A 72,089-nucleotide genomic window follows, 5' to 3' on the forward strand; every position below is an offset into this window, starting at 1 on the left:
ACACTTTGGTTTGAAATCATGGTAATATAAGCCTGAATTTAAGGGAAATCATTACTTCTGGAACACATGAGACAAGACAACGTAGCCCTAGAAAATCGTTAACACTGGCGATAAAGTACTTAAAACCATTACGAGTGGGTGTAGAATAAGGCCTCAAAGTGTCCACATGAATAAGTTTGAAAGAATGAGACATCTTAATGTATTTATCAGAGAAAAGTAACCTGGGTTATCTACTTGTTTACCATAAAAATGGTAAAAACAATTGAATTTGTAAATGGGATTTTAAAAATACGTGATCTATTCCCGAGCTAGTTGTTAGGGCAGTTGATGCTAATAATTTTATGTTTAACGATGAAATGCAAGATAAAACGAGCTAGTAGTCAAACCGAGGGGCATGTTGCCTGGATGCAAGGCTGATCAATGGGGACCTCGGGGTCCAAGTTCGGGTCGATTTTGAGCTATTGGCATCAGCTGGCAATGGGATAACAATTGAGGATATGATTAAGCAAGGGTATTTACAACTAATATTGAGGAATATAGTGAAGAACAAGTAAGAGAACGATAGATATTAAAGAAGCCTTGGGCCAGTGAGAACGAGCAAGCTAGAAAGAAAAGAGAGAGACATATATTATTACATTCGTGGAGAAAATGGAGCAACATCATGTATTCCCCTTATATAGGAGGGGAATACCATATAGTACAGGGTGTATTAAATGTAAAGATGTGGGAATGGGACAGCTAGACATGGTACTAGTGCCTATTGACTCTAGCCACTTTCCTCGGGAGTCCCTCGTCTTTGTTACTTTTGTTGGGTCGTGGACAGATCCCTTAACCTCGGAGCCTCTGCAGGGCTGCGAATGATCCTCGAGATAGAGAGCTCGATCATAATCCCATAACCTTGAGGTGCTGACATGATATTCCGAATATACCTTAATGGCGGGAAATAGATTCCTCTGATTTCACCGCATACAAATAGTCTCCACGTTTCCTAGAATGAAGTAATAGGAAACAATATTGAATCATTGTCTCGAGGTCAGTGTTTCCATGACGTACTATCTAAGAGTATTAAATGCCATGCCCTAGAGAACCGCGCAGGGCCGCCATCATATGCGGCAATCGAGAAACCACGAACTATCATAGGCTCGTCGCTTCTACTTCCTAGTGCTTTCTATAAATGCACCAGTTGCCAGATACTTCCTATATTCACCTTTCTCGTAAACCTGCAAACAAGAATTTTACTACTTGATATCCTTTCCTCTTTTCACAAATGGGTCTTTATCATTTTTCTTGGCTAGGACTTCCAGGATTGTCCCCCAATGGAACGATGTTGCATCGTCGACTTAATTACCTAAGGGGGAAAACAAATCGGTTCCCCCTTTAGAGCAATGGACTCCTCCTGATCTCGATACATTGCAGGATTTTGACATCGAGACTCCCTCATCTACGCCGGGTCGGTGCGAGCACATCTCACGATACGTTAGTGTCATGGTCGATGATAGTAAAGTGAGGAAGGACTGTCGATGGAGCGAGGATATGAAGATAGAGATCACTGGCCCCAGTGATAGTATTACCGACTTCAAGGCTGGATTCCTTCACATATACACTTACCCATTCACCCTGGGCCCTGATAAGTCCGTCGAATCTCCCCACTTGGAAGTCGACCTGGTTATTCTTGACTTTTGCGCCCGGTATCAGGTGACCCTCCGTCAGATCTATCAATCATTTTCGAGGATAGTGTTAATGCTTAGGTATTTCACCGAAGGGGTTAGAGGCGAAGTTTTTTTCCCTTAGCCATTTGATCAGGCTGTACACGCTCAATTGTATCAAGGCTTAATCAAGCTTCGACATCGGTCCAAAAAGTCTTTGTTCACGAGCGTTGATGAGGGGAAGGACCGAGGATGGATGAGCAGGTTTATCCGAGTGAGGACCTCAGACATTATCCCAGCCCGGAGAATGCCCTTTCCAGAGTAGTGGAACGATCGACGTAAGTAAACTTCCCTTTAGCCACTTCACAATTACTCTTTCTTTGTCATGATAACCTTTTTGTGCTCTCTCTAGCCACTGCTTGTCATCCAGAGGTGGTCCCAGATTTGTAGAGATGGATCAAGTGTTTGGATGAAAAGTTCTCGTACCGTATTCGGTCTTGGACCATCATGGCTAAGGAGCGTTGGGTAGCTAAGAATCACGGTGACATTCCTTTACCGCCTGTGCTTCGCACTTTGTGTTTCCTTTTGATCCCTTAACAAAAATGTACCATGTTTATTGTGTTGGTGCAGGCCTTGGTGAGAATATGCAAATGAGGCCGCCTCCTATTGGTGAAAAAGAGGCCTTGGGGCCTGATACGAACAAGAAAAGGAAGAGCAGGGCAGCCGCTGCCCGACCTGATAAAACTGCCGCCATAACCTCTAGATCGAATCGTGACATCGATGGGGACAACGATGATGAAAGTCCATTGAGAAGGAGAACAAGGTCCAGCGCGAGAGATTTACAGGTGCCCCAACCGGAGGCTACTGAATTCGGGATGGTCGGGCTGGTGAGCAGAGGGTTCTTGAAAAGGATGCTGATGCAGCTTCTGCTAGGAGGTCCATTGGCGTTGATCCTGAGGGTCCGGAGTTTGGGGCATTCTAGGAGCGTGGGTCGCTATTTGGAGAAATCGACAAACCAAATGACTTTATTTCGAGATTTCCGTTATCGTCGGGAGAGCCGATGGATGCTGAAAGGACTGTCAGAGTTATAACCGAGACTCCTTCAAAAAGGGGAGATTTTATCACCAACATTTTTGATGGTGTAATCGACAAGGCCGATCACGATATTTCCGGTGTCATTAAGGCGGCGGAGAAGTCCATACAACAGGTTATAGTTTTCCCTGGCGCATTCCTTTTCGTGCTCGGGCATTATTTACCGTCCTTCTTAACTTTCTCATTGTTCCACAGTGTAAGGAGATGTATGGTCATGCCATTATTCGTCTACGAGGGGAACTTCTTTGCCACGAGAAGGAGCGTAATAACGTTGCTTCAAAGCTGCAGGACTCGGAGGCTCGTCGTTTCTATAGAGAAAAAGAGTTGGGAGAACTTCGGACTGCCTTGGAGGCGGTGCTTCAGGAGAAGGCGGCTCTTGCTGCTCAAGTATCCCGCTTCACTTATGACCACCCCCTTTTACCTCATATCTACACATGTTCTAGATTTATGTATTCGTCGACTTGCACTTCTTTGTAGGTTGAGCAGAGTAACTAGCAGATTAGTCAGTTGAATTCGGAGGTCTCCCGGTTGGAAGAGTGAAATGAGACTGCGACCGGGGAGTTGATGACGTCCCGGGATCTTCTCATGAATGCTCGCATGGAGATCGTTACTTTGGCAGCAGCCAAGTCTGAGGCCGAATGAGATACTGCCACATACAAAGACGACGCGGCCACAACATATATAATGGTTCATGACATATCCCTGGCGGATGAGCAGAAACTAATCCGAGCTGTCGAACATGCCAAAGCGTGGGCGAAGAGGGAGATCCTGGAGGAACTCGAGGCCAGAGGCTTCGAGCTGTCTGCCGACCTGGAGGAGGCTCGTGCGGCGGAGGAAAGACTGGCACTCTTGATTGCCCCTGATGGGGGTGAAGACGATAGTGGCGAGGAGTAGTCTCCGAGCCCTTTTTGTATGCCTCTCTTTTTTCTTCATGTGCTCTCTCCGGCCGAACCCCCCCCCCCCCCCAGGAAACAAGTTGTGTAAAGATGTTTTCTCTTTTTGCTAATGTATATAAAAAGGAGCTTTTATCATGTTAGCTTTTCTCCTTGCACTTTTGTTTTTGTGTTTCGGCATCGGCCCTTAGAGGACTTTTCGTGGAGAATACCAGGGGCCCCGAGACCAGCCATGTCCTGAGGTGGGATCGATAGTTCCTCCCGAATTAATATTTATGACGTCGGGGATCTCCCGAGGACCTTCGATTTTATGAGTTATGTGAGAGCCTGGAATGATTCTGCTAGTGCACTCCCCAAGGACAAGGTGACATTAACGCGGCCAGAATTAATTAGCCCTCTTAAGCAAACGAGCAGTTGTCGCTTAGCCTCTAAATATTTGCTCGTCCACCCTTCAATCGACGATTTTGCAGTTTTTAATAAGCCTATCTCTTATGCAAAGCCTGGCGCTTTGTGCAAGTCCTTCCGCTCCCCTGTTTCAGAAACTTTTGTCTGGATCCTCATCTTCTTCCACTTATTCTATTTTAATCATGGCCGCCACTTCGACGGCTGATCCTTGGACGGAGGGGAGTTCCTGTTGTGCTCCTCCCTTGGTTGGTACCAGCGGATCGCCCCCGATATCGGGGGAGCAAGACTCGAGGTGCCCTGCCTCGAAGAAGGCTGTCACACCGGGGAGACCTCCCAATGTTCTAGGCCATCGAGAGCATGTGTCGAGGATTATTTCATCGGTGAGGGAGGAAAACCTCAAGATGATCAAGAAGGAATGCAGATGGGGGGAAAGTGTGATTTTGCAATCACCTTCCCCCGAAGAGAGTATCATGACACATGTTGAGGGACTCTTGAGTGTGTATATCTACATTCTCACGTCGGGTTTCCCGGACCGGGTCGTGCTTGATTTCTGCAGGAAATATCAAATAATGTTGGCGCAGGTTTATCCCTTTCTTTGGAGAATAATGTAGTCGATGAGATATTTTCGAGACAAAGATGGGATAGAATTCACCCTTAGCCACCTCGTGAGGTTGTATCGGCCATTGTGCTTTCGAGGCCTGATTGCTCTTCAGCGTAGATCCATCCGAGCTCCCATGGCCGGCGGCGAGGAGGATGAGGACCATGGATGGATGAATCAGTTCGTCCGAATCCGGACGACTGATGTTATCCCCGATGAATATTTGCCGTTCCCTGAGAGATGGAACCTTAGACGTAAGTGCTTTGTTTGAGCTATCTTTTAACTTGGCATGGGGTTGGCCCCATAATGGTATCTTTCTGTTCTTTGTTTGTAGCAACTCATTGGCTACCTGGCGAGATCCCTGATTTAGCTGAATGGTCTTGTAAGCTAGCAGCTTGCTCAACCTATAATAGGCGCTGGTGGCGAGATCTATCAAAAGGGAGATGGGAGGTGAAGCACCACGGTAGGTGTCCGACATCTTGCTCCCCTAAGGGGCAACTTCCTTCTTGCTAGCTCATCTGATTTGTCTGCTACAGGTGCTGGGAGTTTTTTCGAAGCGAGGTTGAATCCCGCAGAGGAAGAGGAGAGACTATTGGCCCTGGGGTCAAGGAATAGCGGAAAGAGGAAAGATGCCCCGGGGTGCTAAAAGGCTGGTTATTAGGCGCCTTCTTAGCAGCGGTTAAGGGGAAGCGGTTCTGCCGACCGAAAATCTTTCGGAGTTGGCGCATCGTCGAACGTTACTTCGGCCTTCGGCGAGGCTCAGCGCTTTGGCCTTATGGTGAGCTTCAACCGCTATAAGGATGTTCTGGCCCTGCTCTCCTCTCTTTTCTTTTTGTTTACCTGACTTTCTTTCTCAGGCTTTTGACAGGCTCAATGCCGAACTACTTCATTGCGAGGCCCCATTGCGGAGTGCTCGAGATAGGGAGAAATCTCTCAGGCTTCTTTTTGCGGAAAAGGAAAGCGAGCTCGTCTCCTTGCGATGTGAGGTGGATCAGAATCGGGCCTAGGAGGCCCTCCTGGAGAAACAGGTATTCTGCATCTCGCACTGACCTGTATTCCTTTTTTGTCTCACCATCTTGACATGTTGCTATCTTAGTTAAAGGATAAGACGGATGAGCTGGAACAACTCAGGGGTGAGGTTGGAAAGTCCAAACGTGAATTCATCGAGCTACAGGCGCATGTGAATGCCCACTTTGAGGCCAACGAGAGGGCTCGGGCTAGGGCTTTTACTCATAAGGCGCAAATTCACGCTGCCCATGCGAATGATTCTTCTTGGGCGAATATGATCATGTTACTTTCATCCAAATTTTCAAGGGCGAAAACCGAGGTGGTGAATGTCCGGGCCGAGATTGTAATGAATAATACCAGAACGGGATAAAAAATGGCGGCTTATTCGAGGAGCGTTGCCGCTGCTAAAGTTGAGTTGCAGAAGACCCTCAACCATGCCAACAATAGTAAGGAGTATGTAAAGTGCAGATCCTGGAGGGAAATCCTTGAGGAGATTCACGCCAGGGTCTTTGACCTCTCAGGGGAGATCGAGTAAGCCAAAAGAAAGGAGTACGATGCCAAGTTCCTATTGTCTAATGCTGAGTATGATGAGGAGGATTTTGCTGGGGCATAACTACAAGAAAAGAGCAGAATGATCATTCCATGTCTTCTTTATTGTGTATATATAGCTTTCATTATACGATGTGGGCAGAGGTCGTGCTTCGTCGTTAATATGTAGCAATAAGTGGGGGAAACCCCGCAACTTATATCTTCTGTATTTTTGCTTGTTGGAGTTTCGATCGGGTCGGTTTGATCCCGTATTTGCCTTAGGCTTGTATGCTTTATGTTTCTTTGTATTAAGACTCCGAGTCACGTTGCGATTCGAGATTTAATTAACACTAAATTTCTTTCCTGCCTGCATAGGCGGACGATGATGGACTTTTGTGTTTTGGGTCAAAATGACCTTACAGATGTGTGGCCCAGAGGCTCACTCGGCTCGCGACAGTGGAATTTATGCCGTGCCCTTAGACACATTGTAATTTAGCCATTTCGGGTCTAGTCTCCAAGTCGCATTACGATCCGAGCTTTAGTTGACCCTTTTTGGTCGTCGAGACCCTTCAATATGTTGCCCGGAGGATTGCATAGTTAACTATTATGGATCTGATCTCCGAATCGGGTTACAATTTGAGCTCATTTTAATACTCAAGCTATCAATTTTTTAGCTGGCGGCAATGGCTCTTACGTTGTTTGGTCGTAGAGACCTTTCAATATGTGGCCCGGAGGCTTGCTTAGCTGGAGACAATGGCTCTTACGCTGTTTTTGCCTGTGGGTTTTTTTGTATGTTTTTTTTCTCTCGTTAAGGTCTTTTGAAATATTTTTGACTAACTCGTCGTCGGTTCTAGAAGAACTTCAATTTCAAGTCATTGTCGACGATGTTTTGAGCACCTCGGAAAGTTCATAGCTCATAGGTCGAGTAGATCGACGCTTTTGCGATTTGGAGCAAACATGGTCGGAGCTCATTTTTGCCTGTTGAGGGAAGTCTATTTTAATCGGTTTTTTCTGAAGTATATTCCAAGTAGTGGCCTGCGATTTTGTTTAGCGACGGTCGGGCATCCCCGAGTCACGTTGTTTTGATTGTATCAGCTGTTTTAACTGTAGTCATATGCGTTTTGCCGTAGCTATTTCTTTGATCCTGAGTGGTAGTTTAGGCGTCTACAACGAGTGTATGCCCTTTAGGGATTCTTACAAATGCGACGTATAGCCTAAACTTCGAGATTTTCATGCATGTTGAGGTCTTACAGTTTGTCATGCATGTTGAGGTCTTACAGTTTCTCATGCATGTTGAGGTCTTACAGTTTGTGTAACGTAGAATAGATCTGGTTACGTCGAGGCTGCCCGCTAGGGGTCTTACAGTTTTGGGATTTCTAGCGTATGGAGATTAATGGCAGTCTCAAAGTCATCGAGTTTAATTATGCTTGAAGACCGCTTATTGTGAGCTCGAAGATTCCCTATAGGGGCTTCATGATCCAGGAGTTACGACCCTAGAGTCTCGAGACGCATTCGGTGGAGAGGCCATTACTGCGAGTATGCCGAAATCGCCTTTTACGAAGTATGAAATGTCGAAAAGGTACTCTTTATTGCTTGGTGTAAATATATGTTGTAAATACATGTCATCTCGTTGTTGTGAGCTCGGCCTGCGGGGGTGCTGCTCCTCTGATCATTTGATCCGTTTACACGATTCCCAATTGAAATTCAGCCTACCGTTTCTTGGCCCTTCCGAGAGGATGGTGTCCCTAAGAGAAGGTCATCGCACGTCATCTGATTGTAGAAGAAAGGCCTGCGATCCCATCGGATCCTCCTCTAGGGGTATGCCACTTCACTAATAATCTTGCTGGCGGGACCCTCTTTGGGTTGGAAGTCCAATCGAGGGATGAGAGCACAGCAGGCCCCGCTAAGGCTTTTGATCTTCGAGTGGAGTTAGAACTTCCAAATGCCCTTGCTGATTGCCTGCATATAGGTTAGTGAAAAAATAACGAAGGAGTGAAGTAGTTCTTCCTCACTACGGGATGTGTAGGTAACATTTCAAGGTTTGGTATGTTTCTACAATTCCAAGGCGCGAGTCCTAATAAAGCATTCTGCTGTGTTCAATCAGGCTTAGCCGACGATACGGTTCTACTTACCCTTTGATCCTTTTGAGGCCGGCGATGCGTTATTTGGTGAGGAATTTTCTCTCATCGCGTGTTGCCCCTTGTCGCCTTATTTTAATCCTGCCTTTTGCGTGGGATTTCATCTTTTCGGTGAAGCGGGGTTGATGCCATCTTCGGGCGGTGTGCCGATGTCCATTTGAATAGGACACTTGTGCCTTACCTGATGGTGTGGAGCTCGACATCTCAGCCCGAGCTCAGACGGGTTGTATCAAGAGAATGGTTTTCGTGGCGATCGCCGTCTGGAATCTGTCGGGGAATCTGTCAGGGATTCGAGATGCAAAAGCGATTCGTTCCATTGATCCGGACTACTCAATTGACTTTGGTCCGAAATTGTTGGTGTACTTGATCGAATCTCCGGAACCCATGATCATACATTTTATTGAAAATGGATTAAATGAGGGGGAGGGTTACTAATGTGTTAGTGTTAAAATGCGGCAAGGTCTCAGTGTCCTTTTTTCTGGATGTAAGAGTTCCCTCTAGAATATTTCCTTGGACCCATTTTTCCTTGGCGACGAAGATTTTCACTTTCCATTTCATGAGTTCTTGGGGGGTGTCGTCGCTCCTTCACTCTCGTGGTAATACGTTACGGCTTGTTTGCTTTATTCTTCCCGGTTGCTTTCCTCCCTTGGGGTTGGGTTCGAGTTTGACCGCTTGATGATACTTGCTGCTGATTTTTATTGAGTAGCACGACTGTCGTTCTTCTGAGCTGGTGGTCGTTTTCGACCATGCGGCCGCGCGCGTTCTGTAGCTCCCGCGTCGGGTTGTGGTTCTTTTGAAGGGGTCTTGGTCCAATAGGCCTGAGTCGTTTGGAGGCACTGGTTTCGCTTATGGTGATCATGATATTTGGTATTGCAATGCTGAAATCATACTCCACTGGGCGGGGTTCCCCTATCGAACGTGCCTTATTGAATCTGGTTCCACTGGAGATTCCTTAAGAATGTTGTCTTTGGGCTATTTCCCTATTATTGTGAGGTAGGTTGCATTTTGTGCCGTTACTCCCATACGTGGCGCATGGATGGTACCTCCATCTGTTTGGCATTAGTGTCTTTGTCGGGAGTCTGCTTGGATATAAAAAGCTCGATGAGGTTCCCGGGTGGTTTTCCACGGCCCTACTCCGTGGCTGGTGTCGAGTACGGGTATCCGACCAGATCTTTGCTGGGTATCTGATCAAGCTTCGTTTGAAATGTCCTGGAGTCATCGGGCATGTTTTGCTAACCTTCGGGTGAAGGACCGAATTGTCCAGTCATCTGAAATCGGGAGCGATCTCATTCGTCCTATCAGTGAACGAGACGTGACTTCCTGTGGTGCTTCACTCTCTCTTTGTTTGGCCCCAGGTGTGTCAATCTCTTTCGTCATTGATTCGATGATATCGGTGTGTGCTCCTGCGGAGGGGTCTGCTAATATGGTAAGCAGGTTTGCGAGGCTAGGTGTCAGGCTGTGGCGCTGTGTCATGGTTTCTTCTGAGTGTGTTTCCTCGAACTTACTCAATGCGACAGACTCTCACTAATCATCTTGGAGGTCGCTGCCTTTGAACGAGCACGCGTAAGCGGTGGTACGCCCATAGGGATCCAAGGTCCTGTCTCATCTGGGGAGCTTCGGCTTTCTGGATTTCCGTGAAGAGAGTTATGGGGCCGCTTCCTCGGGAGACGATCGCTTTATGAACTTCCACGAACCTAACTCAATCCTTTCGAAGAGATCCCCAAGCATCGTTACTGCGGTGGGGTCAGTTACAGATCCGTTGTGGCTTGCTCTCTCGTGTACTCACTAGTCGTAGGGAGATGTTTCCGGTGTTGCTGCGTTGGGAGTCTCCGGGTGACTTTGTAGCTGAGCGATAGCCAACTGCTATGCCTGCAACATTTCAAAAATAACATGAAGACCAACTTCCTATTCTTCATGGGCCAGGGTTTTTTGAGCTTCTTGTTGGTGAATATGATGTATGCTACCATCGGTGCGTGAGGCTTCATCGACCTGTTGCGCGTCTTGAAAGCCTCCGTCCGTTTGAATCGATCCAGATGCGTTATGGGGGTCCTGCGGCGTCGCGCCAGCCGCTGGAACAGCCATACCCTTTCCATTGTGATTTTTGGGCTAGTCGTTCTTGACTTTGCTTATCGAGCCGGACATTTTGACCTAAAATCAAAGGATCTTGGACAAGAAAAAGTGTGAAAGATAATGTGTATTTGTGCAATGAAACCAGCAATAAAATAATCACTATTATTTTTAGCCCCATGGTAGTCGCCAAACTGTTTACCGTGAAAATGGTAACAACAATTGAATTAGTAAATAGGATTCTAAAAATACGTGATCTATTCCCGAGCTGGTTGTTAGGGCAGTTGATGCTAATAATTTTAAGTTTAACGATGAAATGCAGGCTAAAATAAGGTAGTAGTCAAACCGAGGGGCTTGTTGCCCAGATGCAGGGTTGATCGATGGGGACCTCGAGGTCTAGGTTCGGGTCGAGCTCGAGCTATTGAGGTCAGCCGGGAATGGGATAACAACTGAGGATATGATTAAGCAAGGCTCTTTACGACCAATATTGAGAAATATAGTGAAGAACAAGTACCAGGACGATAAATATTAAAGCGTCCTCGGGCCAGTGAGAACGAGCAAGCTAGAAAGAAAAGAGAGAGTGATATTATTGCATTCGTGGGGAAAATGGAGCAACATCCGTCCCTTACAAAGTTGCATGGATTCCCCTTATATAGGAGGGGGAATACCATATAGTACAGGGTGTATTAAATGTAAAGATGCGGGGATGGGACAGCTAGACATGGTACTAGTGCCTATTGACTCTAGCCACTTGCCTCGGGAGTCCCCCGTCTCCGTAACCTCTGCTGGGTCTCGGATAGATCCCTTAACCTCGGAGCCTCTGTAGGGCCGCGGATGATCCTCAAGATAGGGAACTCGATCATAATCCCATAGCTTTGAGGTGCTGACATGATATTACGAATATACCTTAATGGCGGGAAATAGATTCCCCATATTTCATCGCATACACTACTCACAGGGACAAGCGGAGTAGGTAAATTGTTTTTAGAGGAACATCTACAAGGAATACCAGCAATATTTATTTATTCTAACAAAAGGAATATGTCCCCATCCTTGATGCTATAAGACTTGGCTGATAGAAAGTCTTTGACATATGAATGCGTTACTAGGTGTATTTCTCCTTGGGCAGCCAAAAACCAAAAGGCCAAAGTTAGACTGATAATGTTATATCTCGCATTTTCGTACGTTAAAAGTTTCGTCTTCAGTCAACTGACGTAGAATCGGGGATGAGATCATCTTGACGTTAACGTATTAACAAGCAATAAATAAGTGTTATGAAGGATGAAAGGGTACACGGATTAAAGAAAACGAGTTTTGTTGAAAGTGGTCAATTTGGAATAAAATACGGGTCGAGCGATAATACCCGATTATTATGAACTAGTATCATGCAAGGTACCATATGACCATGGTAGTATAATATATAAAGTATATATGAAGTATTTTAAAAAAATAAATGGAATTTTATATAATTTATGGTAAGTTTTAAATTATGCGAGTAATTGATTAATTACTGGGTAATGAGACATTACTCGGTTAACTAAAAAGTGGATAAAAATTAATAAAATCACGCCCTCAAGACACGTGGCAGCTCCTCCCCTTTTTAAGGTGACTCACCATTCACCTTTACATGTGGCCACCTAAGATAAACTATAACTTTAATATGGGTCTTATTTGGTCTTGAATAATGTACAAAAGTAGTGATTGAAATAGAAGCAAATTCATTTCAACCAACAATTTGCACTCTGCCTTTGGCTTTATTTCAAGAACGTTAAACAAGCAATTTCAAACATTCGGAACAAAGCTAACATTTAAAATTACATCTCATTCTGGAAGCCAAAAACGCTAGAAGCACAAGACCATTTCGTTCCAATTTCAAATCCGAGTATAAATTTCGTTCAAGAATTTCGCAGAAACAGGTATGTTAAAGCCCTCCCTTCTTTCTTTTGGCATGGTCTAGATTATACGAAAGAAACGAACAAATACACGGTACCTATAAATTATTCTATTCGTAGAAATAGTAGGGGTGTCTATATTCTTGATTCCCCATGAGAATTATTATTTCCTTCTGTTCATTGTTCTCAGAATAATACGCAGTTGGAAAAATTTATCCGGAAGGAATATTGAGATTATTATGTATTTTTCATGCATTTCGTACATGTGCATTAACCCATGACCAGATGGCGTTATATACGTGTATATATGTGAATATATGTATATGGGATATGGGAAAAAGTTACGGCGTTATATACGCACCCCCACCTGATCAGTTGGTATATGATGATGATATTGCCCACAGTGGCTAAAATATGATTCAAACGGCGTTATATACACATATATATGTATGTATTCAAACGGCGTTATATACGCATATATATGTATGTATATATATGTATATGGGATATGGAAAAGTTTATGGCGTTATATACGCACCACCACCTGATCAGCTTGTATATGTTGATGATATTGCCCACAGTGACCGAGATGATATGATGGAATGCCCCCAGTGGCTTGATGATATTATGTACACAATACCTATGCATGGCATGACATTTACACGCACGTGCATGACATTATAAACGTTTCAGTATTTACAAAGTTATTCAAATTTAAAAATGTGTTTCAGTATTCCATGTTTCATCTATGTCTTTTACGTACTAATTCCCATGCCTTACATACTCAGTACATTTTTCGTACTGACGCCCTATTTCACGGGGCCTGCGTTTCATGCCGCAGGTGCAGGTAGGCAAGATGACGATCCCTATTCTTAGGATCCCTGATCAGTGAGAATTGGCATGCTCCATTTGATCCGAAGCTACTTTTCATATTGGTACGATACATTTGTACATATATATGTATATGAGTATGATGTGGCTCAGTCTCGTCTTTTTATAGCTATGTTTCTGTTAGAGGTCTGTAGATAGTATGTCTAGTTGGGTTGTATTTGGCCTTGCCCGCTTTCAGTTTTTGATGTATAGTTGTCTATAGCAGCCTTTCCGGCTCGCCCACTGTATTCTGCCTGTATACGTACATATTCCTTGATGGCAGGCATCTTTCACGTAGGTTAATTTTGTAAAGCATCAGATGTTATTCAGGTTCATATTTTAGACGCATACTTAGGGGTGTTTGACAGGTGAGACTCAGGCGCCCATCGCGGCCCATCGGTTTGTGTTGTGACAAAAGTGATATCAGAGAAGTTCTGTCCTAGGGTTGTCTACAATCCGTGTCTAGTAGAGTCTTGTTTATGGGTGTGTCGTGCTCCACACTTATAAACAGGAGGCTTCAGGACATATAGGATGTTATCTTCTCTTTTTATCTCAGATCGTGCAATATAAGAATTCATGTTCCTAACGATACGTTAGATTTTCAGCAATGCCTCCAAAGAATACGGCCGCCCAGAAGGGAAAGTCTGTGGCTGGTGAGACTACTAGTCGAGCACCACGAGTTACCAGGGCTCGGGGAGAATCTCATGGTGAGGTTCCATCTCAGACTTCACATACCCCGCCTTTTCCAGAAGAGTTCCGAAGGGCACCAGCTCCAACACTCGCCCCTATACATTCAGCACCTCAGCAGGATACGCCAGGTCAGGAGATGAGAGATGTTGTTCAGTTATTGACCCGATTAGTAGCCGCACAGGCTCGGCGTCAGGAAGCAGTTATTGGTCACGCAGATAGGTCAGGGAGTGCGAGGGTTCGTGACTTTATTAATTTAGACCCTCCAATATTCACTGGAGCAGACCCGAATGAGGACCCTCAGGTATTTATTGATAGAGTGCAGATGACGTTACGGGTAATGAAGGCCACTAAGACTGAGTCAGTTGAGCTAGCTTCTTATAGACTCCGAGATGTTGCAGTTAATTGGTACGATTCTTGGGAATTGTCCAGAGGTGAGAATGCCCCTCCAGCGGTATGGCAGGAGTTTATAGAAGCTTTTCTTCATCATTATCTGCCACCAGAGCTTAGGCAAGCCAGAGTTGATAGGTTCTTGACCCTTCGGCAGGGAAACTTGAGTGTTCGAGAGTACTGCCTTCAGTTTGATTCGTTGTCTAGGTATGCTCCCACTATTGTATCTAAGATGGAGGATTGGATTCACCGGTTCGTGATGGGATTAGAGCCTTACTTGCTTAACGATTGTACATTGGTTTCACTTCATCCAGTCATGGATATTTCTCGTATTCAGGCATACGCTCAGGGTGTAGAGGAGCGTAAACAGAAACAGAGGGCCGATCGTGAGCATGATAGGGCCCAGAATAAAAGAGCGAGGTCTTCGGGTCCTTCTGGTGAGTTTCGAGATGGTCAGAGGCAGCAGTACTTGAGATATCCATCCCAGCCCTCGGCTAGCGCGCCCCTTCAGTTTGGAGGAAAGAGATTTGATCGTTCTACATATTCAAGGCATGGTCAGAATTTCAGGGCCTCAGGTTCTCAGTATAGGGGTGAGTCAAATCAGATGAGGCCACCCTTGCCACGATGTACTCAATGTGGTAAGCAGCATACCGGGCAGTGCCGTATGAGACTAGATGTTTGTTATACTTGTGGTTATCCGGGCCACATTATGAGGGATTGTCTGATGAGAGGTGATGCAATCATAGCTCAGCTAGCGGGATCTGTGGCTGGATCGTCATCATCAATACGCCCCCTAGGCAAAGTCCCCAAGAACCAATGAGTGGTGGTAGAGGCAGAGGCGGAGCATCTAGCTCGAGCATCCCTCAGAACCGCATTTATGCATTGGCAGGACGACAAGACCAAGAGTCATCGCCTGATGTTGTAACAGGTATATTATCAGTCTCCTCCTACGATGTATATGCAATAATTGATCCAGGTTCCACCTTATCATATGTTACTCCGTTGATTACTAGTAAGTTTGAAATAAAACCTGAATTGGTTAAACCTCTTGAGGTGTCTACACCTGTTGGGGACTCAGTGATAGCTAAGCAGGTATATAGGGGTTGTATAATAATAGTTCATGGTCGACCTACCGTAGCAGACTTAATCGAGTTAGATATGGTAAAATTTGATGTTTTAATGGGTATGGATTGGTTGGCTTCTTGTCATGCCAATGTTGATTGTATATCGATGATAGTCCGATTTCAATTTCCGGGGGAGCCTATTTTGGAGTGGAAAGGTAACACGGCATCGCCGAGAGGTAGATTTATTTCCTATCTCAAGGCAAGGAAGATGATCAGAAAGGGCTGTATTTATCACTTAGTTCGGGTTCAGGATATGGAAGTAGAGTTACCAACCATTCAGTCCATCCCTGTGGCAAATGATTTTCCAGATACCTTCCCTGATGAACTTTCGGGTCTCCCGCCAGAGCGGGAAATTGAGTTTTCTATTGACCTACTACCAGATACTCACCCAATATCTATTCCTCCCTATAGAATGGCCCCCGCAGAGCTGAAAGAGTTGAAAGAACAACTAAAGGACTTGCTTGAAAAAGGTTTTATCAGACCTAGTACGTCACTGTGGGGAGCACCTGTGTTGTTTGTAAGGAAGAAAGATGGTTCCTTAAGAATGTGTATTGATTATAGGCAACTGAATATGGTGACAATCAAGAATAAATACCCGCTCCCAATGATTGACGACTTATTTGATCAGTTGCAAGGTGACAAGTTGTTTTCAAAGATAAACTTGAGGTCCGGGTACCATCAAGTAAGGGTTAAGGATGAAGATATTCTGAAGACAACATTCAAGACTAGATATAGGCATTTTGAGTTTCGGGTTATGTCGTTCGGTCTGACTAATGCCCCAGCAGTATTCATTGATTTGAAGAACCGTGTGTTCAGGCCTTTCTTAGATCTATTTGTAATTGTATTTATTGATGATATATTAGTATATTCTCGTCCAGAGGATGAGCATGCTGGTTATCTGCGTACGATGCTCAGAGTTCTACAAGAAAGGAAGTTGTATGCAAAATTTTCTAAGTGTGAATTCTGGTTGAACTCGGTAACTTTCCTTGGGCATATCATTTTGGGTGAAGGCATCCTGGTGGATACACAAAAGATTGAGGCAGTAAAGACTTGGCCTAGGCCCACAACACCGATGGAAGTTCGTAGCTTTCTTGGTTTGGCAGGTTATTATAGGAGATTTGTGGAAGGATTTTCTTCCCTTTTACAACCTTTAACAAAGTTGAATCAGAAGGGAACAAAGTTTCAATGGACTAATGCTTGTGAATGGAGTTTGCAGGCATTAGAGGATAGGTTAACTTTAGCACCGGTTCTAACGCTCCCAGACAGGACCGATAGTTATGTTATCTATTACAAAGCTTCAGGAGTTAGATTGGTTTGTGTGTTGATGCAGCATGGTAATGTTGTGGCTTATGCTTCTAGACAACTAAGAAAGAACGAGAAGAACTACCCGACCCACGATTTAGAGTTAGCTGCAGTGATTCATGCACTAAAGATGAGGAGGCACTACTTGTATGGCATTAATGTTGATATCTATAAGGATCATAAGAGCCTCCAGTACATATTCAAGCAAAAGGAATTGAATCTTCATCAAAGAAGATGGTTGGAATTACTTAAAGACTATGACGTTGATATTTTATACCATCCGGGAAGGCGAACATAGTTGCCGATGCTCTCAGCCGTAGATCTATGGGTAGCTTGTCGTATTTGCATTTAGGAAAGAGGGGAATAGCCCACGAGATTCATTAGCTAGCTAGTCTTGAAGTTCAGTTACTGGACTCAGGTGACATTGGAATTATTGTTTAGGATACAACAACATCCTCTTTAGTAACTGAAGTAAGGGAACACCAGTACGAGGATCCTGTGCTAGTTCATTATAGAGATATCACTCTTCAGAAGGAGAAGACACCTTTTGAAATTATAGAAGATGGGGTTCTCAGATCTCAAGGGCTATTATGTGTGCCTAATGTTGTAGGGCTGCATCAGTAGGTTATGAGAGAAACTCACTATTCTCATTATTCTATCCATCTAGGAGCGACAAAGATGTATCATGACATCAGGAAAATATATTAGTGGGACGGAATGAAAAAGTATATAGCAGAATTTGTTGCTCAGTGCCCTACCTATCAGCAGGTTGAGATTCAGCATAAAAAACCCGATGGATTATTGCAGGCTGTGGAGATTTCGACTTGGAAATGGGAAATAATCAATATGGACTTCATCGTAGGCTTACCTCGTATCCAGCGTAAGTTCGATTCGATATGGGTGATGTTGATAGGCTCACAAAGTCAGCCCATTTTCTGCCCGTTAGAACTACATATTCCTCAGAAGATTATGCGAGGCTTTATATCAAGGAGATAGTACGACTGCATGGTGTCCCTGTATCTATTATCTCGGATAGAAGAGATCAATTTACAGCTAACTTCTGGAGGTCCTTCCAAAAAGGATTGGGGACTCAAGTAAGTTTTAGTACAACATTTCATCCCCAGACAGACGAACAGGCTGAGCATACTATTCAAACACTGGAGGATATGTTGCGAGCTTGTGTAATAGACTTCAAAGGTAGCTAGGATGATCCTCTGCCGCTTATTGAGTTCGCATATAATAGTAAGTACCATTCCAGTATTCAGATGGCTCCATACGAAGCTCTTTACAGACGAAAGTGTAGGTTGCCTATAGGGTGGTTCGATGTTGGAGAATTTGGATTACACGGGCCATACCTGGTTCAGCAAGCCAAAGAAAAAGTAAAGCTTATCTGGGATCGACTATTGACAGCTCAGAGTCGTCAGAAGTCATATTCGGATGTGCGACGTCGAGATTTAGAGTTCGAGGCTGATGACTGGGTATTCTTGAAGGTGTCGCCTATGAAGGGAGTGAGGAGATTTGGCAAAAAGGGTAAACTTAGCCCACGATATATTGGCCCTTATAGGATTATTCGGAGAGTGGGCCGAGTAGCTTATTAGTTAGAATTGCCCTTGGAATTGGAGTCTGTCCATCCAGTTTTTCACGTATATATGTTACGAAAGTGCATTGGCAATCCTACCCGAGTAGTGCCCACGAATGATGTACAGATTATAGAGGACATGTCATACAAGGAAATTTCGGTTGCCATTTGAGACCGACAAATCCACAAGCTGCGGAATAAGGAGGTAGCCTCCGTGAAAGTGCTTTGGAGGAACAACAATGTAGAAGAAATGACTTGGGAGGCCGAGAAAGACATGAAGTCTAGATATTCCTACCTATTTCCTCTTCCAGAGAAGGTTCTCACTGAGACGTCATAACCTCAAGGTGGGTGTATAAATTCTTCTATTGATTATTGTCGTTGTGCTGGGTGTCGTTGAATTATTAAGCTTCTACGGGGAGAGTTGGTAGTAGTATTGTTACAAAAGGAAACCTTGCTAAAGTTATATGGATCATGGAGAGTGGAACATTCGAGGACGAATGTTTCTAAGGGGGGAAGGATTTTACATCTCGCATTTTTGTACGTTAAAAGTTTCGTCTTCGGTCAACTGACGTAGAATCGGGGATGAGATCATCTTGACGTTAACGTATTAACAATCAATAAATAAGTGTTATGAAGGATGAAGGGGTACACGGATTAAAGAAAACGAGTTTTGTTGAAAGTGGTCAATTTGGAATAAAATACGGGTCGAGCAATAATACCCGATTATTATGAACTAGTATCATGCAAGGTACCATATGACCATGGTAGTAAAATATATAAAGTATATATGAAGTATTTTAAAAAAAATTGAATTTTATATAATTTATGGTAAGTTTTAAACTATGAGAGTAATTGATTAATTACTAGGTAACGAGACATTACCCAGTTAACTAATAAGCGGATAAAAATTAATAAAATCACACCCTCAAGACACGTGGCAGCTCCTCCCCCTTTTTAAGGTGACTCACCATTCACCTTTACATGTGGCCACCTAAGATAAACTATAACTTTAATATGGGTCTTATTTGGTCTTGAATAATGTACAAGAGCAGTGATTGAAATAGAAGCAAATTCATTTCAACCAACAATTTGCAATCTGCCTTTGGCTTTATTTTAAGAACGTTAAAGCAAGCAATTTTAAACTTTGGGAACAAAGCTAACATTTAAAATTACATCTCATTCTGGAAGCCAAAAACGTTAGAAACACAAGACCATTTCGTTCCAATTTCAAATCCGAGTATAAATTTCAATCAAGAATTTCGCAGAAACAGATATGTTAAGGCCCTCCCTTCTTTCTTTTGGCATGGTCTAGATTATACGAAAGAGATGAACAAATACATTGTTTCTATAAATTATTCTATTCGTAGAAATAGTAGGGGTGTCTATATTCTTGATTCCCCATGAGAATTAATTTTTCCTTCTGTTCATGGGTATCAGAATAATACGCAGTTGGAAAATTTATCCGGGAGGAATATTGAGATTATTACGTATTTTTGATACATTTCGTACATGTGCATTGACCCATGACCAGATGGCGTTATATACGCGTATATATGTAAATATATGTATATGGGATATGGGAAAAAGTTACGACGTTATATACGCACCCCCACCTGATCAGTTGGTATATGATGATGATATTGCCCACAGTGGCTAAAATAATATTCAAACGGCGTTATATACGTGTATATATATATGTATTCAAACGGCGTTATATACGTGTATATATGTATGTATATATATGTATATGGGATATGGAAAAGGATATGGCGTTATATATGCACCACCACCTGATCAGCTGGTATATGTTGATAATATTGCCCATAGTGGCCGAGATGATATGATGGAATGCCCCCAGTGGCTTGATGATATTATGTACACCATACCTATGCATTACATGACATTTACACACACATGCATGACATTATAAACGTTTTAGTATTTACAAAGTTATTCAAATTTAAAAATGTGTTTCAGTATTCCATGTTTCATCTATGTCTTTTACGTACTAATTCCCATGCCTTACATACTCAGTACATTTTTCGTACTGACGCCCTATTTCACGGGACCTGCATTTCATGCCGCAGGTGCAGGTAGGCAAGATGACGGTCCCCATTCTTAGGATCCCTAATCAGCGAGAATTGGCGTGCTCCATTTGATCTGGAGCTGCTTTTGATATTGGTACGATACGTTTGTACAGATATATGTATATGAGTATGACGTGGCTCAGTCCCATCTTTGTACAGCTATGTTTCTGTTAGAGGTCTGTAGACAGTATGTCTAGTTGGGTTGTATGTGGCATTGTCGGCTTTCAATTTTTGATGTATAGTTGTCTATAGCAGCCTTGCCGGCTCGCCCACTGTATTCTGCCTGTATATGTACATATTCCTTGATGGCAGGCTTCTTTCACATAGGTTAATTTTGTAAAGCAACATATGTTATTCAGGTTCATATTTTAGACGCATTCTTAGGTGTGTTTGACAGGTGAGACCCAGGCGCCCGTCGCGGCCCATCTGTTTGGTTTGTGACAGATAAGCAGATCATTGGTCTAGCATATGTGTAGATACTCCATTATCGAAAGGAGATCATTCAATCTCAGCAATTTCAGCATGCTATCAACCCTTGATGAACTTGAAGTGAAGTAGGGACCCAATAAGATAGTATAAAATAATCACGGATGGTTTGCAGGTGTTCATAATGAGTTCTCCATGGATTTTGACTTGAGAAATACCCAGATGCTAATGAAAGACAGAAAAACATGAGAAATAGGTGTTGTGCTATGATAACCCCCAAAGGTGCCCTTGGCCTTAACGGAGAGCCTAGTAAGAGTCCTTGTGAGAAAGGAAGTTTTACAATGACACATAGATGGATATGTTCTCTAATGGTTATCGAACAAGTGTTGGGAAACTAATACAATGAATTCACTAACTAAGGAACACAATTAACACATGTTGTGGGGGTGTAAAGAGAAAATAAACATTTGTTATGAGCTGGATATGCTTATACTATATTAACTTCCAACTGCAATACACGACCACACCACGGGCAACCACAATACTAGGAACAAAGTGAGCTACTTACTGCTGGATGTCCCAAGTTGACACGAAAGTTATACTAAGAGACACAAGATCTTCCTATGACGGGGATGTGAGGATCTTAATTTTCAGAGAGACTTTATGCACACGGTGACCATTTCGATTGACTTGCACTTATGTGATAGGTGTTAAGGTATGCTCTTATATTACTAGACAATGAGAAGCTCTCATAATGATGCTCGAAAAATAGTAGAGTGACCGTTCAGATCATAGAAGCCATATACACCAGTGAGTAAAAGAGTGACTCGAGAAGGATCGCAACACTGGAATGCTTTACATGGAACTTGACACCACATAGGTAAACTTTACGACGGAGCATGCATAGGCACAAATGAGCAGATATTGTCCATTTAAATAAAAAGATCCTGTAAGAAATTTATCAAGTATAGTCCCTTGTTGAGAATTTAGGATAGTAAGTGGAAAGTGTTAATCCTAGAGTTATAACTCAATTCAAGGACATAGTTATAGAACTTAATTCCACAAGAGTATGTAAATAAGAGAATTTGTGATAGAGTGGATTCACGAATAATATGTCTTGTTCACGGAGTAGGTACATGCAATGTTTTGTGACTTAACATCTTATTACGACCAGGTTCATGAGAACTCTTCAATATGGGTGCACATATACAAAAAGGAAATCGTGTGGTGTTCATAATGATATAGCAAGGAGTGACTTACTTGGTAACTTTATATTGGTGGGGCAGTGCCTTAACTGATGCAACCTGACTCCACACATATACCATATATTGATAACATACTGATATACTACATGATCCAGTGGTGCAGTTACATTAATAGGAACAAGGGTACTCCCCTTAACAACAAGTTCTACCAATCCCTCCACAGCTCGATACATTCTTCTAACATCTTCTTGGGCAATATCCCTTAGATTCAATGGTGGGGTCATTCCCTCTTTACTACTTCAAACTCGTGGATTATGGTATCAAGATTACTCATCTTGAGAGTAATACATAGCGAGGAAATTATCTCCATATCATGGATTCTACTGCACGTTCTGGAGTATCAAAGAAGGGTGAAATTCCTAAATGTCCAAATAGCCTCCAACTTATAGATGTGTCGACAACACACCGATAAGAATGACTCTATTAGACATGACTCTAAGACATCCTAGGACACTTTAAAACCTTAGGCTCTAATACCAAGTTTGTCACACCCCAAAACCCGAGGGGCGCGACGGGCGCTCAACAGAGTAAACCCGACTGAGCAAGCCTATTAGGTTTCATTCAACCCAAACTAATTCATGAATAAATAGGAAATGGACTCCATTAATCATACTTTGTAAGTATTTCATTAACAACTTCCACTTTATTTCCATTAGCAGCTTAATTCATAATTATCAAAATATTATAAGTTTTGTAAATCTTTGCCAAATATCAAGATTTCTAACTCAATTCCCCATTATCAAACACCACCCACAACCTGTCTGCGTAGCCTCTAAATATAACTCAAGAGTAATATGAAAATGCCGGCAATAATGCTCCGGCTATACCTTAAAATACAAAGTACATGATAAACAACTGATACAGGACCCCGAAATGAAGTGGGGCTCACCATGTCAGCTGAAAGGGAGATGCGTCATTAGCTGCGACCACCACTGACTGCTATGGAACCACCTATATCCATTTAAAGACGTAGTGCTCCCGGTAAAACGGACGTTAGTTCCATCGAATAGCACTAGTATGTATAACTAAACACCTTCTCTTAAGAAAGAACAACCATACAGGAACAAAAAAATCATAAGGATTCAACAAAAGCTTTAAACAATCACCACATCATCAAAAAAAAGGAATCACATAGCTTTCACATAATTTCCATAGCTTTATTTTGGGTCATTTAATAATGTTCATCATCATTCATAATACCACCGCTTTCTTGAGCGGAGTCCTATCACAACCTGATCGACTAAGTTGCCTCATTTGAGACATGTACCTCAATCACAATCTCATTCTCACTTTTCGTAATTCAATATCAGCACAATACCACCATGTGTGTGGTATGGCATCCGATCACGGCCCGATTGGCTAGGTCGCCTTACCAAGGCATTGTTCCTTTCTCATTAATAATCTAATTTAAATCTTTATTTCACATATATAAAGTCATAGTCACTTAGGGCCACAATTATCACATCATACTTGGCATTAGGACACATTTAATAACTCGCATTCCACATCACTTTCACTTTCAACATGAAACTTGCAATTTAAGATAATGGGCACATACAAGAGCAATTCAGGTTGTAAGTTTAGAGAGGAATTCTCATGATTCGGCATATATAATACTCACAATTTAAACTTTACTTGAAACCTAGACAATTTAGCATATAGTTCACATTCTTTACATATTGCCAATTTACCAAGAATAGCACATTGAACACATTGAGACACACCTTTCACAGATATTCTTGCAACACCAAATCCTTTGAAATAACAAATACTACATAAATCAAATTCTGGACATACAATATATGCGGGGACACCATGAGAGATCAATTTCTAATAAGAGGGGGTTTTAGCCATACATACCTCAATAGAGCTTTCTTTAAATTCTTACAAAATTTTGGGACTCTTAGCAACTTCAATCTATTTTATGAAAGTTACAAATTGAACCAAGAATTAGTGACATGATTATGATTCTAGCTCATTTGAGCACCCTTTTGTGAGAGATGTTCATTATCTTACACCCCAATTGCTATCTTTTTAGTTCACAACCTCCCAATACCCTATTATCTTTTATGCATGCAAGAAAATCAATTTTTATCCCCATGAACCCCCAAGCTAATTACTCATTCTAGTGTGAATTTCGAAACCAAAGGCTAGGGCTCAAGTTCTTACCTCTTAGGTTGAAGGTCTAGCAGCTTTACTTGATAATCTTCAAGGATTGAGTGGGGACTTGATGAAAATCACCCTCTCTCTCTAGAACTCCCTCTCTCACTCTATTTGCAGCAAAATAACATAAAATGGGTCTAATGGGGTGTTTTTAATGGGATGGTGTCGGGTTTTAAAAGTTTGAAAATAGGAGCCCCAACAAACTTTGCGATCGCTAATGCGATCGGACCCAAAACCTAAAAAAATTGTCCGGGTATGAGACAAAAAAGCAGTCTGCATACCTATTCTGCGGTCGTATAATGCACCGCAGAACTGCCCCTTATAAAATTTCCAAGGGGATTCTGCGATGACCATGCGGCCCGCATATTGATTATGCGATCACATAATTGGACGCATAGTTGACCTCAAATTAACCATCAAACTGTCTGACTCTGCGACGACTATGCGGTCTGCATAGATATTATGTGATCGCATAATGGACCGCAGAAATGCACTTTTATGGAAAACATTATTCCTTAACTTTTTAATGCATTGATCGATCAATAGTGTCCAAACCGCGGCGAGCAGAATTTTTCAAATTTCTAACACATATTCCTAATTTTGTACTGCGAGCTTTCGAATTTTTGAGTAGAAATTTCATGGGGCCTTACATCCTCCCCCACTTAAGATCATTCATCCTCGAATGAGTATCAAGGTTCACACATTAGCAATCTTTATGCAACCTCAGCTTTTCACAACATGAAACATATCAACAACCGCACATTTGGCTAACTCCCTAAATTTCCAAAAATTTCGCCAGAGTTTCCTTTGTATCTAGGCCTATCCACCTATTAGAGAGACCCAGAAACATATCCTAACAGCATATCAACAATGAGACAAAGCACCACAATGTATATATCGACAATACTAATCTCACCATTACAAGCACTACATTATCATAAGGGTACCTGGGCATGAACTGCACATTTCTAAATCATAATACCCAGAAGGTACCTTTCAAGTCAAAACCAATTGCTATACAATCAAGAGAAAATAACTTATTTCCACAACACTCTCGGTCTTCAATGTGGCCTCTTATACTTACATGATTTGCCATAATACATTCGTGGAAACAATCCCAACCTCCAAACTTATCTAACAAGGATGATAGCTAGATACACATAAGCTAACTATCCATTAACTTCACCTTCAATAATTCCCACCGGAATGATACATAGAGGATATCTAACTACCTTCTTAGACATAGACACGTGAAAACATAAAATATATGGGGAACAACTATGGGGAAACTTCATACTCCTAGTGTGGCCTAATGTGAAATACACTTATGCAACATTCATTATCAACTCACATAACATCTGTAGGGGGAAGTATTGAGAACATCCTGTTCACCCTCCTCAATTATGAATCTCTATACGAACACCCACACTAAACCTATGATGAACCCCAACAATTACTCTAAGATGTGCTATCATAAATTGACCATAAAATTACCTATCGAATATATGTGATCACACGGAGATGCTTCCTCTTTGACATGTTTGAACCTTCAATACCCACTAGATTTAATACAATGAGGAGCAACGTAATTCAAGATCAAGCTGGAATTATCCAGGAATCCATTAATGTGTTGAGCAGAGTATTTCATGAGGTTATATGCTAATAGATACGAATATAACAACTAACAATACTGAATTGGTTAATTATTTTGACGACATTAATTATTAGACAAATGAGATATATGGGTAACTAGTACATTAGCAATAGGAATCATTAAGGAGGAATATTCAAGTACGTGACCCAGTCATCTCCTGGAGTGTAGGGAAAATTAGTTTATTGAGAAGGAAAATACTCTGGCGCCTTGAATGCGATATGGGTTTCAAAGTACATGAAGTTGAATTACACTCCTATCGTTAACTAACAAAAGGAATCCGTACCACAAGCCCATGAGGATGAAAAGAAGTTGAACACTTACGAGATTATCATGTTTCAAACAACTTAACCCTTCCTGATAATTGATCCTATATGAGAGAACTAAGGATACGAAAAATTTTCTTCCAAATCAATATTCTCAAGATATGTGCAAAAATCTGAAGGCTTCTAATCTCAACCTTTCTCGAGTGAAACCACATAGCTAGGACATCTTAATATTGGGACGAAATCGTGTATTGGTTAGAGGGGTTCTAATGGTTAACATGATGCTCCTGGGAGAAAGACAAATAATACTCTTATCCCCCCATGAAGGTGGAATACCAAGGGTAGCAAAACTCCCCACACATGACAATGACATCGTCAATAATCCTAGAAGACGAGTGAGCTGAAGGCCACGTAACCCATACAATCCGACCCATATAAGACTATTGAAAAGAGACGCACTTTTGTTTGAAATCATGGAAATATAAGCCTGAATTTAAGGGAAATCATTACTTTTGGAACCCATGAGACTAGCTCACGTAGCCCTAGAAAATAGTTAACAATGACGAGAAAGTACTTAAAACCATTACGAGTTTGTGTAGAATAAGGCCTCAAATTGCCCACATGAATAAGTTTGAAAGAATGAGACATCTTAATGTATTTATCGGGGAAAAGTAACCTGGGTTATCTACTCATAGGGACAAGCGGAGCAGGTAAATGGTTGTTAGAGGAACATTTACAAGGAATACCAGCAATTTTTATTTATTCCAACAAAATGAATATGTCCCAATCATTGATGCTATAAGACTTGGCTGAGAGAAAGGCTTTGACATATGAATGTGTTACTAGGTGTATTGCTCCTTGGTCAAACAAAAACCAAAAGACAAGAGTTGGACTGATAAGCAGATTGTTGGACTAGAATATGTGTAGATAATCCATTATCGAAAGGAGATCATTCAATCTCAGCAATTGTGGCATGCTATCAACCCTTGATGAACTTCAAGTGAGGTGTGAACCTAATGAGATAGTATAAAATAATCATGGAAGGTTTGCAGGTGTTCATAATGAGTTCTCCATGGATTTTGACTTGAGAAATACCCAGATGTTAATGAAAGACAAAAAAACATGAGAAATAGGTGTTGTGCGATGATAACCCCCAAAGGTGTATTTGGTCTTGACGGAGAGCCTAGTAAGGGTCCTTATGAGAAAGGAAGTGTTACAATGACATGTAGAAGTATATGTTCTCTCATGGTTATCGAACAAGTGTTGGGAAACTAGCACAATGAAATCACTAGCTAAGGAACACAATTAACACAAGTTGTGAGGGTGTAAAGAGAAAATAAACATTTGTTATGAGTTGGACATGCTTCTGCTATATTAACTCCCAACTGCAATACACGACCACGCCACGGGCAACCATAATACTAGAAACAAAGTGAGCTACTTACTGCGGGATGTCCCAAGTTAACACAAAAGTTATACTAAGAGACACAATATCTTACTATGACGGGGATGTAAGGATCTCAATTTTCAGAGAGACTTTATGCACACGGTGACCATTTCGATTCACATGCACTCATGTCATATGTGTTAAGGTATGCTCTTATGTAACTAGACAGTGAGAATCTCTCATGAGGATACTCGAAAAAGAGTAGAGTGACTGTTCAGACTATAGAAGCCATATACACCAGTGAGTAAAAGAGTGACTCAAGAAGGATCGCAACACTGGAATGCTTTACATGGAACTTGACACCACATAGGTAAACTTTACGACGGAGCATGCATAGGCACAAATGAGCAGTTATTGTCCATTTAAATAAAAAGATCCTGTGAGAAATTTATAAGGTTTAGTCCCTTGTTGAGAATTTAGGATAGTAAGTGGAAAGTGTTAATCCTAGAGTTATAACTCAATTCAAGGACATAGTTATAGAACTTAATTCCACAAGAGTATGTAAATAAGAGAATTTGTGATAGAGTGGATTCACGAATAATACGTCTTGTTCACGGAGTAGGTACATGCAATATTTTGTGACTAAACATCTTATTGCGACCATGTTCCTGATAATACCCGATAATTATAAACTAGTACCATACAAGGTACCATATGACCACGGTAGTGTAATATATAATGTATATATGAAGTATTTTGAAAATAAATAATTTTAAGTAATTTGTGATAATTTTTAAATTATGCAGGTAATATATCAATTACCAGGTAACGAAACATTACCCGGTTAACTAATAAGTGGATAAATTAACTGTCACGACCCCGGTTCGCCCTCTGTTAACCATCGTGATGGCATCTAGTCTCTACGACTAGGTAAGCCTAAATTGAAGAAGAAAACCAAAATTTGCGGAAGTAAAACACTTTAAAACAGTAAAAAAGTAATAACAAAGTTTAAATGTGCCTCTCGGCTTACACCATATTTAACTCTCAATACCAAAACATAAATCCAAGACCCGAAAACCCACGAATCACAAGTTAAGAAGTACTACATAGCTCAAACTCTAGAATGTCTAACAAGAACAGTAAATACAGAAGGCTAAGTACTAAAAAGCTGGAATAGAAAGGGACTTCTTGGTCTGCGGACGCGGCAGATGTACCTCGAAGTCTCTAAAGCAGTCGCCTCCCTCAAGAATGGTAGGCCTGAGCAGCGGTACCTGGATCTGCGCATGAAAAACATGTGTAGGAGGGGCATGAGTACACCACAACAGTACTCAGTAAGTGCCAAGCCTAACCTCGGTTGGGTAGTAATGAGGAAGGTCAGGGCCCTACTGAGGTTAAATAAAATATAAAGATGACAGAGTAAGATAAGCAGTACAATTGAGAATCTACAGTAAGAATCTATACAAAGATAATAAGAGTACAATAATGGAAACAGAGATGAAGGCAAACCACAAGGAAGTATCATTCATAACAAGGATGATAACCGGGGGTCTCTTGGTATCCCGAGGATCTCTTGGTATCCTCTATGTATACAAGGGATCACTTGGTATCCTCAATATATGTTGGGGATCTCTTGGTATCCCGAGGATCTCTTGGTATCCTCAATATATGTGCCAGGGATATCTTGGTATCCCGTACCTCAGTTCAGATCATAAATACGTACAGGGGATCTCCCAGGATGCCATCCCACAGTCCCAAATTAAAAACACACAGCAACAACGCAAGAATACCCAATAATTGCTAAATTTCATACTAAGTAAACAGTTAATTCTAGTCTAACATGCTTCACAAAATACAATTCAGGCAGTTTAAGCAATTAGGTAATTAAGTCAACTAAATATGCTTTTCTAACTAACAACAGGCTAAATTCGCAAGTAGAATAAAACAGGAAAAAGGAACTCAATTGAAATACTTAAAAGAAAAACTGGATTTTCAACAATTAGCTTAAGTACGCACTCATCACGTCACGTACAAGGCATCTCAATTATCAGATATATCATATCTTAAGGGGAAGGTTCCCACACAAGGTTAGACAAGACACTTACCTCGAACTGGCTCAAAAATCTATCTGAAACCACGCTCTTGCCATGAGTACTCGACTCCAAATGACCCAAATCTATTCAATTCAATTGCATAATGTAAATAACACTTTAAATAACCGATTCTACAATTAAATTCTAATCTATTATGCTATATTATGTAAAATGATCAAAACATCCCTCGGGCCCACATCTCGGAATCGGGTAATATTTATATTTCTGGAAACCTCGCACTCTTACGAGTTCATTCATATCAACAGTACCAAAATCGGACCTCAATTTGTCCCTCAAATCAGCACTCAAAGGTTTCCAATTAAACAAGCCCTAACCCCCCCAATTACCACTGATTTTCCTTGATTTTTCATGCTTAAATTGATAATAATCACTCCAATAACGAGTTTATGGACCAAAGACCTTACCCCAATGAACTTCTCTAAAAATCCCTCTTGAAAAGTGCTCCCCAAGCTTCTTCCCGTTTTGAAAAGATGAAAAATGGCTAAATTTCGCGAAGGCAAGAATTTATATGTTCTGCCCAGCGATTTCCGCATTTGCGGCCATAGGACCGCATCTGCAGTCCCACTTCTACGGAGCCTAGGTTGCCTTTGTGACTTTCACTTAAAGACCCATTTTCGCATATACGGTTACCCTTTCGCTGGTGCGGTACCGCTTCTACGGTGGACTACCCGCATCTGCGGTTACTGAAGAGATGGCCAAATTCCGTTTCCGCGGTCTCCTACTCGCATATGCGGTTTCTCTTCTACGGAAAATCTCCCGCATCTGCAGAACCTTCTAACCTCCCTCAATTTCGCTTATGCGGCCTGTTAGCCGCTTCTGCAGCACCGCACCGCAGGTGCGGTTATGATAGAACCAGCAGCTGAAGCTGAAACTTAAATTCCAAAATCTTTCCGTCAACCATCCAAAATCATCCCGAAACCTCCGGGACCTCAACCAGAGTCACCAACAAGTCACAAATCGCTACCCAAATTTGTACCAATCCTGAAAACACCTAAAACGACATCCAAACCTCGAATTAACCATGGATTCAAGCCTAAGAACTCCAAAATTATCAAAATACGTTTACGATCAAAATGTTTATCAAACCTTGTATGAATGACCTGAAATTTTGCATACACCTCACATTCAACACTACGGAACCACTCCAACTTCCTAAATTCCATTCCGACCCTTAGATAAAAATCTCACTATCGGACCAGAACTTGAAAAATTCAACTTTCGGCATTTCAAGCATAATTTAGCTAAGAACCTCCAAAACACAATCTGAACACCCTCCTAAGCTCGAAATCACCCAACAGAGCTAACGGAACAATCGGATTTCCATTCCGAGGCCGTCTTCACACTATTCTGAATACGGTCAACTTTCCAATACTTAAGCTCTCATTTAGGGACAAAGTGTCCCAAAACTCTCCGAAACTTGACACTGAACATCTCGGCAAAACAAAATAGTAGAATTAAACTTGGGGAAAGCAGTTAATATGGGATCAGGGCATTAATTCTTAAGAAGACCAGTCGGGTCATCACATCCTCCTACACTTAAACATTCGTTTGTCCTCGAACGAGCATAAAGACATACCTGAAGTAGTAAAAAGATGAGGGTAACGGTTGCACATATCCTGCTCTATCTCCCAGGTAGCCTCCTCGACCGGCTGACCCTGCCACTGAACCTTCACTGACGCAATGTTCTTTGGCCTTAGCTTTCAAACCTTCCTGTCCAATATTGCCACAGGCTCCTTAACATAAGATAGATCCTTGTCCAACTGGACAGAACTAAAATCCAACACGTGCGATGGATCACCGTGATACCTCCGGAGCATCAAAATATGGAATACCGGATGAACTCTGGCCAAGCTGGAAGGTAAGGCAAGCTCATAAGCAATCTCCCCAACATGCCTCAATATCTCAAAAGGGCCAATAAATCTCGGACTCAATTTTCCTTTCTTCCCGAATCTCATGACGCCCTTCTTGAGAGAAACCTGAAGAAGAACCCGCTCTCCCACCATATAGGAAACATCATGAACCTTTCGGTCTGCATAACTCTTCTGTCTGGACTAGGTTGTGTGGAGTCTATCCTGAATCACCTTAACCTTATCCAAAGCATCCTGAACTAAGTCTGTGCCCAATAATGTAGCCTCAGGCGGCTCAAACCAACCCACCGGGGATCTACACCGTTTCCCATATAAAGCCTCATACGGTGCCATCTGAATGTTGGACTGATAGCTGTTGTTATAAGCAAACTCTACCAATGGCAAGAACTGATCCCAAGACCCTCCAAACTGAATCACACACGCACGAAGAATATCCTCAAGAATCTGAATAGTGCGCTCGGACTGTCCATCCGTCTGAGGGTGAAATGATGTACTCAACTCCACCCGAGTACCCAACTTATGCTAAACGTCCCTCCAGAACCGTGATGTGAACTAAGTACCTTTATCTGAAATGATGGACACTGGAATACCATACACTCGAACAATCTCCCGAATATAAATCTCCGCCAACCGCTCCGAGGAATAAGTAGTACACACAGGAATAAAGTGAGCGGACTTGGTCAGCCGATCCACAATCACCCAAATAGCATCGAACTTTATCAAAATCCGTGGGAGCCCAACTACAACTTCCATGGTGATCTGCTCCCACTTCCACTCCAGAATCTCTATCTGCTGAAGCAACCCACTCGGTCTCTAGTGCGCATATATCACTTGCTGACAGTTAAGGCACCGAGCTACAAATCCAACTATATCTTTCTTCATCCGCCTCCACCAATAGTGCTATCTCAAATCATGATACATCTTCGCGACACCCAGATGTATGGAATATTGCGAACTGTGGGCCTCCTCTAGAATCAACTCTTGAAGCTCATCGACATTGGGTACACAAATCCAATCCTGTATCCTCAATACCCCAACATCACCAATAGTCACATCTCTGGCATCACCATGCTGAACGTTGTCCTTGAGGACAAGCAAATGTGGGTCATCATACTGCCGCTCCCTGATACGATCAAATAAGGTCAACCGAGAAACCATGTAAGCTAAAACCCGACTAGGCTCTAAAAGATCCAATCTCACAAGCTGGCTAGCGAAGGACTAAATATCCATCGCCATAGACCTCTCTGATGCTGGTAAATGAGCCAAACTCTCCGTCCGATGACTCAAAGCATCGACCACCACATTGGCCTTGCCCGAGTGATACAGAATAGTGATATCATAGTCCTTCAGAAACTCTAACCACCTCCTATAGCACAAATTCAGATCCTTTTGCTTGAACAAGTGCTGCATGCTCCGATGGTCAGAATAAATCTCACAAGGCACACCGTATAAATAATAGTGCCAAATCTTCAGGGCGTGAAAAAATGGCAGCTAACTCAAGGTCGTGAACAAGGTAGTTTGTCTCATATATTTTCAACTATTTGGATGTGTAGGCAATCACCCTACCATCCTGCATCAATACCGCTCTGAGGCCAACCCTCGAGGGGATCACAATAGACCGTATAAGACCTCGAACCTGTAGGCAGTATCAAAATTGGGGTTGTGGTCAAAGCTATCTTGAGCTTCTAAAAGCTTGCCTCACTCTCCTCCGTCCACTAGAACGAATCACCCTTCTGGGTCAACGGGTCATAGGAGCCACAATCGATGAAAAACCCTCCACAAAACGACGGCAGTAGCCCGCCAAACCAAGGAAATAACAAATCTCAGTAGTTGAGGATGGTCTGGGCCAACTCTTCATGGCCTCTATCTTTTTTGGATCCACCTGAATACTCCCACTCGATACCACGTGGCCAAAGAATGCCACTGAATACAACCAAAACTCACATTTCGAGAACATAACATATAACTTCTTCTTCTCTCTTAGAGTCTGAAGCACAATCCTCAGGTGCTACTCATGATCTTCCCGACTCCGGGAATACACCAAAATATTATCAATAAAGACAATGATGAACGAGTCAAGATACGGCCGGAACACACTATGCATCAAATGCATAAAGGCTGCTGGGCATTGGTCAGCCCAAATGACATAACAAGGAACTTGTAATGACTATACCGAGTCCTGAAACTAGTCTTCGGGGATATCTGGATCCCAAATCTTCAACTGATGGTAACTTGAGCACAAAACAATCTTACAAAACACCTGTGCACCCTAAAACTGGTCAAACAGATAAACAATACAAGGCAAACGATAACGGTTCTTAACTGTCACTTTGTTCAATTGGCGATAATCAATACACATATGCATAGTACCATCATTTTTCTTCACAATCAAGATAAGAGCACCCCAAGGTGATACACTGGGCCGAATAAAACCTTTATCAAATAATTTCTGTAACTGATTCATCAACTCCTTTAACTGAGGATGAGCCATACGATACGGAGGAATAGAAATGGGTTGAGTGCCCTACAACAGATCAATGCCAAAATCAATATCTCTATCAGGTGGTATGCTTGGAAGGTCAGCTGGAAACACATCGCGAAAATCCCGTACTACTGAGACTGAATCAACTGAAGGGGTATCAATACTAACATCTCTCACATAATCTAAATACGCATCACACCCCTTCTCAACCATATTCAGAGCTTTAAGAAAAGAAAATACTCTACTGGGAGTGTGATCTAAAGTTCTCCTCCACGCAACACGTGGTACACCTAGCATAGCCAGCATCACAGTTTTGGCATGACAATCAAGAATAGAATAATGGGGCGACAACCAGTCTATACCCAAGATAATATCAAAGTCAACCATGCTAAGTAACAATAAATTGGATCTGGTCTTAAAACCACTAAGATCAACCAAACATAACCGATAGATGCGGTCCACAACAAGAGAATCTCCCACAGGAGTAGAAACATAAATAGGGGAACTCAAAGAATCCTAAGATACACCCAAATGTGAAGCAAAATAAGAAGACACATAAGAGTAAGTAGAGCATGGATCGAATAGAAACGATGCATCTCTGTGGCAAACCAATATAATACTTGTGATTACAGAATCGGAGGCAACAACCTCAGTACGAGCAGGAAGGGCATAGTATCTGACCCGGCCTCCCCCTCTAAGGTGACCTCTACCTCCCCAACCTCCACCTCTAGCTGGCTGAGCAGGAAGGGTAGCAACTGGAGCTATAATCATAGCCTGAGAACTCTGCGGGGCATGTTATGGCCGAAAAGTCTGTGGAGATGCACTTCTCCCAAGTCTAGGGTAATCCCCCACCATGTGGCGTGTGTCACTGCACTCAAAACAAGCTCTGGGAGGACGTGGCGGCTGTGACTGGCTCAGACCAGGTCTGCTGGACTGACCTTTGAAAGCACCCTGCACAGTAGGCGCACTAGAAACTGGAGGTGCCTAATAAGGCTTCTGAGACCTAGGAGGAGTTGGATCATTACTGGCTGCTGGAAGAGCTGAATAAACATGACGACTTATATAACCCTACCATGAGGACCTACAGATGGGGTACGGGCACCAATAATGGCCCGACTCTCTAGACCTTATGGCCTCCCTGTCCTCTCTCTCTCAAGCATGCATACCCTCAATACTCCTAGCAACGCTCACCACCTACTGATAAGAAATATACATCTCCAACTCACGATCCATACTAGACCTGATGCTAGGAGTAAGTCCCTCAATAAACCGGCGAACACTCTCGCGAACAGTAGAAACCAATGCTGGTGCATGCCTAGCAAAACTAGTGTAACTGATAGCATACTCTGAGACAGTCATAGCACCCTGGCGCAAATGCTCAAACTCTCCACACCATGCATCCATAAGGCTTTGAGGAACATACTCTCTCAGGAACAGATCTGAAAACTGAAACCAAGCCAGTGAAGTATCCTCATCCGGACTGTCTAACTCATAGGTGCGCCACCACTCATAGGCGGCTCCTTGAAGCTAGAAGGTAGTGAAGGAAACCCCGCTTGATCCTGATATACCCATGGTACAGAGAATGCGGTAACTCTCATCTAGAAATCCCAGAGCATACTTCGATGCTAGACCACTGAATTCAAGAGGCTTGTACTTTTTGAACCTCTCAAGCCTCAGCTGCTCCTCATCGGAAGTCGCTGCCCTGTCATCGGGCTGAACTGGCACTGCAGGCAGTATAGGAATAATCTCAGTAGCCTACTCAACATGCACTCACTGCTCAGGAGTGCGGGCGGTAGGATTCTATGCTCCTCCCCCGGCCTGAGATGTACTGCAGCAAAGGGAAGTAACCCTGCCCGAGCCAGAGTGGTGTACATGCTCATGAACTATGCCAAAATCTCCTGAAGGGCTGGAGTAGCGGTAGCTGTAGGCGTGTCAAGCGCCTGAACTCCGACTGGAACTACTGGTGGTACCTCGGCGGCAGCTCGTGTAGGTGCTCTGGTTACACCACGTGCTCATCCTTGGCCTCTACCCTAGCCTCGGCCTCTAACGGTTGCAGTAGGGGGCGCGAGTGCATGATGGTCTCGGGTAGCACGTATCCTCACCATCTGTGAGAGGATAGAATATAGAAGTTTAGAATTGTGATGTCAAAATATCGCACGACAAGAAAATCAAATGGAGTGGAATTTTCCGAACTGTTACATAGCCTCTCGTAGATAAGTACAGACGTCTCTGTACTAATCAGCGAGACTCTAATAAACTGGCTTGTGATCCATGACTCATATGAACCTATAGCTCTGATACAAACTTGTTGCGACCCCGGTTTGCCCTCCGTGAACCATCGTGATGGCACCTAGTTTCTACGACTAGGTAAGCCTAAATTGCAGAAGAAAACCAAAATTTAAAGAAGCACAACAATTTAAAATAGTAATAAAGTAATAACAATGTTTAAATGTGCCTCTCGGCTTACACCATATTTAACTCTCAATACCAAAACATAAATCCAAGACCCGAAAACCCACGAATCACAAGCTAAGAAGTACAACATAGCTCTAACTACGGAATGTCTAACAAGAATAGTATATACAGAAGGCTAAGTACTAAAAAGCAGGAATAGAAAGGAGCTTCTTTGTCTACGGACGCGACAGATGTACCTCGAAGTCTCTAGAGCAGTCGTCTCCCTCAAGGATGGTAGGCCTAAGTAGCGGTACTTGGATCTGCACATGAAAAACATGCGCAGAAGGGGAGTGAGTACACCATAGCAATACTTAATAAGTGCCAAGCCTAACCTCGTTTGGGTAGTGACGATGAAGGTCAGTGCCCTACTGAGGTTAAATAAAATATAAAGATAACAAGGTAAGATAAGCAGTACAATTGAGAATCTACAGTAAGAATCTATATAGGATAATAAGAGTACAATAACGGAAACAAAGATGAAGGCAAACCACAAGGAAGTACCACTCATAACAAGGATGATAACCGGGATCTCTTGGTATCCCGAGGATCTCTTGGTATTCTCTATGTATACAAGGGATCTCTTGGTAACTCGAGGATCTCTTGGTATCCTCAATATATGTTGGGGATCTCTTAGTATCACAAGGATCTCTTGGTATCCTCAATATGCGTGTCAGGGATATTTTGGTATCTCGCACCTCAGTTCAGATCATAAATACGTACAGGGGATCTCCCAGGATGCCGTCCCGTAGTCCCAAATTAAAAACACACAGCAGCAATGCAAGAATACTCAATAATTGCTAAATTACGTACTATGTAAATAGTTAATTCTAGTCTAACATGATTCACGAAATACAATTGAGGCAGTTTAAGCAATTAGGCAATTAAGTCAACTAAACATGCTTTTCTAACTAACAACAGGCTAAATTCGCAAGTAGAATAAAACAGGAAAAATGAACTCAATTGAAATACTTAAAGAAAAATCGGATTTTCAACAATTAGCTTAGGTACGCACTCTTCACCTCACGTATAAGGCATCTCAATTATCAAATATATCATATCCTAAGGTGAAGGTCCTCCACACAAGGTTAGACAAGCCACTTACCTCGAACCGACTAAAAAATCAATCTGAAACCATGCTCTTGCCATGAGTACTCGACTCCAAATGGCCCAAATCTATTAAATTCAATTGCATAATGCAAATAAAAATTCAAGTAACCAATTCTACAATTAAATTCTAAGGTAATACGCGAAATTATGTAAAATGACCAAAACGCCCCTCAGGCCCACATCTCAAAATCGGGTAATATTTATATTTTTGGAAACCTCGCACTCTCACAAGTTCAATCATATCAAAAGTACCAAAATCGGACCAATTTGTCCCTCAAATCAGCTCTCAAAGGTCTCCAATAAAACAAACCCTAACCCCACAATTACCACTGATTTTCCTTAATTTTTCATGCTCAAATTGATAAAAATCACTCCAATAATGAGTTTAGGGACCAAAGACCTTACCCAATGAACTCCTCTGAAAATCCCTCTTGAAAAGTGCTCCCCAAGCTTCTTCCCGTTTTGAAAAGATGAAAAATGGCTAAATTTCGCGAAGGTAAGAATTTATATGTTCTACCCAACGATTTCCGCATTTGCGGCCCTGAGACCGCATCTGTGGAGCCTAGGTCACATCTGCGACATTCACTTAAAGACCCATTTCCGCATCTGCGGCTACCCTTCCACAGGTGCGGTACCGCTTCGGCGGTGGACTACCCGAATCTGCGGTTCCTGAAGAGATGGCCAAATTTCGCTTTTGCGGTCTCCAACTCGCGGATACGGTTCCGCTTCTGTGGAAAATCTTCCGCATCTGCGTAACCTACTAACCTCCCTCAATTTCATTTTTGCGGCCTGTTAGCAAATTCTGCGGCGCCGCACCTGCGGAACCCAAATTGCAAATGTGGTTATGATAGAACCAATAGCTGAAGCTGAAACTTAAATTCCAAAATCTTTCGGTAAACCATTTGAAATCATCCTGAGGCATCCGAGACCTCAAACAAAGGCACCAACAAGTCACAGATCGCTACCCAAACTTGTACCAATGCTTAAAACACCTAAAACGACATCAAAACCTCGAATTAACCATGGATTCAAGCCTAAGAACTCCAAAAATCTCAAAATATGCTTTCGATCAAAAAGTCTATCAAACCTTGTCCGAATGAACTAAAATTTCGCACACACGTCACATTCAACATTATGGAACTACTCCAACTTTCAAAATTCCATTCCGACCCATATATCAAAATCTCCCTATCGGACCAGAACTTCTTAAATTCAACTTTCGGCATTTCAAGCCTAATTTAGCTACGAACCTCCAAAACACAATCCGAACATGCCCCTAAGCCCGAAATCACCCAACAGAGCTAAAGGAACCATCGCATTTCCATTCCGAGGCCGTCTTCATACTGTTCCGACTACGGTCTACTTTCCAACACTTAAGCTCATATTTAGGGACTACGTGTCCCAAAACTCGCCGAAACTTGACACCGAGCATCCCGACAAATCAAAATAGAAAAATTAAACTTGGGGAAAGAAGTTAATAGTGGATCGAGGCATTAATTCTTAAGACTACCGGACAGATCATCACATTAACAAAATCACCCCTCTCCCCCTTTAGTATAAGTTGAGTCATTGTTGAGCTTTACATGTGTCAAAAGTCTAAAATTATAAAGTTTTATCAAGACTTTTTGTGAGCATTATCAATCAAAAAGGGATAAACACTTTACTTCAAGATCAAAGGACCATTTTACATTCTGTCCTTGACCAACGTGAAAAGTAGAAGCATTTTCGAGCTCCATCCAAACGTCCAAGCCTCACTCCAAATTAGATCAATTCGTTCCAAAATTTTAGGAACCAGAAACAAATTTCATCCGTGAATCCTTAAGGAGCGGAGGCAAATTTCATTCAATCAACGAAGGTTTTCCAACGAAATATTATACGGAGTTTTTCCCACTCCAGGTATGTTAAGGCTAAGTTTTTCCTTCATTTTGGCATGATCTCGTCATTACACAAGTTTGGTAACGAGGCATAAAGATAAATTCATATCCCAAAATTTACTTATATTTTGTTGTCTCACAGGATACGTATATTTTTCTAGTTTTGTAAGTTACAATATTCTCCTTATCGGGACTTTATATTCAATTGAGTATTTCCCTCTTCCAGTCAAGAGAGCAGAGAGTTTATATATACATTATTAAAAGTATTTTCATTACCATCGAGTTATAATCGATGGACAGGCCCCTATTAGGCAACCTCTGATCAGATGGTAAGTTATATACTGATCCTACTATGGTCGAGTGCCTATGAGCGAGCCCAGTTGGTTGAGATATAGAGCCTAGTATAGCTGAGCTCTTATGAGCGAGTCTACTACGGCAGAGCAGATATATATGAATACCGAGCCTTATAGGGCCGGACAGCTATTTTACTCACTATATTGAGAGAATTGAGTTAGTATTAGCAGATGAGCATATCTTCAAATTTTCTTTGACTCCCAGTTGTTTTCAGTTATTATATTATCAGTTCAGTATATTGCCTTACATACTCGATACATTATTTCATACTGATGCCCCTTTTTGGGGACACTATATTTCATGCGTGCAGGTTCGTACATACAGACGAGTAGACCTTCTCAGTAGGTGTACGCCCGAGTTCAGCATTATTAGTAAGCTCCCCATCTTTCAGAGTTGTCGGGTCTAGCAGTTTGGAGTACATCTTGTGCATATATATAGATAGGTTAAGGGTAGGTCGGGACAATATTCCGATCATAGTACATCTATTAGTTGAGGCTTGTAGATATATCCTATCAGTTAGTGCAATACGTTGGGCTTGTAGGCCCTGTACGTATATTTTGTTGTCTTGTCAGTTGTAGTAATTATGACGGCCTTTCCGGCCCAGCTTTATGTTGATGTTTAGTCAGCATTAGTCTCTATTAATTTTTATGTTTTGCATTTCACATTATCTCGCAATGTGGCCCATGGCAAAAATATGACATTACATGTTCAGAGTCTCTTATTCACCAGTAGTATGCAAGGATAGGAGAGGTACTGGGTGTCGGTCTCACCCCCAGGCTCGGGGCATGATATCCGTGTAGGAACACGGTGGTATTGTTGATTGCGTCACATGGCACTAAGATTATCAAACCCAAATAAGATGGGAACTTGATCAAAAATTATGTGATCCTTACTTGATGTTTTTATATGATTGAAGCTCTTATTGTATATCATGTCTACCTCCCTTTTTGTTTTCTTTTTTTGTTTCGCTGCTCATTCTATTAAGATTGGTGTTTAGTTTTACATACTAGTATTATTCCACAGTACTAACACCCCTTTTGTCGGGGGCGCTACATCTTTTAATGGATGTAGGCGGTTCCATATCCAACAGTGTTGATCGCAACATGAGGTGCTTGCCTTCATATTCCCAGCAGTCTTGGTGAGCCCCATTTCTTCTCGGGGTCATGTAATACATCTTTTGCTTTTATTATTGCCACGTTTTGAAGTATAGCTAGGGCCTTGTTGCTGGCACTTTTGTAGTACTTTCTTTTGTATCTACTTAGAGGCTCCGTAGTCATTATATGGTTGTATATGGGTGTTGGGAAGGTCAAAGAATGATGTTGTGTTTGGATTATTGTTTCACTAAATAGTAAGGTGTATGTATTTTGATAACCCAACAATGATGTAATTAATGAAATGGCTTAGTAATGTACTTGTATGATCCCTTATTTTCTAATTAATTAAATTGCGTATTCTCTCGAGCGTAAGCAGGGTGGGGTAGGAAGTGTCTAGTAGGCTTTCTCGGCCGGGTTCATTCGGTTGAGCGCCGGTTGCGCCTCTCGAACTTGGGGCGTGACAATATAGGTCCCCTATATAATATGGCTCACCAAGTCAGCTGGAAAGAGGACGCGCCACTAGCTGTGATTAATATTATATGCTACGGAACCACCTACATCCATTTAAATATGTAGCACCCCCGGCAAAAGGGACATTAGTAATGTTGAATAGTACTAGTATGTAAAGAAAAACACCAATCTTAATAGAAAGGACAATGAAATAAAGGGGAAGCAGTCATGATAGACAACCTTCAAACACATACGAAAACATCAAGTAAGGATCACACAATTTCAGGTTAATTTCCATCTTATTTAAGTTTATAACCTTAGTGCCATGTGCCATAATCCACAATACCACCGTGTTCATACACGGAGTCTGATATCGACTAGACCGGCTAGGTAATCTCATTTATGACATCAACCATTTCCACAATTTCAATCAATCAATCTAGCACAATTACCACCATGTGTGTGACATGGTGTCCGATCACGGCCCGATTGGCTAGGCCATCTCACTTGAGACATCAACCATTCAATAGTTCATCTCAATTCATATTTTCTTCCCATCTTTCATTACATGGCACGAGCAGCCTCATTTATTAAATTGTTCTTACCAATTAGCCGTATCTTACAATTCAAGTTTCCCTTTATATACATTCAATTAACATTATCATCCACATCAATAAGGCCTATCATGTAAGACATCACATACACATGGGGAAGGCATGGAAAATCTTAATCATACGGAGGCATTTCATACAAAAAGCATAGCCAGCTTTATTCGATTCTTGACATGAATTCTTGACCTTTCTCAACACATATATTCCATATTTAAACACATTCTCAAATAGCATGACGACATGATAAACATTTAGAATAATCATTAAACATAAATCTTTCAACACAACACTTTAGGGCAACGATTCCAGTATGATCAATTTAGGGACATACACCAATTACACGTACACCAGAGGTTTTATACTAAGAAGAAGGGGGTTTATCCATACCTACCCCAATTGAGCTTTCCCTTAATTCCTACAATGTTTCGGAATGTTCGCAACTTCAATCTATTTTAGCAATATAGCACAATTGAATCCATAATTAGGAAAATGATCACAATCTTAGCTTGCTTGAGCATTTTATCAATCATTATGTGTTTATTAAGGTCTTATGGTCCTTTTATGGAAGATTACACCAACCCATTCCCCATACTTCTCTATCTTTGATTTACAATTCCCCCACATCTTCAAAGAATACATGCATGCAATGTAATCACCTTCATCCCAATGAATTATCTCACTAATGGCCCATTTTAGCTATGTTTGGAATTAAGAGTTGGGGTAATTAAGTCTTACCTCTTAGGATGAAGATATAGGTGCCTCACCTGAATATCTTCAAAGTTTAAACAAAAATTTGTGGAGCAATTTTGGTGAAGGATACTTCCTCTCTCTTAGACCCTCTTTCTCACTCTAAAAGTATTAGGAAATATGCTTAAAATGAGCCACTTTATAATTTATAACGACAAGGATCGGGTTTAAAAGTAGAAATCTAGGACCGCATAACAGTTATGTGGTGTCGCACCCCCTTATCCCTCCGCGGAGAGGAGTCTGAGTTTCGACGTTCATGGGGTATAATGACTCATTTCCTTTTTGGGAATTGGTTATTTGAAGATTCGCCATCTAACTATTTTAAGGTGTGTTGGGGCACCTATAAGGTCCAACTACAACTATATTTGATAACCATTGATAGGGTAAAGGCTTGAAATTATCCTAAGGGGAAGGTATTAGGCACCCCTCAGGATCCACTAGTGTGGTTCCCGACCAGATAGTTTTTGTAAATTTCTTCAATTAGCAAGTAAACAAATAAGGCTCATGTAATAGGGGATTTTAAGTTTAAATACACTTGTGTTTAAAAAACAATTAATAAAAACAAGGTTTTGCAAAGAGTTATAGTCTAAGCATACTTATAAAAATAAATGGGGTGTCCTAGGTTTGTTTGTAATATGGATCACATCAATGCAATACCCGGTATGACACTCCTTAGAAGAGGGCATACATGTGGTATTAGCGCACCGGTCATCATATCCATATCTACCCTTTCCTGCGTCGTTAAGGTAATTAAAGCGAGGGTTGGTCTCAACCTCTATTGCATGTTGTTACCTATCCCATTCCTATCAGTCCCGGAGGAATTTAGGACTCTTATTCCTATAAGAAGGAGGTTCTAGGATGACCCTTAGGTTTAATGGTAAAATGCTAAGGCGACATACAAAACATATAAAACTGCAATTAGGGAAAACATATAAGCAAATAGAAGGTTCAGTTATACCTCCGCAAACAGTGCACATAGACAGCACGACTCGTACACAGTTAAGGTCTGAATTTAAAAATCCTAAAGCAGGGTGTTTAAGTCAAAACCAGATTCGTTATATAACTCAGAAAAGAAGTCTGAATCAGGCCTACTTGCTGGTTGTAGCAGTTGATAATTAAACAAAAGCAACTTCAATTTTATTTAGGTAATTACCTAAAGCTTGCCTAGGCGTAAGTAGTATTTATTAGTTATTTAGGATTGTTAAGAGAGTTTGGAGATTATTATATTGCCTACAACATGTTGTTCTAGGTGTTCAGCATACAGAACTATGGCCAGTTGCTTGTAAAGAACTGAGTAGAATTGTTTTATTCCTTTTATGCATTCATAGTTAGCCTAAGGGTGTTTAAGCGAATGAAATCCTAAAGACATGGTATCTAATGTACAAAGATGCAGAATAATGCAGAATCCTAGGTAGGATTTCTATATGCACAAATATTACAGCATTTGAACATGATTTCCAGAATATGCAGAGATGATATGTTTATTAGTTTAGCCTAAAACAGGATCTCTAAGTGTGCATGGTAGTAAGAACATGATCACAGAAACACCAATTATTAACAAATTTAATGCATGATTTTCTAAGTGATGTGATAGGGAAATGGACATGCTGAAAACAATAAGTATAAGTCCTAGGAACATGATCTCTAATGTAGAAATGTGTCCTAAGCATGGTTTCTATTGCGCAAATAGGAATATAAACCTAATAACGTGTTTTCTACCCTTTTGATAGCTAAAGCATGCATGTTTCACATCCTTTTTCACTAGCCAACCCCATACTTGTTTACAAATTATTACAGACCAAATGATTGAATTACAAAAGAAGTGCAAAAATAAGAAGTCACAACCATAGGAAGCCTGATCCTAACTTCCTCTCCGAGTTATGTAATAAACAACTTCAATGCCAATATTATTCCAAAGCCTTGCTCATATCTGGGTGTATCAGAGTTCCTTAAGGACCTCAAAGGATCCCGGGCAGTGCTCACACCCGGATTTCATAACAAAGAGAGTGAGTGAAGTATGCAAGGACCAGCTCTTATGTGTCCAAGTTTAGAGGGAGCTCAAGGGTCCCAAGGCAAAGCTCACACAAGAGGGGCAGAACCTAGTATTCTAAGAGTATATGTGAGAGTTCTTGACATTATTTGAAAAAGAGTTTTTGTAAAAACTGGACTGTCAAATCCATTTTTTTTGAAAAGCAATCAGTAACAAAGGTGATTGAAAGCAATTGTAGTAGTAAACAAAACTCAAACACCCAAGATGGGATCACACGCAGAATTAGTAGTCATACAAAGGGGGTCAAGGGATTTGGGACACACAGACATTTGATTGTAAACACTTAACCCTAGCAGGGGTCTGGTTTCGACATGCACAGCATTAGCTGATATTGGCATGATCACAAACCAGCCAAAAGAGTACAAACACATGAAGGGGATAGGGGTTTGGCATGGTAAGTACATAATAATTGAGTGACAGAGTATGTCTTAAAACACACATAGGGGAGTGCATTAATCCAAAAAGGAAGGGGACATATTACAGTATGCTGGTAATGTATCGTAACAGGACCACAAGCAGAAGTAGACCAAAAATAAAAGAAGCTAAAACAAATAAAGAAGCATGTTGTTGTTGAAGCTTTAACATTAAACTAGGACATACTAGTTGAGAAAGCAAAGTGCATAAAAGAAAAGTAATCAGGGTTCCAAAGTCCAGCCTTGGCTTCCAGTCGGCTAGACAAGGTAGTAGCAAAAGTAGTAGAGAAAGAAAGAGAGTTTGAATGTCTAAGTGTGTGTTTTTTGAACTCAGTTATTCGTGTCTTTAAAGAACAGAGGGTAAGGTTTTTATAGCTTTGAAAACGAGGAGAAAATAAGATAACAAGTAAAGGTTTAACACAAATATGGCAATAATCACAATTAGAATCCCATTAATACAAGTACTTTCCTTTAATCAAGGAATTACTGCTTAACGGATACTAACGGGATAATTAAGGGGAAAAAATCAATCTGAGGAAGATTGATTTCTGACCATATAAGGGATAGTAAAAATATAGAGTATACAATTGAGTCTAGGTACAAAATATACTTAATTTGGGGAAATGATTCAGTGTGGTAAAATATCACAGCAAATAAAGGGAAGGAATCAATCAATTTAAACAAATGAGTAAAATTAGGGTTTATAAGAAAACTTTTTTGCAATCAGTCGTAACTTAAAGAAATCAGGATCAATCAAGAAATGGTCATGATTTTGCACTTCAACATATAAATAGAAAGGAATGAACAGGCGTATTAGACATGCAGGGTCAAACATATTGACAAAAAGGAGCAAACTAAATGAACATAAACATACATGGTTGACATGAATAGGCTAAGGACTATCCAAAGCATGGTAATCAACAAGGTCAAGCAGTCATGGCTCACACGTAGAACCAAAGTGAAGAAACCAGTCTAACAGGTAAAGAAAGTCAAAAACAAGTAAAGAACTCATAGCAATAAGTGAGGAAAACCTTTTAAGAAATTAGGGTTTTAACAATAGTCGAGTTAAAATATGGTAAGAACTCAGAATTAGATAAGTCAAACAAGGAAATGGTTTCAAACACAAAGAAGTTAATCGAACCAGGCATGCGCATAGAATAAACAAAGAGAGTTTCAGAACCCCAGATAGAACCAAAACACTTAGGGTTTCAAAAAAGATCAACCAGGTAGAAGAAGAACATAAAAAAACCATTTAAACATAGTAAAATCATAAGCTAATACTGAAAATCAGAGAAGAAGTCTTTTACAAAAGTTTAAGAAAAACCCTAATTTTTTAAGACGGAGAGTCTCTTTGAAAAAATCAGAAAAGCTTTGAGGAAAACACTTAAGAGGCTCATAACATACACATATATAAGATTTATCTGAAAGAAAATTGAAAGATCTTAAAGGTTATGGTTTCAGAGAACCCAAAAAAGTGAGAAAAACTTCGAAAAGTTACCGATCTAGTCGGAAAAGCCATGGATCTGACTCGATCGACCATGGATAGCCGGAAAAAGACCATAATTAGAAGTCGAGCAGGATCTGTATTAGATCTCTTTGAGATCTTTCCATGGGATCACGAAAACAGGCCACAAGGAGACATAGGAGACGAGTACACGTCTCAAATAGCCATGGGAGTCCATGGATTGAGTGATGATTGAAGGGGTTTAGGGTGGATTTGGGTGGCGGCGGCTAGGGTTAGCCTTAGGTTTTCAGAGAGAGTTTGAGAGGAGAGGGGATTCAAGGGCGGCGGACAGGTGAGAATTTATTTAGGTTAGAGGGTCGTTTGGGGTTAAAATTGGTAAGGTGAAATAGTGGGTGTTGATCTGAATGATCAATGGCCTAGATTAAATGGGGTAGGTAGGGATCCGGGTTTGGTTTGGTTTTAAAAGGGTTAGGGTCGGGTTTATATCAAAATTGGGCTAGGGATTTGGGGTCTAATTTAGGCTATAATTGAAATACAAATGGGTTGTTATTTAAATAGCCATTTTTCACTTTTTAATTTATAAAAAATAGTAAATAGCTTCTGAAAATAAATTTATTGTACTAAAATGATTATAACATATAAATAACAATTTAAAAATATAGGGCCTAATTTTATGCATACAAAACATATTTAAACCTTAAAAGGGCCAATATTGCAATTATGTGCAATTTAGCTTTAAAAATACTAAATAAAATTGTAAAAATGTGTAAATATTACCTTAGCCATATTTTAGCATAAATATAAAAATCCAATAGATGAATTATCAAGATAATAAATTTGGAAATAATTATTGGGATTTTATGAATAAAATGGAGAAAATAAATCAATTTAAACCTTTAAAAATTATGGAAAAATAATAATCATTTGGACATGCATATATATGCATATATATGCTATTTTGAATTTATTTTGCATATTGAAAATATCTAGTGAAAATTAGGCATCAAAAGCTGCCCCTCTTTTCCCGAGAAGAATGAAACAGTTTTCGGGTAAAGATATGATGGCCAATTTTGACTGAGCGAAACGGTTTGAAGAGGTTTAGGCGACACCCTGGGTTCTAAGCTACCTACATATCCCCGGTTTTACAGGAATTAGGCCGTATGTAGTTCAGGAATCATCGGCGAAGTATGCCGATGAAGATATTTCATGAACGGACGCAATATCTAGGGCGGGGTGACTGGCAGGTTTACGGGAGTGGTTAGGTTTGATATGGCTGCGGGAACTGGAGCAGGATCGCTCCTGCTGGGGTAGTCGTTGGTCGCCGGTTTACCTACAATTAGAAATATTACAAGCATATATTGTGCGTAAATGTAAACATGATGCAAGTTCTCGTTGGACCATGAATGCTTTCTTTGGACGGTTTGGAATGGCGTCCTCAGACTATGACGTCCTGGGCCATGAAGTGTATGATAAAAGGATTTGCAGGCCATGAAATGATGTTCTCGGGCTATGAGGATGGTGCCTCCGAACCATGATGCCTTTGAATAATGATATGCAAAAGATTGAAAGAGATCCTCGGGCCATGACATGGTGTTCTCGGTCTATGAAGATGGTGCCTACGAACAATGAAGCCTTTCGAAGAGTTGGCAATATTTCAGCCCACGAAAGATGTGGTAGTATGACGTGGACAAGACAGAGCTTAGTCTCGCTAAATGAAGGGAAGAGCTTAGCCCGTAAGAAAAGCGAAATAAATAGTTCTTGAGATGGCACTTAGTTTAGAAGAAAATTGGAGGCAGAACTTAGCCTCGGAAGGTAGAATGATAGCCTTATGCAAAATGCATATGGAGACTGTGTTTAGTCTCGGAAGGCATAAAGGTAGCCTTATGCAAGAATGCAGATGCAGATGGAGGTAGAGCTTAACCTCAGAAGGCAAAATGGTAGCCTTATGCAGAATGCAGATGGAGACATCGTTTAGTCTAAGAAGGCAGAAAGGTAGACTTATGAAAATATGCGAATACGGATGGAGGTAGAGCTTAACCTCAGAAGGCAAAATGGTATCCTTATGTAGAATTCAGATGGAGACCGTGTTTAGTCTCGAAAGGCAGAAAGGTAGTCTTATGCAAGTTGGAAGGCAAAATAGTAGCCTTATGCAATGCAAATACGGATGGAGACATCGTTTAGTCTCGGAAGGAAGAATGGTAGCCTTATGCAAGTTGGAAGGCAGAATAGTAGCCTTATGCAAGAGATAAAATAACAAACGATAATAGAGTTTTCTTAGCTGATAGCAGATTGCACATCGTGATTACTAGGAGCATTGTGACGTACGAAACATCATTGGTGTGTGCTGATAGCAGATGTTAGCAAGTGTAATGGTTCTGAGAGTTGTATTTCGAACAATGTTTGTCCCGTAGGCGTACAATATGTTTAGTGATTTTGCCGTCCTAGTACCTGCATCCAAAGGAAAATCATGAGTTTTGTAAAGGGGAAGGTTAGTTCGTATCCTCACTATCTTTGCTTTATTTGTCCGGCTTCGATCTGTTGAAGTCGTCTGTATCATTGGGGTAGCATTGCTAGACAAAGCAGTTTCAATAATAAACATGCATGCTTTTGTAAAAATATGACATAAGTGTATAGAATAATTTTTTAGATGAACCGATGAATGCGATGTAGCTCGGGACATTGCAACCTCTCCAGCTACGGAATTTTGAGGGTTCTCCTCAAAATTCTGCCCCAGTTTGATGGGTTGATGCTTCTGACTGTTGTTCGTGCGGTGATCGGCTGAAATTACTTCGAAATTTTGAGGGTCCTCCTCCAAATTCTGCCCCAGTTTCCAATTACGGGGGAAATAAAAATTTTATTGAGTTGTGACCGAACCCATAGTGCTGCCTACGTATCCCCTCTTAAACAGGAATCAGGTCAAGCGTAGTTCAATTTACATCATATAAGAAAAGCATAAAGATTACACATAGTAGCATTTGACTGCATCTGAATTGATCGACTTTGGCCATACTTCCCCATCCATTTCTGCAAGTATTAGGGCTCCTCTTGTCAAAACCTAGTGAACCATGTATGGACCTTGCCAGTTCGGAGAAAATTTTCGTTTGGCTTCATCTTGATGCGGAAAAAATTTCTTTAACACCAGCTGCCCGGTGTGAACTGTCTTGGCTTGACTTTCTTATTGAAGGCTCTGGACATTCTATCCTGATAGAGTTGACCATGGAAAACTACATTCATTCTTTTTACGTCTATAAGAGCTTGTTGCTCATAGCGACTCTTCACCCACTTGCGGCGTCGAGCTCAGCTTCTTGTATGATCCTTAGGGAAGGAATTTCTACCTCAGTGGGAATGACAACCTTTGTACCGTAAACCAGCATATAGGGGGTTTCCCCGGTTGATATGCGGACTGTGGTGCGATACTCTAGTAGAGCAAATGATAACTTCTCGTTCTACTGCTTATGCTTCTCTATCATTTTCCTCATTTATCCAGATTTGATGATAACCAGCAAAGCAATTTACGAATGACTATAGCTCATGCTTGATGCAATTTCCAATCAGGATGTGTATATTTGGCAAAGGGTAGTCGTCTTTCGGACTGGCCTGGTTGAGATTCTGGTAGTCGACACAGACTCTGACCTTCCCATCCTTCTTTGGTACTGGCACAATGTTGGATAACCATGTCGGGTTTTCTACTACCCTGAGAACCTTAGCGTTTACCTGCTTGGTGACTTCTTCCTTGACTTTCAAACTCATATCAGGCTTGAACTTTATGAGTTTTTGCTTTACTTGTGGACACATTGGATCGGTTGGAAATTTGTGAGCAACAATAGACGTACTCAGAAGAGTCATGTCGTCATACGGCCAGGCGAATATGTTCTCATACTCTTTTAGAAATTTCGTGTAATGTTTCTTCTATGATGGCGATAGGTTAATACTAATTCATGTTTCCTTGACGTTTTCTGCATCTCCCAAGTTGACAATTTCGGTCTCGTCTAGGTTGGACTTAGGTCTTTTCTCAAAGTTCTCAACTTCTTTGACAACCTCGTCAGGTATGTCATCTTCCTCTAAATCAATGTCCGTTTGTTGCATTGCCTCATTGCATGTCACAGTCATTGGTTCATCAAAACAAGTAATAGTAATGCTGCATAAATAAAGTAATGAGAGAAAACGATAGCAATAATTGTTGATTCATAAGAAAAGTCAAAAATGCTTTTGATAAATTGCATAACCGATTTGAACATTGCAGATCTTGTTGCAGGAATTGAAAATGCGAAAAGAAAATCATTTAATAAAACAATGGACAATGCTTGTTTTAGACTTGCTACCCCGAGGTACGTCGGGCTTTGGTTATCCTGATGGTCCAATTCTTGAGATAGGCCCCTCTACTCACAGCCTGTATGGAAGGGCCTTCTTCCCCTTCCTCCTCGAGAATAATACAACAGTCCATATCATCGTTCTTTAGATACAAGTTCTTCACTTTTGCAAGTGCTTCTTCATCCTCTGACCCATAAATGATGTCGGCCTGTTGGAAGGTCTGCTCCAGATACGGTATTGGCTACTCTAGTGGGTAGTAAGGGTCGCGCCATGGTGGAGACCAGTTGTTGAATTCTTCCCAGGTGTATTCATATCCCAAATCGAAAGTAGTGCCATTTTCTTGAGTTTTATGGGTTTAGAGATTTCTTAGAGTTTCTTGTCGAGACCATTTCCAGGTTCGTACCCACTCCAATTCAGTATACTCTCAATTTTGTTATCCCACCATTTGTCTTTGTCGATAGCATTGACCCGCTCGATGTGGTGGTAAGTCTCCCCACCTAGTTTCCTTCTTCCCTCGATCACCGAAATGGTGTGGTGACTATATATAGGGTTACTACCGTCGCCGTGAATGATCACCTCCTGGTGATTCCATTAAAACATTACTGCCTGATGCAGCGTTGATGCTACGGCCCCAGCAGCATGAATCCATGGCTGTCCCAACAACAAATTGTAAGATGCTGGCACATCTATCAGCTGGAAATCGACGTCAAACCATGTTGGTCCCATCTGCAAGCATAAAATAATATTACCAATGGTGGACCTCTGAGAACCATCGAAGGCTATCACATTGATTGCTCTGTCTATTATCTCATTCAGTCCTTTACCCAGCTTTTTGAGCGTTACCAGCGAACAAATGTTGAGCCTGGAACCTCCATCGATCAGGATTCTGGTGATGAAATAATCTTCACATTGCACGGTGATATGCAGTGCTTTGTTGTGCCCTAACCCTTCAGGTGGCAGCTTGTCCTCATGAAAGGTGATCTTATGGCTTTCCATCACTTGTCCTACCATGTTATACATTTCCCCGCCAGTGATGTTACTTGGTACGTATGCCTCACTTAGCACCTTTAACAGAGCATTCTTGTGTGACTCAGAATTTTGCAGCAAAGAGAGAATGGAGATTTGTGCTGGCGTCATGTTTAACTGGTCGATGACCGAATACTCCTTGGCCTGTATTTTCCTCCAAAGATTGTCTAGGCTTGTCTTAATGATGGGTGGCCGATTGGAGGCCTGATTGCTTGATTCAGCTAGATGTTCAGGGGTATGGACTCTACCGGTTCTTGTCATACCCTATGCTGCAACAGTTTCCTCAATCCTGACCTTGCTTTTCCTTCTTGCCTAGGCTGTATATTCCTAGGGTACATCCTTTGTATAGAATGTTATCATGGGTGTCATCGCCACTGGGATTGGCGTGACCATTCTTATCCCGAACAGAACATGTGCCTTAGGTGGCAAAACTGTAACCTCAAATTATGCGGGTGCATTTGATGGAGACATGAATTCAACCTCAATCGGTGCTGGTGTCTTTGCGGATGGTATTGCTTCAAACTCAAGTGGTACAAACATTTTCACCTCAGCATCCTCGGACGTTTTGATCTGGACCATGATTGGGTTGAGAGTAATTGTCAGTTTCTTTGGGTCATCACCTTCTACGATCAACCCGATTAATCCTCGGTATCCCAGTCATCTTCTATTTCAATCATGTGGATACATCCACCCTTATGGTCTGGCAGAGGGTCATTGCGGACATTTGGAGCGGGTTCCTTTGCCACAATGATCTTGTAATAAATCAAATACAATATCTTGTCTTTCAAGGAACGACATTCATCGATCATGTGCCCTTTCATGCCGGAGTGGTATGCACAGGATTTGTTTGGGTTAACCCACTGAGAAGGATTCTCAGGGGTTGCAGCAAGGATGGGGGTGACATAACTAGTAACTTTGAGTCTCTCATACAGCTGGTCGATGGGTTCAGCAATGGCTGTATATTATTTTGGAGGTCTGCGATCAAAATTAGGTCGGGGTCTAGGGAAATTTTGGCGTGCGGGGGATGATTGATAATGGGATGGTGGAGCGTTATAAGTTTGGTAGACATGAGCGGGTTGGGAGTATCTGGGTGAATTAGGTTGATATGTAGGAGGTGGAGATGATTGATAAGTTTGTGGCAGAGCTTGGTATGAGGGTGAGAGTGCTTGGTAATTTGGGGTCGGCTGGTATGTGAGTGGAGGTATTTGATATATTTGGTATTTGAGGGGAGATTTGGTCCTCTGGGCAGCCATCACGGCCCCTGCGTCCCTCTTCTTGGACACACCACCGGACTGTAAGGCCTTATTTGTAGCTTGCAAGGCTTCAAAGTTTGTAACTATACCGGTTTTGATACCTTCTTCAATTCTTTCACCCAGTTTGATAATATTGGAGAATTTGTGGTTCTCAATCATCATCAGCCGTTCATAATACTGTGGGTCTTGAGCCCGGACAAAGAACTTGTTCATCTATTCCTCTTCTAAGGCAGGTCTGACCTTAGCAGCTTCAGACCTCCAGCGAGTAGCATACTCGCAAAACGTCTCTGTGGGTTTCTTCTTTAGATTTTGGATATAGAAGACGTCTGGCGCATTCTTTGTATTAAACCTGAACATATCCATAAAGTCAGATGTCATGCCTACCCAGCTTGACCTCTTCTTGGGATCTTGGCTGATATACCAAGATAACGCATCTCCCTTCAAAATCCTCATGAACAGCTTCATGCAGATCCTTTTATCCTTCTCCACTCCAACCAACTTGTCGCAGTATTTCCTCAGATGGACTCTTGGATCACCCGTACCATCAAACATTTTTAAATTTGGAGGTTTATACCCCTCGGGCAGTTCGACATTAGGCTGTATGCAAAGATCCTCATAGTTCAGCCCCTCGATTCTTTTTCTTCCCTTAATGCCATAAATCTGGCTGGTTAGTTTCTTAAGTTCCTCGGCCAAGTTCCTGATAAGAAGATTCTTCTCATGAGACTCAGTTGTGCATGAGATAGGTTAGGTGGAGTGTGGCATGTTCTCCACGTAGATAGGAGTGTTATGCTGGCCTGGTGTATGGGTGTGTAAATGGTCATTTGTGGAGTTCTGAGATTCTGGGATGAGTAGTGGAGTGTGTTTTGGGGTATGGCAGGTGTTGCATTAGTTATTTGGTGGAGCTGCGTGATGGTGAGGTGTGGGATGATTTTTCTATTTTGGGATGTTTTGAGGAGGTGTATGGTTTTGAGTGTTAGGGAATTTTATGTTTGTGGTGCTGAGGGAAAATAATAGGTTTGCCAGATTTCGAACCTGATCAAGTTCTTCCTGGAATTTCATTAGTTTTTGTTCAAGTTGTGACACGTTCTCATTTGGAAACCGAATGCCCTGGCCATCAGTGGCCTCAACCCATTAAACAGTGTTCTCCTTCATGATGTTGTTACAAGTATTCCATTTTGCCTTTGTTCTTGCCTTTAATGGGACTGAGAGGAGGAGTTTGTGGAGGGGAATAATAAAACAAAAACAAAAATAAAAACCAAAAGGTAATCAAGTCGGTGAGGATTATAAAAAGTATTGCAATATTTAAACACATAGCGCGGGAATGTAAAACGTATCCTAATTTGGGACACCTCTTTGTGCTCGAGGTAGGCCTAGTGATAAATTAATTTGGAGAACTTCGAATGCTAAATGCTCATTTTATTGATAAACAAAAACAGAAAAATCCCAAATAGACACTAAATAAGCAAGAAATAAAAGTCACTAATGGCCATTGGCCTTATTACATTTATAAAGCAAAAAAGATAAACTCCTATCTACTTGGTCCCTGAAGGACCTTCCCTAGATTCAGCATCCTTGGCTCTGTCAAACAGCTTCCCTAGCTCGTGAAGTCCCAGCAACAGGTATGCTCTGGCCAGATGTCCGCCTTCGGTCCCTTCAACATTTTGACAATCTTCAACCCTTTTGAGAAACTTTCTCTCCAATTCTACTATGCCTCGCTCTAAGTATCCTAGACTCTTGTAGACACTGATAGCCATGTCTTTCCATTCGTCAAGCAGCTTCTAGTTGGATTCTTGTATCTCGCGGTGTTCGCTCTCACATTCGCGGATCCTTTTATGCAGCTAGTTGTACATGACTTGCGCCTCGGCCCTTTCATCTATACTTTTTTGACCTCGAACGAACCCTGGCTGGACCAGACCATCATGATCGCCTTCCAACCAACTTGAATAGAAATGAGTACAACCAACATGATATCTTTCTAGCTCGATGGTGTTTTTTTCCATTACGATCTTGCAGTGCCACATACCCTGGGCTTGGAACTTGTAGGGACTATCATTATTTTGGAAGTCGGATTGGAAATGGCTCATCTTGTCGACCCTGTGTATAAATTTATTCCTACCATATTGCCTCATAACTCGAAGAGGGATGTAAGGGTATGTTCCTCTTAGACCGATTAGTATCAGGAAAAGTGCATCTCTAGATCGAGCGATGAACTCCTCTGTCGGAAACCACTCGAACATCCATTGAACATGTTCTTCAGTAAGATTATCAAATAGCTCAACCCATCCCTTGGCATTCTCAGGATGAGCGAACAGGTCGAGGATGTAATTCATTCGCTTGGGATGGTGGAAAGAGATGTTTTCATCCTAATCCCTTCGCTAAATTTCTTGTCGGTATTCGCTTCTTTGGAGATGTTCCATGAGCCAGAGTTGAAGTAGTAAATTGCAGCCTTCGAAGTGTATTGATCCTCATTGACATTTCTCTAAGGCTCGGTATATGTCTGCAATGATCATAAGTACAATGCTGAATGTCTGCCCACCAATCCCCTCCATTAGGGTCTTGGTTACCATAGCCAGCCCGGTATGCATTCTCCATTTCTTCGTCGGAAACACGATTAGACCCAGGAAGCAGAACATGAAGACGAAAACCCCCACAATGGATGTGTCCTAAGGATGTGATGGCAAACTCATCGGGGTAGGTACGGTAGGATTTGTTGTGACCGTACCTTTCATACAAGTAGTTAAAAGGGATGTATGATTCCTTCATGCATGTCAATTCTGCATTCTTCTCAAACCCATCATTTTCAGGAAATCCTTGCCTTTGCGGTTCTCAAGCATTAGCAAACCCGGAGTTTCCCACACTAGACTAGACAGTCCTCCTATCTCCTCTAGCAAAGGTGTCATTTCAATGTCCCCAAAGCGGAACACATCCCTTTCACAATCCCAGAACAACTTAGCAGTTTCTATGATCATGTTGTTAGGATGGACCTCTAGGAGGGATGATAAATTACCCATATATTTTCTGATGAGAGTTTGGTCACTTGAGTGTAAATCTATCCACCAGCTTTGCAATCTTGGGTGGTTGTTGGTGACCATACCGAATCTAGGGACTTCGTGCCTCATATTTCTGCTAGACAACTAAGGTTAGGATCGTATCCCCACCAGATTCGACTATTTAATAACAATAATTAGGATGCAGCATTTAGCTCTCCCAAGAAATTCATAGAACATGATGATGTCTGTTTGGGTTTAGGGAAACCCAGTGAATTGACCCGGCTAGGATTGACCATGATGCATGCACAATTTAACCAAGTAAGGTTTCTCTAGGGTTTTAGACTGGTACCCTTGAGCGGATAACTCAAGGGGGAAGGCACGGAACTGTCAACAACACTGCTGATCGACTAGTTTTACCGCAAATATGCCTTTCCGAATTTAGAGGGTAATGACATAGGAAGAGCGCAACCACTCATCAAGCGTTGATATAGTATTTGTTTGGCACGAGTGAAGTATGATGTTGAGAATGATTATGCAATAATTAAAAGCATATTGACATGTATTTGCACGTCAAAAAAGCGATAAATACAACAATTTTATAATTTAAAGCAGCAATAAAGGAAGGAAACAAGGAAGATATGTCAGTTTCGCTTATGAAAAGAAATTAAACGCTTAAAGGAATTAAACAAGTAATTGCACATAAGGGAGGGTACAAATTCACAAGAACAATCTGAAATGGTAAAAGCCTAAATGTCCCCAGTAGAGTCGCCATGCTATCGAGCCCCCTTTTTCCCTCCGCGGAAAGGAGTCCGGGTTTCGACGTTCATGGGGTGTAATGACTCATTTCCTTTTTGGGAATTGGGTATTTGAAGAGTCTCCACCTAACGATTTTAAGGTGCGTTAATGCACCTATAAGGTCCAACTACAACTATGTTTGATAACCAAAGATGGGGTAAGGGCTTGAAGTTATCCTAAGGGGAAGGTGTTATGCACCCTTCAGGATCCACTAGGGTGGTTCCCGGCCAGATAGTTTTTGTAAATTTGTGCAATTAGCAAGTAAAAAAATAAGGCTCAAGTAATAGGGGATTTTAAGTTTAAATACACAAGTGTTTGAAAAATGATTAATAATAGTAAGGTGTTGAAAAGAGTTATAGTTTAAGCATACTTATAAAAATAAAGGGGGTGTCCTAGGTTTGTTTGTAATATGGATCATATCAATGCAATACCCGGTATGACACTCCTCAAAAGAGGGGATACACATGGTATTAGCGCACCGATCATCATATCCATAGCTACCCTTTCCCGCCCCGTTAAGGTAATTAAAGAGAGGGTTGGTCTCGACCTCTATTGCATGTTGTTACCCGTTCCATTCCTATCAGTCCCGGAGGAATTTAGGACTCCTATTCCTATAAGAAGGAGGTGCTAGGATGACCCTTAGGTTTAAAGGTAAAATGCTAAGGCGACATACAAAACATATAAAACTGTAATTACGGAAAACATATAAGAAAATATAAAGCTCAGTTATACCTTCGCAAATAATGCACATAGATAGCACGACTCATACACAATTAAGGTCTGAATTTAAAAATCCTAAAGCATGGTGTTTAAGTCAGAACCGGATTCATTATATAACTCAGAAAAGAAGTCTGAATCAGGTCTGCCTGCTGGTTGTAGCAGTTTATAATTAAACAAAAGCAGCTCCGGTTTTATTTAGGTAATTACCTAAGGCTTGCCTAGGCGTAAGTAGTATTCGGTAGTTATTAAGGATTGCTAAGACAGTTTGGAGATTATTATAGTACCTACAACATGTTGTTCCAGGTGTTCAGCATATAGAAATATGGCCAGTTTCTTGTAAAAAACTGAGTATAATTGTTTTATTCCTTTTATGCATTCATTGTTAGCCTAAGCATATTTAAGAAAATGAAATCCTAAACACATGGTATCTAATGTACAGATATCCAGAATAATGTAGTATCCTAGGCAAGATTTCTATATGAACAAATATTATAGCGTTTGAACATGATTTCCAGAATATGCAGAGATGATATGTTTATTTGTTTAGCCTAAAACAGGATCTCTAAGTGTGCATGGCAGTAAGAACATGATCATAGAAACACCGATTATTAACACATTTAACGCAGGATTTTCTACATGATGTGATAGTGAAATGGACATGTTGAAAACAATAAGTATAAGTCCTAAGAACATGATCTTTAATGTATTAAATGAGTCCTAAGCATGGTTTTTATTGCGCAAATAGGAATATAAACCTATTAACATGTTTTCTACCCTTTTGATAACTAAAGCATGCATGTTTCATATCCTTTTTCACTAGCCAACCCCAAACTTGTTTACAAATTATTACAGACCAAATGATTGAATTTCAAAAGAAGTGAAAAAATAAGAAGGTACAACCATAGGAAGCCTGATCTTGACTTCATCTATGAGTTATGTAATAAACCACTTTAATGCCAATATTGTTCCAAAGACTTGCTCATATCTAGGTGTGTCAGAGTTTCCTAAGGACCTTAAAGGATCCCAGGCAATGGTCACACCCGGATTGTTTAACCAAGAAAGTGAGTGAAGTGTGGAAGGGCCGGCTCTTATGTGTCCAAGTTTAGAGGGAGTTCAAGGGTCCCAAGGCAAAGCTCACACAAGAGGGGCAGAACCTAGTATTCTAAGAATATATGTGAGAGTTCTTGACATAGTTTGAAATAGAGTTTGTGTAAAAACTGGACTGTCAAATCCATTTTTTAAAAAAGTAATCAGTAACAAAGGTGATTGAAAGCAGTTGTAGTAGTAAACAAAACTCAAACTCCCAAAATGGGATCACACACAAAATCAATAGTCATACAAAGGGGGCCAAGGGATTTGGGACACGCAGACATTTGATTGTAAACACATAACCCCAGCAAGGGTTTGGTTTGTACATGCATAACAATAGCTGATACTGGCATGGTCACAAACCAGCCAAAAGAACACAGACACATGGAAGGGATAGGGGTTTAGGATCGCAAGTACACAATAAGTTACTAACAGAATATGCCTTGAAACACACATAGGAGAGTGCATTAATCTAAAGGGAAGGGGACATATTATAGCATACTGGTAATGTATCTTAACATGACCAAAAGCAGAAGTAGACAAAAAAATGAAAAGTAATCAGGGTTCCAAATCCAGCCTTGGCTTCCAGCCGGCTAGACAAGGCAGTAGCACAAGTAGTAGAGAAAGAAAGAGAGTTTGAATGTGTAAGTGTGTGTTTTTTGAACTCAGTTGTTCGTGTCTTTAAAGAACAGAGGATAGGGTATTTATAACTTTTAAAATGAGTAAAAAATAAGGTAACAAGTAAAGGTTTAACACAAATATGGAAATAATCACAATCAAAATCCCATGAATACAAGTACTTCCCTTTAATCAAGGAATTACTGCTTAATGGATACTAATGGGATAATTAAGGAAATAAAATCAATATGAGGAAGATTGATTTCTGACCATATAAGGGATAGTAAAAATATAGAGTATACAATTGAGTTACAGGTGTTCAGCGGGGTAAAACATCACAACAAATAAAGGGAAGGAATCAATCAATTTAAACAAATGAGTAAAATTAAGGTTTATAAGAAAACTTTTTTGCAATCAGTCGTAACTTAAGGAAATCAGGATCAGTCAAGAAATGGTCATGATTCTGCACTTCAACATATAAATAGAAAGGAATGAACAAGCGTATTAGACATGCAGGGTCAAACATATTGACAAAAAGGAGCAAACTAGATGAACATAAACATACAGGAGTGACATGAATAGGCTCAGAATATTCAAAGCATGGTAATCAACAAGGTCAAGAAGTTATGGCTCACACGTTGAACCAAAGTGAAGAAACCAGTCTAACAGGTAAAGAAAGTCATAAAAAAGTAAGTAACTCACAGCAATAAGTGAGGAAAATCTTTTAAGAAATTAGGGTTTTAACAATAGTCGAGTTAGAAAATGGTAAGAACTCAGAATCCGATAAGTCAAACAAGGAAAAGGATTCAAACACAAAGAACTTAATAGAACCAAGCATGCGTATAAAATAAACAAAGAGAGTTTCAAAACCCAGGATAGAGCCATAACACTTAGGGTTTCAAACAGGATGAACCAGGTAGAAGAAGAACATAAAAAACCGTTTAAACATAGTAAAATCATAAGCTAATACTGAAAAATCAGAGAAGAAGTCTTTTAGAAAAGTTTAAGAAAAACCCTAATTTTTGAAGCTGGAGTGTCGCTTTGAAAAAATCGGAAAAGCTTTGAGGAAAACACTTAAAAGTCTCATAACATACACAGATCTAAGATGGATCTGAAAGAAAATCGAAAGATCTTAAAGGTTAGGGTTTCAGATAACCCAGAAAAGTCAGAAAAACTTCGAAAAGTTACCGATCTAGCCGGAAAAGCCATGGATCTGACTCGATCGGCCATGGATAGCCGGAAAAAGATCATAGATGGAAGTCGAGCAGGATCTGGATTTGATCTCTTTGAGATCTTTCCATGGGATCACGAAAGCAAGCCACAAAGAGACATAGGAGACGAGTACACGTCTGTAACAGCTATGGGAGTCCATGGATCGAGTGAGGATTGAAGTGGTTTAGGGTGTATTTGGGTGGCGGTGGCTAGGGTTAGCCTTAGGTTTCAGAGAGAGTTTGAGAGGAGAGGGGATTCAAGGGCGGCAAACTGGTGAGAAATGATTTAGGTTAGGGGGTCGTTTGGGGTTAAAAATGGTAAGGTGGAATGGTGGCCATTGATCTGAATGATCAACGGCCTAGATTAAATGCGGTAGGTGGGGATCCGGGTTTGGTTTAAAAGGGTTAGGGTCGGGTTTAAATAAAAATTGGGCTGGGGATTTGGGGTCTAATTTAGGCTATAATTGAAATACAAATGATTTGTTATTTAAATAGCCATTTTTTCCTTTTTAATTTATTAAATATAGTAAATATTTTCTGAAAATAAATTGAAAGTACTAAAATGATTTATAACACAAAAATAACAACTTAATAATACAGGGCCCAATTTTATGCGTACAAAATATATTTAAACCTTAAAAGGCCCAATATAACAATTATGTGCAATTTAGCTTTGAAAATACTAAATAAAATTGTAAAAATTACCTTAGCCATATTTTGGAATAAATATAAAAATCCAATAGATGAATTATCAAGATAATAATTTTGGAAATAATTATTGGTATTTTATGGATAAAAGGGAGAAAATAAATCAATTTAAACCTTTAAAAATTATGGAAAAATAATAAAACATTTGGGCATGCTTATATATGCATATATATGTTATTTTGAAGTTATTTTGCATATTGAAAATATATAGAGAAAATTGGGTATCAACATGTGGTCCGCAAAGTGACCGCAAAAAGTGGCTCTCAGGCCTGATCTCTCTGCTTCGGTTTGTGACCATTATGCGGTCCGAAGACCTGTTCTGCAGTCGCATAATGTGCCGAAGAATCTCCCTTCCCAAAAGTCTAAGAACGATTATGCGACCAATGTGTGTCCCTCAAAGTGGATATGCGATCGCATAATGGGCCATAAAAATGACCTAAAAATTGGCCAAAAAATTGCCTCACTCAATGGAAAATATGCGGCCCGCAGAGTGATTATGCGGCCGCATAATGGTACACAGAAATGCATACCTCTACGAACATTTTCCTTTAACTTTTTAATGCACATTTCAATCCAAAAAGTCCCTAGCTCGCCGTGATGAATTACATAAATCTCTAACACATAACCCTAACTTGGCACCACGATATCCCGATTTTTAGGAAGAATTTTACGGGGACTTATAGTTACATACTGAGTTGGTGTACTCACATTACTCCATGCACCTCGTGTGCAGATCCAGGAGCTGTTGGACGCGGTGATTGTTGATAGTACTCGTAGCTGGTCATTGGAGATCGCAAGGTAGTTGTCGACGTTCGCAGCCCTGCTTTCTTCTTCTCCATCTTCCTTATTTTTTGTATTTTAGATTCTAGAATATGTTAGACTTGTTCCTTTCGGATCGGTTATGTTAGATGCTCATGACTAGTGAAACCCCGATTTCGGGTTTTATTTCCACACTTATGTTTTAGGGTTCACCACATTTTATGAAAAAGACTTCAGTTATTTTAAATGTCTTGTTTTATTTTTGGTTATTGTTGAAAGCATTTTGGTAATGACAACTGGCCTAGTACCATCCATTGGCGCCATCACGACAGTTCATGTTTTGGGTTGTGACACCTGGGGTCCCTGGCAATCTCAATCAGCTAACCTGAAGTGTAGACTGAATTAGCCAACTGACAAAACCTCTACCATGATGGGCTGTAACCGATGTGTGGGAACCACTAAAACCTTTGAAACCTCGAGGCCTCTTAGCTACCTATCTCCCCTCTCCTGCCCACAGATATGCTCTAACCTCCTAGCAATCTGCACAACCTGGTGGAATACAGTCTCGGTCTACAACTCCATGCCATCCCAAATCTGAGACTATAAGTGAGTCCCTCAATAGATCTACGGACTATATCTCCAACAGTAGAAATCAAAGTAGGTGCATGATGAGATAACTCAATAAACCTCATAGCATACGTGGACATAGCCACACTCCACTGACGCAACTTCTCAAAATTGGTGTGCAACTCGTCCGTACGAGTCTGTGGAATAAACTCCCTCAGGTAAAGATCAGAGAACTAGGATGAAGTAAGTGGTGTTGCGCCCGCTAGCCTACTCGCCTTATAAGTCTGCCACCATCTATATGCCAGACCCGTCACATGGAAAGTAGTAAGGTCAACCCCGCTCAACCCTACCAAACCATAGCACGCATGATATAGTCGACTAAACTTGATCTAGAGTATGGGTGGCAAGAGTCTTAGCTCATCCTCTAGCCTGTGAGGTAGTTGGTACAATCGGAATCAAGTTTGCCTGAGAAATGGTCCCAAACTAGCTCAAAAAATATGCCAAGGTCTCCTAATGTCCAGCGGTAGCAACATACACCTTAGGTGCCTGCTCCCTGGCCGGAGCTACTGGTGGCTCCTCAGTCACAGATCTAGCATGGTCCCTCGCTGCGGCATGTGTCCTACCTCTGCCTCTACCTCGGCCTCTAGCAACACTTGCCCTGGGGACAACATCACAAGTAATTGAAGCTCATGTCCTCACCATCTATGAGAGAATAAAAATACAAAGGCACAAAGTCTAAAATCAATAAATTAGCCAGATAAGGAATGAAAAAAGTGAAATTTTTTCGTAATAGTTCTGTAGCCTCTCAATGATAAGTATAGACGTCTCCGTACCGAGTTGCAATAGTCGACTAAACTTACTTATGACTGGTAGAACCCATGAACCTAGAGCTCTGATACCAACTTGTCACGACCCAAATTCCATCATAAGGGTCATGATGGCACCTAGTCTCTAAGACTAGGTAAGCCTATCACATAACGATAGCAATCAAAATATAACAACTCAAATTTAAATAAAAACTGAGAAATACCATAATAAAGTAAAATGGAGATATAACAGTCATCATCCCAAAACCTAAGAATACTGAGTCATAAGCTCTACAAGAAATACATGACAAGTATCAAAAAGTGCAATACTATTTGGAATACATAAACACTAGAATTAAATTAAAGAGGGTGACTCTGAGGCTTGCAAACAGAATGACATGGACACCTTGAAGTCTCCAACCAGCTCTAGCACCTCCTAACGATTAGCTCGATCTGAAGTACCTGGATCTGCACAAAGAATGTGCAGAAGTGTAGTATGACTACACAACAGTCGGTACCCAACAAGTATCAACACTAACCTCCGTGGAGTAGTGACGTGGTTCAAGCCATGATACTCACTAGTCAAATAACATGTACAAGATATCAAAAGAAAATTAACAAGGGAATGCATGATGGAACAAATATCAACAAGCTCGAAGAGCATGTAACAATTCAACATAGAATAATCCATTTTTTCAATAAAATATTAATGGGAGCGGGGTATGTGATAGCCTATTAAAATCAAGAAACAACTCATAAAAGCACAAGATAGAAACATTTAAGAAACAAGTATGTGATAAAAACCATCAACTCGGATTCCAACACATGAATAACATCAAGGGAACATTCCGATGTACCTCATAACATCACCATCAAAGCTACCCTTATGTCGTCACATGCACATAAATAATGTAATGCCTCCTTTATGTCGCAACATGCACATATAACCACCATTACCTAGCCGCATGCATATCACAATGAAGTGTTTTCCTTATGACACTGCATGCGCATCTCACTATCTGTATACTCCATACATAAACAATCAACCCGCACAATATGTTCACATGTGCCATAATATCATAAAATTATCAACTCCCAAAGACACACCAAGATATAAGCTCACAGCTCAACAACAATGTGCACAAGAACATGAAAATAACATAAATGTGGGGGGAGTATTCAACAATAAATCATATTTTATTTAGCAAACAACCCCAATTCAAGGCATGTTAATAGCCTAATGTCTAATTCGGCCATATGTCACACATACGCTTACACAATTGTTACCTTGTGTACACGCCGTTTCACATAAAATAAATATACAATTTAGACCAAATCCTAAGGGATAATTCTATCATACAATATTAGGCAAGATACTTACCTCAATTAAGAGAAATCTACACTCTAAAAATGATTTTCCTTTAAAATTCACATTCGTCCGGCCCAAATATAGTACAAATGACTCAATAATATCAACCAATGCAAAGGATATCAATTTTAATTAATAAACTCGCAATCTTTACCCAATTCCTAAAAAGTTAACAAAAGTCAACTAATGGCTCTTGCAGTCAAACCGCAAGTCAAAAGATAGATCTCGACTATCCATAGTCTCATGATTCCAAATATATGATTAGTTTTCAAAATGAAATCCAAATAGACTCTCAAATGCAAAATTTTCGTCTTTAGAAAAGTTTGTCAAACCCCTCAATTCTCACTCATGGATTCAACAATTGAATGATAAATCAAAGATGAAATCAATGAAAAATTGAGTCAAAAATACTTACCTAATCCAAGTGGGTGAAAAATGCGTCAAAAATTGCCTCAAACCAGGCTCCCAATCTCGAAATATGAAATAGTGAGTCTAAGTCCCGTAATTCCTACGAAAAACCAGCCTCAGATATCGCATTTACGATCAGAGGTACGCAAAATGTAAAGTCTGCCGAGCCTTGAGAATGTCTAAAATGTGACCTATACTTTGCAAATGAGAAACCGGCAAGGGTTGCAAAAGCGACCAAGTAATCACAAATACGACCAGCCCCTGCCCAGACCCACCTTTGCAATTGCGATGCTTCTCACCCTTAGCCCATTTCCATAATTGTGGCAAGTATCTCGCAAATGCGAGGTTCACAAATACAAACAGGTTCTCGCATTTGCAAAATATACAGCACCAGCAAAACCGATAACACTGAAACACGTCCAAAATATTCTAAAACACGTCTGAAACTTTCCCGAACCCCTGAGGCTCCACACCAGATGTCCACAAAAGTGAATAAACATCATAAGAACTCGTTCACGAGCTCAAAATAAAAAAAATAACATCCATAGACATGAATAAAACACCAAATACATCGAATTCACAATGAAACTCAAGAACTTCTACAATCACAACCAAGCATTTGCTTCTTACTAAACCAACTTGAAATGCCACCAAACATTGCACACCAGTTCCAAATAACAAAACAGACCTATTTCAAGTCTAGAAACTAAAATCCGGATCCGATAGCCACATAGTCAATCTATGGTCAAACTTAGGAAATTTCTAAACCTTCAAATTGGCAACATTCAGCAAAAAGAGCAAATTCATCCTAGGAAATTCCGAACTCAATTCCGGGTGTACGCCTAAGTCAAAAGTCAACATAGGAACCTAGAAAGACCATCAAAACACCTTTCCGACAATGTTTTTTCATAAAAGTCAAACTTGATTAATACTTCAAACTTAAACTTCCAAACTAGGAACTAGGTGTTCCAACTCAATCCAAAATCTCCTCGAAACCCAAACAACCTATTACAATCAATATTCACGTACATTAGTTCATGTCGTAAGTTAGGCGATGTAAATCTAAGAAGATTATCCTTAAGATAATAAGAAGTTAATCCTATTGGTCTTAATTGATACAAGGGTGTATAAGGGTAGTTAACAAGTATTAGAAGTTAAATAAATCAAGGATGTTGTAACTCGTATTTTCGGGGAAACCTAGAGGTTCTTAATATTTTTAAGAGGTTGTGTTTTAAGGTATTTTAATCATATAATATACGTATCATAATTCTTGAAGTCAAACGAGTCATGAAACAAAAGTTGTTGCAACTTAAGTTCATAATATTACTTAAACTTTAGGTCAAATGTTACTAAGCTTTTCTCCCATTTACTTGGAATTACTGGTTATTTATCCACTAAATTGAAGATCTATGAGTCTAGTTTCAAACGCATTAAACCATTCATCAATACGATCTCGTAGTAGAGAGATATTCACGTTTTCGCGAGACTGCGCCAAGTAGCTCTCTATTGGGACCATATAGGCGGTTTAAGACACATATATATACACCTCAACCTAATTTAAGTCATATTTTCAGTATATTAAGATCTTAGAACCCTAAAAACATTCTCTCAAGTTTCTCTCTGTCGCGCACCCTTTTTTCTCCTAAGCAAAAATCGGGCTTATGACATTTGGAGAGACAACTCATTCCTTTTGGGAACTGGGTTTGAATTTAGAGAGTTTCCACCTAATGATTAGAGTGTATTAGGACACTAAAAGAGTTCGATTTGAATAACCAGAGATAGGGTAAGGTCTTGACATTATTCTAAGGGGAAGGTGTTAGGCACCCCTCAGAATCCACTAGTATGGTTCCCGGCCAGACAATTATTGTGAATTGAGATGCAATTAATGTATAAGCAAATAAGGCTCAAATAATAGGGGATTTCAACACATAATGGTTTGAAAGTAAACAAGTTCTACAAGAACAATTAGAAAAGCTGATTTTTTAGAATAAGGAGTTAAATTGCTAAAAGAATAAAGAATAAAGGAAATGGGGTCCTAGGTTTATTGAAAATATGGATCACCCTACACAATGTACGGTAATCACTCCTCAATGAGGGGCTACACGTGAATTATCGCGTGGTCATCATATCCATATCTACCCTTCCCACCCCGTTAAGGTATTAAAGCGCGTATTGGTCTCGATTACTTATTGCATGCTATTACCCGTCCCATTCCTATCAATCATGGAGGTACTTAGAACTACTAATCCTTAAAGGTAGGGATGTTGGGCTTATTTGGAGTTTCAAAGGTAAAAATTCTAAGGCGGCATACAAAAACACATATTGCATATATAAGGGGAAACACATAAGCATATAGGCTCAAGGATACCTCCTCGAACAAACACATAAAGTAGCATGTCTTACACATACTGCTTAGGTCTGATTGAAAAGCATTAAAGACGAGCGAGATGAGATTGTTGAGGTAGTTTTAGTTTATTGCATAACTCAATAAGAAGTCCGAATCAGGCCTGCCTGCTAGTTATAGTCATTAACAGATTCAGTTTTACAGTTATTATTCTAAGGCTTGCCTAAGTGTTTAGACGGGGTCCTATAGGCATGATATCTACCGAATTTAAAAGGTGATGAGATAGTAGAAGCTTGAAATACATTATTCGAAATCCTATAAGCATGCTTGTTAAACCTTGTTAAGCGAGGGAATTTGGTTATTAAGAGAAGCACAATGAACAAAAAAACTAAACTGGTTACAGGTTTTGCATTTGGTAGTATCTACTGTTACCGACTTTAATTCCTATGAGCATGTTATCTAACATTGACTGCGAATGAAAGAGAATCAGATTGATTTAAGAAACCCCTATAGGCATTATTTCTATGCATTACTCGTTTTAAACCTTATAGGCATGGCATCTAAATGAAGTTTGAATATGTAGAATTAAAAGTACCCTATAGGCAGGTTTTCTACATGAAGTTGAATATGCAGAATTAAAAGTACCCTATAGGCAAGTTTTCTACGTGAAGTTGGAAAAGTATCCTACAGGCATTGTCTCTAGGTGAAGTTCGAATATGCATGAGTTAAAACACCCTATAGGCATGTTTTCTACCCTTGTATGCATAATTACCCACCCTTTTTACTAGCTAGCCCCAAGTGTTTATTACAACTTATTACAAACCAGAATAACAAACTATATCATAACAGAAAAATACAAAGAAAGTACAACTAAAGGAGGCCTGATTCTTGACTTCCTCTCTGAGTTACGAGATAAACCAACTCAAAGACCATTGATCCAAAGCCTTTGTCCAATTTGAGTGTGTCAGAGTTCCCTAAGAGACTCAATGGGACTCCGGGCAGTGCTCACACCCAAATTGTATTACCAGAATAGGGACAAGTGCAGTGTGGAAGTGCCAGCCCTCAAGTGTCCAAGTTCAGAGGGAGCTCATGGGTCCCAAGGCAAGGCTCACAAGAGGGGGCAGAACTTATGTCTAAGAGAGAGTGGAAGTGCAGAAACAGAATTTTAAGAACTAAGGAAGTAAAGGAGAGGAAAGAGGTGTTGGGAAACAATTACAAAATTGATAACTTCACATAAAAGGGGTTCAGGGATTGGGAGCTTGCAAAGAGCCTATGTACTTAGGAACTAGTTAATTCTGGGCATGCACAGTAATAGGGAGTGTTGTTATTCTTACAAAATCAACCAGAATACCCAACATATAGTGGTGACATAGAGTTTTGAGTCATAGACAGCATTACTCAATACTGTCATGCCTCAAACAAGCCATCAGTACCAAACACATTGGGGTAGGGGTTTAGGATATATCATATATTCAGAACAGGCAGAATTGCGAAAACAAGTACAGAATTAAACACGAGCAGTAGGCAGACAAATAGGTAAAAGGATTAAGTAAATATATTGTTGTGATGCTGAAATCTTAATCAGAACATACCAGTTCAGAGAAGCAAAATATAGTAAAGGCAGGTGTCAGAACTTTGAAAACAGGCCACAATACAAGTAGTAAAGTAGAAGAGAGTGTTTTTTTTAGTGTAAGTGATTTGAGAACTCAGAGTGTTTGTGTGTGTGTGTGTTAATAAAAGAGCAGGGTATTTATAGTTAGAAAACAAGTAGAAAATAAGGCAAGAATCATAGCTTAGAATTAATTATGGAACTATGTACCAATTAAAATCAAATCAGCATAAGGACGTCCTTTAATTAAGGAGTTGAAATCAAACGGTAATGGACAGAAAACATTTAAGGAAGGAAATCAAGTAAGCATCATGTGTAGAGTAGACAAATAGGGTTAAGTGCATAGAGGTTTAATTAAGGGAAGAATCTTTGAATACTCGGTTAGCCAAATAAAGTAAGAAAAACAAAGTAAATTTGCAGCATATGGAGAAAATCGAAAATTAGTACATAGCAAATCAGTGAGTCAAGGATTTCAAAATCACTGATTTAAGGAGAGTGACATGGGTTCTCATGAATATACAAATAAACCAATTAGAAATGGGAGAATTGAAAGTCTAAGGAAAGTTTTCAAATCAACCCAAGAAAGAGGGGAATCAGTAAGGCGAAACAAGGAAAGAGCCAATCACTTAACACATGAATGCAATCAAAATGACACAAGGAGATTTCAAAATCAGTCCAAAATTGAAGGTCATTTCAGAGGGAAATTCACCATATAAAAGAGTGCATAAGTATTAGGCATGCAAGGCTGAATTTAGGACAAAGCGAAGAATCATGCAATCACGAAGTCAGTAAGTAGTGAACCATCGAAATATGGTAGTCACATAGGTCAATCTTAGTAACTCAATAATAGAGAAAAGAGAGAGTATCAAATAGCATGCAAAGGGATCAAGTAAAAAAAGACCTTTTTGAAAACTGTAGTCTAGTTTCAAGGAAGTCAAAATCACATAAAGAAATAGAGGATGAAACAAAAAGATTTCGAATCTAGGTCCAAAGACGTTAGTGTTTTGAAATCAATCAAATTCAGAGCATGACGACCAAGTAAATCACATAGCAAATAGCCTCAGAACTTGACTGAACCCCAAATTTTAGGGTTTTAACCTTCAATCGAGTTCTAGAAATGAAAATGAGTAAATTAGACAAATACTAACAAAAGTAGATTCAGAAACCTCAAAAGAAACTAAGACTTTTAACATGCAAACTCCAGTAGAAGAACAACATAAAGAAACACAGTAAAACATGTTAAAAACCACAGAAAGCTTCAAAACAACTTTAACAAAACCTAAATCGGAAAAGACAAGGGGTTTTGGAGGCAGAGTTTTGAAAGAAACCTTGAGAAAAGAATTTAGAAGTTTAGAGTAAACACAGATCTAGAACAAATCTAAAGAAATCGGAAGAACCAAAAAGGTAGGGTTTCGGAAGAACCCAGATGTTGTGAAAGGTTTGTAAAATCATCGATCTTAAGTAGAGAAGTCGAGAGTCAGGCTTCAATGGCTATGGCTGGCCGGAGTAAGGTCGAAAGTGATCGAAGACAGCCATAGAACTGAAACCACCAAGGTCTGGACCAAACTTCTTCGAGGTCTGGCCTTGAAACCATAGCAATCGGGCATGTAGGAGCCAAGGGAGGTAGATACAGGCCTTCAATGGCTTCAGAGGTCATAGATTTGGGAGATTTTCAGGTGGTAATTGAGAGTGGTGTCTAGGGTTTGAGAGGGAGTTTGAGAGAGAATTGGGAGAGGGGGGAATTCAAAGGCGGCTACAGGTGAGAAATAATTAGGGTTAGGGGTTAGTTCAGGTTTAAAAAGGAAGGGGTAGATGTGAGCCGTTGATCTAGGCGATCAACGGCTTGGATAAAAAGGGAATCCGGGCGGGTTATTTAATTGGGTCTTGGGTCAGTTCTGACAGGGATTGGGTCATGATAATTGGGTTTAAAATTGGATCCAATTGGGGTGCCAAATCCAGCTAAAACTGAAATGAAAAATGGGCTAACATTTAAATAGCCATTTTTCCCTATTTGATTTAAAGAAAATAGTAAAATAATTTCTGAAAATAAATTAAAGGTACTAAAATTATTAATAGAATATAATTATCAAACGAATAACATTGGACCTAGTTTTTATAGATATAAATGTAATTAAATCTAAAATAGGCTAATATTGCAATTATATGAAATTTAGCTTTAACAATACTAAATAAATTTGTAAAAATATGAAAAAATCACATTAGCTAAATTTTGGCATAAATAGGAGAGTCCTATAAATGAATCACCAAAAAAGGATAATTTGGAGAATAATTATTGGGTTTTTATGGATAAAATAGGGCACTAAATTAATTTAAAAAATCTTTGAAAATTAGAAAAAATAATAAAATATTTGGACATACTTATATATGCGTACATATGATATTGTGAAAGTATTTTGCATATTAAAAGTATATAGGGAAAAATTGGGTATCAACACTCTCATGATCCAAGACCCAAACAAAGGGCAAATAATACAAATCAAGTGTCGGAAATTCTGTGGCGCTAGTAAGTTTCTTGTTCTTCTTGTTGTTTCTCTTTTTTGTGTTGTTCCAGCTCATGTGGGAGGTTGATTTAAATGGTTTATGTTCTGTATATACTCCCTCAAGTTTTTAATATCAACCCTAGGTGATTTCAAGTCTTCTAAAGTGATTCTAGTGCCGAAAACCCCTAATTGATTGCTAGTTTTGCTTCCTTGTTCTTTTGGCATCATTGGAGAGATATTTTGTGGAAAATTAAGGACAAATTAGAGTTGTTCTTTTTGTTTAAAGGTAAGTAACCTCTTACTCTACATGTATTTAATATTATCCAAGTTGCTGCTAAGTCGTTGAAGCTAGAACTTGTGAAATATATATCGAAAGGCCTGGAAGTAGTGTTGTTGGTTGGTGGACTATTTTGGGAGGCTCACTATGATTATTATTGATGTTGTTTGGGCTGTTTTGTGAT

Source organism: Nicotiana sylvestris, chromosome 8, assembly GCF_000393655.2.
Source record: "Nicotiana sylvestris chromosome 8, ASM39365v2, whole genome shotgun sequence".
In the NCBI taxonomy this organism is placed as follows: Eukaryota; Viridiplantae; Streptophyta; class Magnoliopsida; order Solanales; family Solanaceae; genus Nicotiana; species Nicotiana sylvestris.